This window comes from Hippopotamus amphibius, chromosome 12 (genome assembly GCF_030028045.1).
Source record: "Hippopotamus amphibius kiboko isolate mHipAmp2 chromosome 12, mHipAmp2.hap2, whole genome shotgun sequence".
Lineage (NCBI taxonomy): Eukaryota > Metazoa > Chordata > Mammalia > Artiodactyla > Hippopotamidae > Hippopotamus > Hippopotamus amphibius.
In genome coordinates this window covers 100266515-100338603 of record NC_080197.1, presented here as the reverse complement: position 1 = coordinate 100338603, position 72089 = coordinate 100266515, and the positions used below count along the sequence as shown (strand labels likewise).

The 72089-nt window shown below is 41.2% G+C and overlaps 1 pseudogene; it reads left to right on the top strand.

The window, feature by feature from the left end:
* Positions 1-12976: 12976 nt before the first annotated feature.
* On the top strand, positions 12977-49849 carry LOC130834130 (thymidylate synthase-like; annotated as a pseudogene).
* Positions 49850-72089: the final 22240 nt, after the last annotated feature.

Below are 72089 nucleotides of genomic sequence, written 5' to 3'. Positions count from 1 at the left end.
ACTGGAAACAAGCCGAACATTTACCAACAGGCAAGTAAATAAACTGTGGTATGTTCATACAATGGGGTATGAATATTACCCAGCAATAAACAGGGTAAAGCTATGAACACATGTAACAACGTGGATGAATCTCAAAACAATATACTGACTCATTCTTCCATCTATATGAAGTCGAACAATAGGCCAAAAAAATGTGTCCACAGTGGTTGTCTTGGGTGGGAGGATTTGACTAAAAAGGGGCACATGGGAACGTTCAGAAATTAAAAAAATGTTTCGTATCTCAATTTGAATGATGATAACCCAGGTGTATATATTTATCAGAGATCATTGAACTTAGGACTTCGCTGGTGGCACAGCAGTTAAGAATCTGCCTGCCAATGCAGGGGACACGGGTTCGAGCCCTGGTCCAGGAAGATCCCACATGCCATGGAGCAACTAAGCCCGTGCACCACAACTACAGAGCCCACGTGCTGCAACTACTGAAGCCCATGCACCTAGAGCCTGTGCTCTGCAACGAGAGAAGCCACCACGAGAAGCCCGCGCACCGCAAAGAAGAGCAGCCCCTACTCGCCACAACTAGAGAAAGCCCTCGCGCAGCCACAAAGACCCAACGCAGCCAAAAATAATAATAGTTAATTAATTAAAATTAAAATTGTAAGAAAGAAAGAAAGAAATCATTGAACTTAAGATCTGTGCATTTTTACTACGTGTAAATTATTCTTCAATAAAGAAAAAGGTTTGAGGATAACTGCTTTATAAAAACCATGCTCCATGCATTTTCCCTTGGGAGATGGGAAACCTGGAGCATTGCTCTATTCAAGACATCACCTCCTAGGAGAGAATATATGGTGCTATACCCAGCATAAGGACAGTGCAAAATATAAACCCGTCTAAAAATGACAAACTGTCAGTCTATTGAGGAATTAAAGAGGAAAAAGTGTTGTTCAAAAGCCTTCATTAATATTTCACTTTTGCTTGCCTGTCATAATAGATCTTAAATCAATTCTCTGATGGTGAATTGCCTATTATAATATTGCCTCTTATTTTTAGCCTCTTTTTTATGAAAGTGGAGAAAAATATTTTAACTTGAGGAGGCAATCAGGGAAATGTGACTGCAAATGACAGGGAACAAAGGCGTTTTATGAAGCCAGAATGATTGGTAAGTGCTTTGAGAATAATGAACTAAGAGCTATGTGGCATGTGGCTGGTCACTCAATAAGAAAATGCTTTCATTTTCAACACTCTGCACAAAGATTTCAACTAGCATCAGTGGTCAACACATTTACCCAAAACCTATATCTTACATTTGTTCCTAGGACTCAATTCAATGTTTCTCAGCCTTTAATACTAAACACCCTCCTTGGTGCCCTAGTAAATACAGCAGATTCAGGAACTCTTATTGGTGTATACATACACACACGCGCACACACACACACACACACACACACACACACACACACACACACACAGATTTATCTTCCAGTCACTGGGTGTGCTTTGGAGTTATGTTCCAAACCCTCCCACTTATTAGCTCTGGAAAGTTGAGCAATTTATGTAACCTCTGTTTTACAGATTCCTCATCTGTAAAATGGGACAATAACAGAATGTACCTCAGAATCGTTTACAGGTTAAATATAATTATGTGTTTGGCATAGGATCTAGCTCATAGCAAGTCTCAGCAAATGCTAGAAGGAAAGCAACCACACAGTGGAACTTTAGAGATGGAACAGATGTTAGACATTATCAATTCATAACTAAGGATACTGACGCTTAAAGAGGGAAATTGACTTCCTAAAATCATGCAGATGTTTGATGAGAGAAGTGGTATTAGAACAGAAATTTCCTGACTCCCAGACCAATGCTCTTTCCAAAATTCCTGCTCTTTTCTCTTCTGTCCCCTGACTTTTACTACGCCAGGTACCCATGGATAAGAAGAACCTATGATGAGCAGGGTCAAGAGACCCATATTCTATTCCCAGACTCACACCTCCCTGAACTTCTGATTTCTCTTCTGTAAAATGAAAGGACTGAAAACGTGATTGTAACGATTCTGACCAGCAATAGCGTTCTGTGATCCCACTGGCACATCTAAACCCTGCACCATTTTTACAGGTGAAGGATGGGTCAGGAATCACGTCCACCAGCATCTACGGTCCCCGGCTCTGACTGACCACTTTGCAAAGTTGTCCAGCCTTGGGCTCACCACCTTGACAACGCCCTCCAGTATTTTCGCCCCCTGCCTGGAGCAGTGTGGGCAGGAATGCAATGAGCACAGGTGAGGTAGGGAAAGGAGATCCGGAGAGGCTCTCTAGAAGGAGGCTGGAGAACATGTTCCCCATCCCTGACGGTTTACACAGCCGGCATCTCAACTGAAGAGCACCCAGCAGTTCTGTAAGGGCACACCGCGTGTTTTATGGAAGTAAGCGGTAGACCAAGTCCGAGAACTAAGTTCAATTCTGACTCCAGGGTAACGTGTTCCTCTTCTTTCTCTACCATGAGAAAAGTGCTCATTTACAGTAACCAAGTTGTGGACACACGAGTTTCATAAGGACTACCCAGTGTAGTACGCACGTCCATGCCATAGGTTAAAAGAAGAATACAGGTGAGCTGGACCACTGTGACGAGATAGAAGAAGCCAATGCATCATCCTCTCCCCTGGCTTTTAGATGACTTAGGACAGGCCCAGATGCACAGCAGAGCTTCTCAAGTAGCAAGCGGCATAGAGGAGGCCGGAGAGAAGACAGCACAGGAGGGTGAAATGAACGGGGGTGGGGGAAGGAAGCAGAGAAACACCGTCTGTCGTCCTGGAAGAACTGGGAGCATGAAATGACTGCCTGTCTTGTCCTTGAATTCTCTTTACCTATAAACCCCACACAGCCCATCACGTCCAAGGGCAGTGCCAGAGGAGCTGACCCACATCGGTGGGAACAAGTGGTTGATCAGCTCATCAAACATGAAGTAAAAGTAAGGACACTGAATAGTCCTACCCTTCACCCAAAGAGAGCACAATACAGGGATCCCCTTCATAGGATGACCAGAGGAAGGAGCTGAGGGTGCTTAGCTTAGAGAAGAGGTCAAGGGAAGCAAAGAAGGAAGCTCTAAATATGCGAAGAGCTAAGCCATGGTGAAGAAAAGCAGTTACTTCTCCTTAACTAGAATGAACATAAGTCTCTTTGTCCCTAGGATGGTGATGGCTTGTGTCTGTTGACCCAGGGCCAGTTCAGCCTTCATCCCATTGGAAGTACTTTTATTAAAGCTGCGTTCAGATAACTTAGAATGTTATCTTAGATATCTTAGATAACTTAGAATGTTCGTACTTCCGGCTTCTGCCATAGTTGTCATTTAGCTTTGTCCAAGACCCGTTCGTGATAAACAGAGATCTAACTTTAGCACATGGCTTCCAACTGATAGATGATCCACAACCCATCTCTCTTTTCCTGGCCCTTTTCAGGGGCAATGTAACCAGAACCTCCCTTCCAAGAACAGCATGCAGGGTGCTCCCTCACCCAGATGATAAAGGATATTCATATACAAACACTTAGGAGAAACTACCCATTCTCAGGCGTGGAAGGCGGAGTCAGGATTGCTCCCTCTCCTGGCAGCTTGGTAGGCAGGCCCCTGAGATGCCTAGATGCACAAAACAGGCCATGCACCCCAGTTCACCAAAGAGGGGGAGATGTGGGCAACTTAAAGCCGATGCTGGACATTTCTGCCATAGAGTGCAACACAGAAAGTGGTCCAAATGCTCTTACTCTAGTGTCTGTCATTTATTGTATGGAGTTTTATTATTTGGTAATGCTTTTTTATTTTGTAACAAATCTTTTGGCAGCAATGATTTTTTAGGTGCTTATTAAGAAAATAGTAATACATTTCTATTTGTCAAGAATGTTAAGAGTTACCATCCACCATGGGTACTATAGTGATATCACTGACCACATGAAAACCTAAAGACGCGAATCTCTGAAAAGCGTCAGCATCTACTTCAAAAGTTATTTTCAGAAGACTGTGCCCCAAAATAACAATTTGACACTTTCAGGGGCACAAGATGTATTTTTATTTCACGCTGTGAGGCACGACTTTTGATCTAGATCAAATGACTGTTCTTCTAAATTAATTTCACCTGTTTTACATTCCAAATGGTGGTGTGCATATACCAAAAATAAAGAGAAGGCTGTATGGATTGACTCTGTAAGCAGAACCTGTCAGTTTTATATCAGTGTCAGCACTGAAGTTTCAAAGACAAAAATCTGTTAATTCCAAAAATAGCTCTAATATTTTCAATACTCCTACCCATTTCATGAAAAAGTTCAACAGTGAATATTAAAATTTCTATGGTGGAAATATAATGTTTGGCATACTGTGTCATGGTCAATGCCATATTCTTACTAAATTAAGGAACCCACGGAGAGACCAGCTGAAAAGAAAACCTTGATTAAAATCCATGTGTTCCAGTCATGTTGTGTAAACATCATCTGTTCTGACTAGTCTGATGTATTTCCTCGTACAAACAAACAACAACAACAAACATAGGTACAACCTATGGAGCAGAAACAACTTGGCACTGGTTATGGTAAATGTAATTTACAACTAAGTCCAAATGAGTTGCAACATTCCACCAATAAAGATGTAAGTATAATGGTAAAATTTTACTAATTTTTTTATTTATATTCATGATTACAGTGATTGAACTTGAAAAAATTTTAATGAAGTTGAAATAAAATGCAAAAAAAAACCAATTTGTTCAAGAATTAGAAAATACTTCCAAAAACCATGCATTTTAATTATTTGTCGTTCCTTTCACTTTCAAAAGTCTTAATTTCTCTTAATTAATTGAATAGAATCAGAGGAAGGTGGTAAGACGCAGATTTCAATTCAAAGTAAGAACGCTTTCTTGTAATCAGAGGTATTTGATGAGAGGGAGCACGGCGTGGTAGCAAGGTCACCTAGCGCAATGTCCAACGAGGTAGCCGATTTCCCTGCTGACAATGGAATGGGCCACTTTGAGAGGCCACGTGCTCACCGTCACTGGAAATGTTTACACACCATCAGTGAAGGGACACACCTGAGTCGGAGGAGGACCCAGAACACCTCTGAGGTTCCTTTAAACTCTATGATTCGTTCATTCAACAAATGATCATTGCCCTCTCTTGCACTGTTTACCCTAGAAGTAGCCAGCTGCTATGTCGTGATAAATATTTGTTGTTTCAGGTCATCAGGAGAAAACTGAGTGCCCATGTTAGGCTCGGTTCTAGAGGTGGAGTCTATGCTGTAACAACTGTACGAACCACTAATAATTGCTTGATATCTGCCTGTCAGAAAATCAGGCCAATAAATTGAGTAGCAAAAAATGTGAAACTATGTGAAAATGCTCTGAAAACTAAGTACAACACAGATGCGAGCTATAATTATTGTTAAATTGAACTACATCTTTATGTCTTTAATTTCTCCCATATTTGATCATTAGTCATACATATAGCTGTTTTATATGCACAGTTCTCGTCTTCCAGGTTCAGGTTTTCAGATTTCTGTTTTAGGTTGGGCACCCCTTAATCTGTGTTACCTCGTATTTAGTTTTGTGAAGCCGTCGGACGTCCTTTGTAAGGATGACAGGGGCTCCCTACTGTCTCCTAGTATGCACTTAACTGGGAAAATGCTAGTGAAACTATTACCAATGTACGGTAATACGTCAGGAAGGAGAACGTGATGTGGAGGAAGTCCCTTCCAGACAGCAAGAGAAAATGGAAAGCCTTTCACCTCCAAACCCCAGTGCAACGTAAGCATTGTCTACCTCCCAGAATAGCTTATGTGAATCTCAAGGTCAGGGTCCCATCTTGCATCTTCCCGCTCAGCCCTCACAGCGCTTAGATCAAGGTTCGGTACTCAGAGGACTCAGGACACAAGACTGGCTGCACAAAGATACTTTCTTCCCCGTTTGGTGAGAGCCAAGTCTCAACTCTTTTGCGCTTGTTTTCATGAAGGGTAAGCCCCCTTCTGTGCTCCTTCATTATTCCTGCTTCCAATTATTCCCCCACGAAATGAAATGTTTCCATGACCAGGAGTCAGCAAACAAAACTAACAAGACTCAAATCCTTAAAACCCTAAGAGTAACTCTCAATAGAAGTTCAGATCCACTGGTGTGCCCAGCAGCTTTTGATTCCCAAAAAGATAAAAACCTGTACCTTAATATTTAATTATTTTCCACTTCCCTCAACGACACTGGATCCTTTTATCATTATTATAATGTTCCTTTGCATAAATGGCTGAGAGCCTTCACTCTGTGCTCCTGAGAGCTGATCCGAATCACACCCACAGATCATAGTGTGTGAACTTGCAATTATCTCCTGTGAACGTTCTGTGAATGTGCTGAAACCAAGCATGAACATTTCCAGCTAAACTGCGATTTTTTTTTCAGGACCTTTACGGCATCCAAGTTCTGAAAACAGGGAGTGTTAATAGTAGTTTCTAACACAAAGCTGTGGATGCTCAATTTGCAGAGGCAAAAGGTTTCCAGTTCCCACATTCACTATTTTAATATTTAAATAGTAAAACCGTACATAGTATTTGATCAGCCACCACTCCTCTTCCATTCCCAACAACTGTTACAACAGAAAACCTCCACAACAATTGGAAGGACAACAGGGGCTCCCCACTGTCTCCAGACATGCTCGTAACTGGGGAAATATTTGTGAAACCATTACCGATGTACGGTTCACGTTCCCTGGCAGCCACTTCCTTACGATGGTGCAACGGGAGGGGAAGGTCAATGCCACGTCAGGAAGGAGGAGAATATGATGTGGAGGAAGTCCCTTCTAGACAGGACGAGAAAATGCAAAGCCTGCCGCCTCCAAATCCCAGTGCAATACGGGGAGGAGAGATCAAAGGCCCGTGATCTCACTGTCCCTTCTGAAGTGGGACTCTGGGCGTAGAAGGCTTCATAGAAACATCCGGACAGACAGACATAGAGAAGCACAGGAGCTTTTGGTAGGATTTGTGATTTGGTGTGCTTTCCTGGGCAGAGCTTGGGAAGCCTGTGAGGCTACAGGGAGGGCTTCATCCTAAGTAGTACAGGAACAAAGTGCAGCCCTGGTAGAGGAAGGAGCCTAGACAGAGGAGCCCTGGCAGTGAGCCTGGCTTCCCAAGGTTTGAGCGAGGCATGCAATCAACAAGGACCTCCTGGAGAGAACCGGGAACTATACGCAGTGTCCTGGAATATCCTATAATGGAAAAGAATCTGGAAAAGGGTGTATATATATATATACACACACACACATTTTTATATGTGTATATGTATATACATATATAAATATATAACTGATTCACTTTGCTGTGCATCTGAAACTAATGCACCTTGTAAATCAACTATACTTATATTTAAAAAAAAATTTTAGGAGGGCATCCAAGAGATCTGGGACCTCCCACCTGCTCTGGAACAAGGGTTCAGACACCAGAGGGCACCTGTGAAGGGCTGCAATTAGGGCAAAATGGTTGCAGCAGACAAAGACTTCATGATTAGAGGCAGAAGCAAGAACTCAGTACTGGAGATCTGACCTTCAAATGACTAGAAAGGCCCATCTGCAGCAGTAGCACAGGGAAGAGACAGATCAGCCATGGCGCAGTGACGATCAAAGAGGAGCCCAAGGACACTGCGTGGGTCTGAAACTCCCCTCTCTCCCCTGCTAACATGCGGTCGCACACACCCCACCCTTCAATCTATATAGGTACTAAGAGCAGGCGGGGTGGGGAGATGGGCATCTAAAAGACTGAATATTTACCCAAAGGGGACTTAGTCATCCAAGAGAGACTATTTAAACCCAAAGGTACAGAGATAGCGTAAATTGACAAGTTTAAGGTTAATTTCCCACTACCTACCCCCAGCCAGCTTGAGTGTGGTCTGGTCAGGAAGATCACATCAGTTTTAGGAAACAAAGAAACGCCATTTGCTTTGCACACCTGTGTGAGGCATGTGACTTTAGCATACCACTATCCGCAGTCCTAAGCAATCCTTTGCGACCATCCAATTTTTTTTTTAATTTCCTTTTTTTTTTTTTTTTTTTTTGGGGGGGTACACCAAGTTCAATCATCTGTTTTTATACACATATCCCCGTATTCCCTCCCTTCCTTGACTCCCCCCCCTCGAGTCCCCCCCGCCCTCCCCGTCCCAGTCCTCTAAGGCATCTTCCATCCTCGAGTTGGACTCCCTTTGTTATACAACAACTTCCCCCTGACTATCTATTTTACAGTTGGTAGTATATATATGACCATCCAATTTTAAGATACTCAATTTCAAATATTGTATGTTTTTTTCAAGCCCAGTAAGATTTCCCTTTTTCTTCTAGATCTCATTTCATCAAGATGTATCTGAGAAAATTTTGAGAGCTGGTAAAAGATATCCCCAAAAAAATCTCAACACTGCCCTGACAAAACCAATGAGGGGATGTCCCCAGACTGCCAGCAATGGGGTCTGAGGGCTACGCTGACTTAACACAGTCAGAGGAAGGAAGAAGTGTGTGTGTGCACCGTTCCAGCTGCCAAAGAGCTCAGCCATTCATCCACTGAAACCCTCATAACCAGACTGGGGACTCCGGGGGCATCCAAACGTTAGGGGAGACCTTTAAATTTCCCCAAATGAAACACACATCCCCTCCAAATCTGTGAAGCCTCAGCAGTGGCTGCAGACTGATCCAATGGCAGGAGGTTACAAGGAACCACCCCTACACACACACACACACACACACACACACACACACACACAGAGCAATCCTCTAACAGCTCCCCACTGCCACCTTAGCATGCCATCACCATGGCAACGAGGCAAACCCATCCCCTCCCTCATCCCACAGGCACACCTCCTGCTTGAGACCCCACATTACCCATTTGTAACTTATTCTCCTCCATTTGAGTTCACCCTTGATGTTCCATTAACTTCTTTAAACCCATTTTGGAAAGGGAATGAGCAAATTCATTTTATTCTTATAAAAATAAATACCATTCAAGATTACCCTGGGACAGTAGGGAAAAGGTAGAGTATGTGCCTTTCTCAAGGCAGGCCAAAGCCCTACAGGACAGGGCTCCAGGGTGTGACTGCTCTGTTCCTTCTACTGCGGTAGACAAGCTCTGTTCCCACTCACAATTTCTTCTGCTTTCATCCGTCCAGGGCCTGCCACTGTTTGAGTTGTTCAAGCCTGAGACTCCACTCTGTGCAGGGATGTCCGTGACCTTCGCCTTCTTCTAATTAGCCTTGCTCCCACTGCCAAAGCCAACTTACACTTTCCCTCGGTGCTCTTTTCTGGGCAGCATGCCTTCGGGTATAGAAGACACACAGTTATACTCTGGCTTGATATTTTAAAGTGCTAGCTCTTTCTTATATTCTCCCTTGTATAATAAAATGTCTCCTTTCTCTCACATCTTGGGCAATAATTAGCACCCAGGAGGTCTGTTGTGAAAAAACAAATAGAAGGGCTTCCCCGGTGACTCAGTGGTTAAGAATCTGCCTGCCAATGCAGGGGACACGGGTTCGCTTCCTGCTCCAGGAAGATCCCACATGCCGCGGAGCAACTAAGCCCGTGCGCCACGACTACTGAGCCTGTACTCTAGAGCCTGCAAGCCACAACTATTGAGCCCACGTGCTGCAACTACTGAAGCCCCAGCGCTCAGAGCCTGTGCTCTGCAACAAGAGAAGCCACAGCAATGAGAAGCCTGTGCACCACAATGAAGAGGAGCCCCCACTTACCACAACTAGAGAAAGCCCGCATGCAGCAACAAAGACCCAACACAGCCATAAATAAATAAATAAATAAATGAAACCAATAGGAAGGTATCCTCCTTCCAAATAATTTTCTTCTTCCTTGAGGTCCAGGTGTCCCTGGATGGAAAGTCTGGGGTACATGGATTATATTTCCCGGAGTTGTTCTCTTCATTTTCACTTCTAGAAACTTAAAAACATGCTCTATCAATATTTAACAACAGCAATGATCTTTACCTGGCAAAAGTGCCTTCCATTACATAAGGTAGAAGGACAACATTTGCATAGCCCTGGTATAAAGATTCTTGTTCCATTACATCCACTAGGGGGAAGAGGTGTCATAAATAATTAACTACCTAGAATTGTTGCCATGAATAATAACATGGTCAGCCAGGCCTTTCATCAATATACAAATCAGTCCTGTGAGGATGCCACCACCTGCAACCGTACGCACGGTCCTCTCCTGAGGAGACGCCAAGTACCTGTTTCCACCCGGACGACACCTCCTCTTCCTGAACTCGCGGCAATGTTGAGAAATGAGACCTGAAATCCTGAGAGGGGCACAGTGTTTTCTAAAAGGAAATGTCAGCTGCAAGCAGAACCCTCAGCCCAGCATGTCACTACTGACCCGGAAAAGCAGCCTGGACCTCACGGCCATCCTCACAGGCTCTGTGAGCTGCGGCCACCGGCCAGAACTCTCCCAGACCCTTCCGAGGACTGACTGTGTGACGTCCACCAACACAGTTTTAAAAAAGAAACAGAAAAGAAGCTGAATTTTCATATGAAAAATAATCGAGCATTTACATCTTCCCAAATAGTTCTAGAATTCTAACCCAACAAAGATGTTCATTAAAAAATTACTGATAAAAAAAATTAGAAGCCACCTTCTCAGCACCACAGCTGACTTGTTCTCCCACCCGGACCACAAGTGCACTGAGGCTGCTCACTGCTGAGACTCTCTCTATTTTGACCCACCTGGCACTTTCCGCCGCTGCTACCGCAGCTCCTTCTCTGAAGAGTGCAGCTCTCCCTGGAAAAGGAGTAAAGAAGACCAGGGGGCTATCACATCTGATCCTTTATCACCTCTTTCTGAACACGCAAGAAACGTTCTTCAAGAGGAAACCCTGAGAATTTCTCCCAGCTTCATCCTAAACCTGGAATCCGGACCTTACGTGCTCCGCACTGGGTTTATCGTGTATATCGTGTATTTTCTCCTCAAAGGTATCCCCATCATTACTGCAATGACCTTCTCCGCCACTACGACATTCTGTTCTCTGTAGCTAAAAGACCATGAATCATGTCTACCAGAATCAGCTGCTAAATTCAGGAGACAACAATTCACCTAGCTAGACAAGTGAAGCTAGTTTGATAAGCACATCCGGGATTTCATCGATTGGGAAAAGGTAACAGGCCTTGGTTCAGATGCCCCGCTCTATGTTTGATGTCCATAAGAAAAACATGACTCACCATCTTGAAGGACCCTTGCCCAAAGCAGCAGCATGGTGAAGAACACAAGGAAGCCAAGGGTCCCAAGGGCTACCAGCACATGGTGTAGAACATAACGCCCAGAGGAGCCCAGCGGTGTGGAGCAGAAACCGCGCAGAGCGTCTCCCCTGGCAGCAAAGGCGGCAAGCGCCCCGAGCAGCTCAGATCTGAAGCTGCACACAAAGAAGGTTCTGGAAATGCATCTCACTTTATGAGAGAGACCAGGAAGCAGTTCCTAGTCTGAATGGAAACTCGTCTGGATGACAATGAAACCTTTCTCTGTTGGTCCTAAAACTAAGTCTTACCTTCGCTGAAAATGAAAGTTTGGAATTTGGCAATACTTACTCAACCATCTCCCTCAACTCTACATTTTTTTTCATTTTTCTGTGACTACTACTAATTAATTAAATGTTGTCTGTGACTAAAGACTATCAAGTTATGGCTTAAATGTGAAACTCAATCTGCCATCTTAAAAAGAATTAATAGCTGAATTGAGGTTTACAAAATTCAAGGAAGGCCGGGAGGGAGGGAAAAAGATAAAGAGGGAAGAGACTGGAAACAATCCACTCGTCTAAAAGTAGGGGAAATGTAACCTATACAATGGAATGTTTAGGGGGCCGTTAAAATCATTGTCACAAAAAAATAGTGTATGTCATGGGGAAGTGTTCCTGATATATTCAGTTAAAAAAAGCAGGAAATAATACACTATAAGACAAATTTTCTAAAAAAATAAAACAACATAGGCCAGGTAAAAATATTCCGAAATATTAACAATTTTTCCCCTTGGTGATATGATACAAGGATTTTTATCTCCTTTATATTTTCCTGTGTTTCCTACAATACATACATATAACTTTCGTTCAGAAAAATAATGGTGTTTTTAAAAGGATATCTCAATCATGAGGCTTGATCAAGCACTTAAGAATATAAAAAATGAGCTAAAAGATCAGAGAGGCAAACTAGTAAATAGTCCATTTGGATCTAAAATTGCTTAGTTTCTGTGTGCTATTAAATTAGATTTATGGTCTAATAAAGCAAACAAAGGGCTTTGGATAGTTGGCAGTGACCTTCCAAGTTCCATCTGGGGTGTGACCCTGGAGACGACCCCAGCCAATCCTAGGGGCAAGTGCAGGGGCTGTCGCTGACTGATGCTATTCAGGATTCAGATTTGAACCAACTCTTCATTTTGGAGGTTCATTTCTACAATGTTGCTAGAAAGTTCATTTTAGGTTCAGTTGTATCTGAATGGATTAAGTGGGTAAATTTTCTAACCTGTGATTATTCCATAACCTGGCCATGTTTTATGGTGAAAATAGGCTTTACAAGCTTGGAAGTTTAGTCTTGCAACAAGACAATTTGACAGCAAGACAGTCCCTATCTCTTAATATTGCATGGAAGAAAAATCCAGTGAAGAAATCTGTCCCTTATGGTAGAGAACAGAGAGCTTAGTCAATTTTAATCTTTCTCAAAAATCTTCCTCTTGGTTGATTCTTCAGCTATCCAAAGCCCTTTCTTTGCTTTATTAGATCATAAATCTAATTTAATAGCACACAGAAACTAAGCAATTTTAGGTCCAAGTGGACTCTTTACCAGTTTTCCTTTAATTAAAGATGATTTTCTTCTTAAAGGAGACTCAGGCTTCTAATTTTATATTTTCTTTCTTGAAGATGGAGCTTATATTGTTTCCATACACAGCTTACTTGCGGGCAGCAGCAGTACCAGTGTGTACCAGGCAGTAGCCGTTGAGCCATGGCGTTCAAGGTGCCGGGGGCATCCGTGAATACATTTTCATAGGGAAGGGGATTTGGGTTACTGTAGTAGGTCAGCGAGGCTGAGGAGGGCTACGAATGTTTCTAGTGGACTTTTCAGAGCTATTTGGCCTTCGTGTCTCTGCACAGAACTTGTCCCCCACATCCTACCCTTCTCTAGAGCACCAACGTTTCTCCAAAGTCTGACTCTTGTAGCCCTCAAGATTTAGATTCCTGCTCAACATTTATCTGTGTTTTCTCAGTGCCTAACAGAATCATTCCCTAAACAGAAGCGTATGGAGCACCTCCACCTTCATGGGCACTGCGGTAGGTGCTGGTTTGAAGGCACTGAACAAAACAGATCCAGTTGCCATTCACGTAAAACTTCATTCAATGGGGAGAAATGGATGAATAAATACATAAATCCAATTTCAGCGAGTGTGAGATCAACGAAAAAAATAAAACAGGGTAATGGAATTAGAGAGATGAGTGCAAGTGTTTAGGTTGGGTGAACAGGGAAGACTCCACTAAGAAGGAGGAATTTAAGCTTAAATCTCGTGCAGAGAAGGAGTTGCCAATAAGAGAGCAAGGGAGGTGCACACCAAGAGAGAACTCCGAGTTCAAAAGGTCTGAGGCAGAGCAAGTTTGGTTCGTGAGAGGAACAAGCAGGGAGCCAGCCTGGCTAGACTCTAGGGAGAGGAGGTCCAGGTGACATTAGAGAGGTAGACTGAGGCCAAATCATGCAAGATCTTGTAAGAAGGTAGCTCAGATTTTATTTTAAACATGGATGGAAAGATACCAAAGGCAGAGGTATCGCTAAAGAAGCTACCATCTCATCTATAAAACTTAGGAAGGATGATCCTGGTCTGTACCACTTTCCTTCAAGCCACCCCCAGCACTGGGATTTCCTATCAGACACAGCTCCGGGGTATCTGCCCAGGATCGTGAATCAGAGGCAGGAGGGTTAGTCCTTCTGTATTCATTTTTCGTCAAAAATACTTTCACTTTCCCTTTCCCTTTGAAAGATATCAGAAATTTTAATTGCTGTTAGGGAGAATGTAACCAAGGTCCATCTTCTCAACTGCCTAACCAGCCCCTCCACGGGTACCCCAAGCTCAGCCACAACCCACTCCCACCTGTCTTCTCTGAAACCCTAGTGTCCCTCACCCAAGGACCAACACCCTCACTTTTCCAGCTTCACAACCCAGTTACTTAGGAATTATCCAACACCTTGCACACCCTCAGCCCCATATTTAACCCTAACCAAGTCCTCCTAAAAACCCTCAATTCCATCGGCTTCTCTCCAGCTCAACCAGCACTGAGATCTCCACCTCAATCACAATTGTACAGCAAGTATCTCTGAACTGGCCTTCTCACAGTCACTTTTGTTCTCCTGCAATACACTGAAGGCTAAGCGGTCTTAAAGATGCTTAAAGCTCTGCAGTGGCTTCTCAATATACTCAGGACAGCCACTAATCCGGCCTCCGAGGTTCTGAGTAGCCAGGCTACGTTACTCACTCCAGACTCATCTGTATATCTGAGCTACAGCCATCCTGGCCCCAATCAATTCCTCAAATCTTCATGCTTCCTTTCATCTCAAGGTCTCTGCCCTCATTTTTACACCCCATATCTTTCCTTCACCTAGTTAATGCCTACTAATTTTTTTTTATAACTTTATTTGTTTATTTATTGGCTGCATTGGGTCTTCGTTGCTCCATACAGGCTTTCTCTAGTTGCCGCGAGTGGGGGCTCCTGTTCATTGTGGTGCACGGGCTTCTCATTGCGGTGGCTTCTCTTGTTGCAGAGCATGGGCTCTAGGTGTGTGGGCTTCAGTAGTTGCGGCACACAGGCTCAACAGTTGTGGCTCACGGGCTCTAGAGCGCAGGCTCAATAGTTGCAGCGCACGGGCTTTGTTGCTCCACGGCATGTGGGATCTTGCTGGGGCAGGGATCGAACCCGTGTCCCCTGCATTGGCAGGCAGATTCTTAACCACTGCACCACCAAGGAAGTCTCGATGTCTACTGATTTTTAAGATCTCACCACAACATCACTTCCTTAGGAAAGCCTTCTTCTATTTTATTTTCTCATAGCTTGTATATTCATTTAGGTCTTACGAGAACAGTGGAAACACTGCACAAAACTAATTCAATTGTTTTTGATACATGCACATTCTAGCAACCTTAGGCTAACTGATGAGTAAGGAAGGACTGAAAGGAATAAGAACTCTAAGTTGCCTGGTCTTTCCTTTTAAGTTATCTTCCCAGTGTAAGCAGTGTTACTTAGGGTGGTAACACAGGTGAAAAAGGACAAGGTAGACTTCTCTGGTGTTTTACATTTCTTAGAATGCTATTGGTAGCTTTCATCATTCAAAGCAAGTTCTGATTCAAATGGAAAGTGTGGCTTCTTGGGTAGGGTTGCCAGAGTTTGCAAATAAAAAACACAAGACAATTAAATCTGGATCTCAGATAACTGAGTCATTTTTAGTATAAGTACATCCCAAATATTGCATGGGACACACCGTATCTTAGAGCTGTCGGTGCTCCCTGCTTCCTCAGTCATAGGTACACCATGATTTCTTTTATAATTGTGATAAAACTATGTGTGGAGATTCCCTAAAAAACTGAAGATAGAATTACCATATGACCCAGTAATCCTACTACTGGGCATATACCCAGAGAAAACCATAATCCAAAAATACACATGCACCCCAATGTTCATTGCAGCACTGTTTACAATAGCCAGGTCATGGAAGCAACCTAAATGCCCATTGACAGATGAATGTATAGAAGAAGATGTGGCGCATATATACAATGGAATACTACTCAGACATAAAAAGGAACGAAATCGAGCTATTTGTAGTAAGGTAGGTGGACTTAGAGTCTGTCATACAGAGTGAAGTAAACCAGAAAGGGAAAAACAAATACCATATGCTAATGCATATATATGGAATCTAGAAAAATGGTACTGATAAACCTAGCAACAGGGCAGGAATAAAGATGCAAACATACAGATGCCCGTTTCAGAAAGTTTCACTGTTCTTTCCACCCTGTTTCTCTCTTTCCTCCAGAAGAAAGTTGATCCTAGTGATTTCAGCCCATGCATTAAACAGGAAACAATAAATGTGTAGAATTCATATTTTTCTAAAGGGAACTTAAAAACTGCTGCTACATGTTATGTACAAAACTTGTTTACGCCACATGAACAGAGAATCACAAGTTCGGTTTTGGTACTTTTCGTTCCTCTTTGTATTTGGTTGTATAGTACTTCCAAATTCAAAATGAGAAGAAAAGCTGTTCTGTATCAAACCATCTAAGCAATAAATGTTATATTTTAAAAAGGGGGGAAAAAAGATGCAGACATAGAGAACGGACTTGAGGACACAGTGGGAGAAGGGGAGGCTGGGACGTAGTGAGAGAGTAGCATTGAATACATACACTACCAAATGTAAAACAGATAGCTAGTGGGAAGCTGCAGCATAACACAGGGAGATCAGCTTGGAGCTTTGTGACGACCTAGAGGGGTGGGATGGGGAGGATGGGAAGGAGGCTCAAGAGAGAAGGGATGTGGGGATATATGTAGACATATAGCTGATTCACTTTGTTGTACAACAGAAACTAACACAGCATTGTAAAGCAATTATACTCCAATAAAGATATATTTAAAAACTTGACTACTTAAAAAAAATACACGTAACATAAAATTTACCATAGTAACCATTTTTACAGTTCAGTGGCATTAACTACATTCACATCTTTGTGCAACGATCACCACCAAACATCCACAGAACTATTTTTATCGTGCAAAACTGGAACTCTGTACACATTAAACACAAACTCTTTATTTTCCCCTCCCCAAAATCCCTGGCAACCACCATTCTACTTTCTGTCTCTATAAATTTAGCTCCTGTAAGTACTTCGTATGATTTAATCACAGAATTTTTTTACAGTATTTTATAGTCTTTTTGTGACAGGCTATTTCACTTAGCATAATGTCTTCACGGTTCATCCATGTTGTAGTATAAGTCAGGATTTTTTTCCTTTTTTTGTAAAAAATTTTTGGTATTGTTTTCAGCTTTATCGAGGTATAACTGACAAAAATTGTATATATTGAAGGTGTACAATGTGATAGTTTCATATAAGTATACACTGTGAAATAATCACCACAATCAAGGTAATTAGCATTCATTACCTCCCATGATTAGCTTTTTTTTTTCTTTTCACCCCCCTACCCTCCTCCCCTCTGCAACCACCTGCTTGTTCTCTGTATCTATGACTCTGTTTCTGGTTTGTTATGTTTTTTTCATTTGTTTTATTTTTAGACTTCACATATGAGTGGAATCACACAGTATTTCTCTTTCTCTGTCTGACATTACCTGTCTAACTTAGCCTACTACCTTCTAGGTCCATCCATGTTGCCACAAATGGCAAGAGTTCATTCCTTCTTATGGCTAACATTCTATTTTATAGATGCACATATATATATATATACATACCACATCTTTATCCATTTGTCTCTCAATGGACACTTGGGTGCTTCTATATATTGGCTATCGTACATAATGCTGCAATGAATATAGGGGTGTGAGTCTTTTCGAATTAGTGCTTTTTTTTCTTCAGAAAAATATCCAGAAGTGGAATTACTAGATCGCATGGTGATTCTCTTTTTAATTTTTTCAGGAAACCTCATACTGTTTTCTGCAGTAAATTGTACCCATTTATTTTCCTATCAGCAGCGCACAAGGATTCCCCTTTCCCTATATCCTCACCAACACTTTTTTGTTGTCTTTTTGGTGCCGGAGATTCTGACAGGTGTGAAGTGGTATTTCATGGTGGTTTTGATTTGCATTTCCATGATGTTGAGCATCTTTTCACATGTCTGTTGGCCATCTCTAAGGACATTAGAAAAATGCCTACTTGGGTCAGGTCCTCAGCCCACTTTTTAATCAGGTTGTTTGTTTTTTGATGTTGAGTTGTATGAGTTCTTTGTATATTTTGGATATTAACCCTTATCAGATATATTGTTTGCAAATATCTTCTCCCATTCAGTAGCCTACCTTTTCATTCTGTTGATAGTTTCTCTCACTGTGCAAAAGTTGTGTCACAAGTGTGACATGGTCCCATTTGTTTACTTGCTTTTGTTTCCCTTGCTTGAGGAGATAGATCCAAAAAATATTGTTAAGACCAATGTCAAAGAGCATACTGCCTATGTTTTCTTCCTGGAGTTTTATGGTTTCAGGTCTCACATTTAAGTCTTTAATCCATTTTGAGTTTAGTTTTGTATCTGGTGTAAGTAGTCCAGTTTGATTCTTTTGCATATAGCTGTCCGGTTTGGGGGCGTTTCCCTATTTTATAGCCTTCTTGCATTGTACCTTTCCCTTAAATCTTTTATCAAAGTTTGTGAATGTGTTTTAAATTGAATGATTATATTATTGGATCAGCTTTCCTACCAGTCTATAAGCTCCATGAGGGTAAGGGTGGTGTCTTCTTATTAACCATCACCGTCATCATCTAATCCTGAGCCAGGCACCTAATAGATGCTCAACAAATATTTGTTGACTGAATGAACGGGTTGTAATACCCATAACTGTTCAATTCCATTCACATTCTATGCATAGCACAGGCTAGGTGCTGCAGTAATGGGAAGTAACTAAATGTGACCCTACCTTCAAGAAGATTTAGAGGTGAAAATAGACATGTAGTAAGAGACAAGTTGTGAGAAGCACATGAATAACAGAAGTGGCCAGAGAAGGGAGAGATTAATTCCCCAAAGTTAGGAAATGTGGTCTAAATTCCCAAATTTCATCTATGCTGTCTTCAATCTCATATCAGATTTTATATACTACTCAACACTTCAGCTTTCCAAAATGAAGATCTAATTCTTTAATCTATTAATTTGTATATTGGACCAAAGGATAAAAAGGTGAAATGGGAAAAAGTTATCACTTTCCTTCTCAAACCTAAGCCAATATATTCTTTCTTCTCTACCCGAAGCTGCTTGGAATGCCATCAGAAGATCTCAACACCAGCCCTCACTCTGTTCCAAGCTTGCTGTGTGTGTTTCTCAGCTCAGGCTGCCATAGCAAAATACTACAGACCAGGTGGTTTAGACAACAGAAATTTACTTCCCCACAGTTCTGGAGCCTGGAAGTCCGCCATCAGGTTGCCAGCATGGCCAGGCTCTCGTGAGCACTCTCTATAAATCAGAGGTTCTCATGACCCCCATCTCAGGTTTGAGAATTTGCTCGAGTGGCTCACAAAACCCCCCAAACCACTTACTTACTACTGCCAATTTACTACAAGTGATATTTTAAAGGATGCAAATGAACAGTCAGATGAAGAGATACACAGGGGAGGTCTGGAAGGGCCTTCCCGTGTGAAGTGGGGTGTGCCACCCTCCCAGCGTGTGGATGTGTTCGCCAACCTGGAAGCTCTACGAACCCTGCACTCTGGGGAGTTTTATGCAGGCTTCATCACATAGGCATCATCAATTATTAACTCAGTTTCCAGTCCCTCTCCCCTCTCCAGAGACTGAGGGATGGGTCTGAAAGTTCCAAGCTTTTAATCACGGCTTGGTCTTTCTGGCGACCATCCCCCACCCAGGAGCCCACCAAGAGGAGCCTCATTAAAACAAAAGATGCTCCTATCACCCCAAGAAATTCCAAGGCATTTTAGGAGCTCTGCGCCAGGAATCAGGGGCAGAGACAATTATTTATGTTATTTCACAGGTACTTTTTTGCTGGGTCCTCACATGGTGGAGAGAGAGAGAGGGATCAAGCTCCCTTCTCACAAGCACACTAATCTTTTTGTATCAGGGACCCACCCTCTGACCTCACTGAACCTTAATCACTTCCCCGTAGTCCCTGTCTCCAAATATAGTCACATTGGCAGTTAGGGCTTCCACATATGAATTGGAGGGTGGGGCATACAATTCAGCCCGTATCTCTGTGATCTTGATTAAATGCCAAACTACTCTGGTCTGCAACTAGAGCCACGAGCGTTTTGTTTTGGTCTATAAAGTCTTACTGGAATACAGCCATGCCCAATCATTTACATATGGTCTATGGCTGCATTTGCACTTCAACGGTGTAGCTGAATAATTGCTGCAGCGATCTAACAGGCTGCAAAGCCTAAAACATTTGGTATCTGGCCCTACCCTGAAAACGTTTGCTGACCCCTTACCTTGGTGATCCCTCAAGACTCTTCCAGCTCGAACAACCTAGGGTCCTATTTATGCCTCAGCCTAGGACAACTTTTAGTTCAAGTCCTCAGGTCCCGCAAAAAGCACTAGTGACCTAATGATTGTTTTAATAAGTATTAAATGCATGTACAGATGGAGGTGATTTCTCCAACCTCACATTGTAGCTAACCTCTGATATTAAGTGAGCTTAAGTAGACATAGAACAAAGTCTTTCCATGTAGCAAATGCATTTTATGTCTCCGCAGCCAAATACCTTCCCGTTAAATCATTGTTTTAGGGGCTCTGTTGAGTGCCTAATGTAGCAAGGAAGAACAGAGAGAGTTAGACGTGCTCTGGCCTCACTGGTTTCCCGTCTCCGCACTTGCATAGCCCCTGCGATCTGCACCACGCTGTTTGGCACAGAGATGTGTGCCGTTCTGAACTGCTGGCTAGTTATGTCGTTTGCGTTAGCCTCGTATCCCAGCTAGACAGTGAGGAGCCTGGGGTCGGGAATTGTGCTTTCTGGATCAAAAAAACACAGAATTAAAGAGCTGGAAGAGATATCAATAATCATAATCAATCTTCTTGCTTTACACGTGAATAAGCTGCGGCCCAGACCAAACAAATAACTTGTCTTACTTCTCTTTAACTGTCAAGTACTTATCAAGTGCTTGATTCAGATTTCTGTTTCACAAGGGCCTGAAGGATGATTAGAGAAAGATATTCAAAAAGGAGATAAAGAGGAAAAGGAAATTTCCTGGGTCTTGACTTGAAAGGCTTTTGGTGGCGTGTTCTAGAAAGCAATCTAAACTCTACATGTTCATGTATCTCTAACACAGCATTTCCTAACATGTAGTCTGTAGAACACCAACTCCAAGAGATGCTCTAAGAAAATATGGTCCGATAGTTTAAACAAGTTTGGAAAAGGCTTCATACCCGCTTGGAGAACTCATATACACAACAGCACAGCAAGGCCCTGAGAAGCTCTGCAGTAAATGTACCTGATTTACACTGAGATGCACACACACTTGGCAACAAAACCACATTTTTTTCATAGAACATTTATCATCTTCTCAGAAACAGAGGGAAATATACAAGAAAGACAAAGTCAGACAAATTTGGAGCTTGGTTAAACCAGTGGATAATTGCCCAGCATCTAATAACAGGTGAACTCTTTCAAGACAGGCCAGTGCACTGAATAGACCTTCACTCCTACATACTACATAGAACTGAAACACTGATGTTCTTCCACAAAGGGAGCAATTTTCTTCTCAGAATGAGCGCAATAATATCTTTTCAATTAAAAGTAGGATCCACTCTATTGGCAACATGCTCAAGAGCAAATTTAGTGGATGAAGGTAGCTATCAGTCTAACCATGGGTATCAAATGATAAAAGTAACAAATAAATGGAATTTTTTTTGACAGAAGAAAAGTTCTATTTAGGAACCACATGTAACTTGGTCTTCAGGCTTGGTCACAGTACTAATTAAGCAAGTTGGTGTTTAAAACACTCCCAGAGACTCCCACTGCTGGCCCAGATTGGGTAGCAGGGACTAGATTTACCTTCCCACCTAAACCAAAAGATGGACAAGTATATGAAATAATAGTTTTCAAGACACAGGACATGGGCAACAAAGAACAGTGATCCCTGAAAGAGAGAAAACAAATGAGGTCAGCCCTGTAATTGCTCTAGGTTAACTGCCTTGAAAGAGTTCCATGACACAGCACAGGGAGACAGAATGCTGGCAGAACCCAGTAAACAACCTGAGACAAAGAGATAGAGCTGGGAGTATGGGAAGACCAAGCCAGCTAGAGTTCATAAGACAGAGTATTGGAGAGAATAGAGAGGTACTGAGACCTAACTCCAGATATCTGAAGAGGGTCTCCCCCAAGTATTCAGCTGAGTACTGATAAGTTCACACATGACCTTATGGAGGCATTCAAAAGCTGCTTTTAAAATATGCAGTTATATAAAACATGTAAATGTAGTAAAAATGTTTAAGAGATCTTAAATTTATAACAGAAACCAAACAAACTGAGCTGATCAAAGATTAATCAAATATTTGACTTGATTTCTTGGGAGTAATTGTTGAAATTAACTATTTTATTTTTTAATTTAGTTTTTCTTGCTTTATTGAGATATAATTGACCTATAACATTACATTAGTTTAAGGTGTACAACATAATGATTTGATACATGTATATATTGCAAAATAATTACAACAAAATATTTAGTTAGCATCCATCATCTCACATAGTTACATTTTTTTTCTTGTATGAGAACTTTTAAGATCTATTCTCTTGGCAACTTTCAAATATACAATAAAGTATTGTTGGCTCTAGTCAAAAAGAAAGAAAAGAAGGAGGATCCCACATGCCACTGAGCAGCTGGGCCTGTGCACCACAACTATTGAGCCTGCGCTCTAGAGCCCATGAGCCACAACTACTGAGCCCATGCACTGCAACTACTGAAGCCCAAGTGCCTAGAGACCATGCTCCACAACAAAAGAAGCCACGGCAATGAGGAGCCCACACACCACAATGAAGAGTAGCCCCCACTCACCACAACTAAAAGAAAGCCTGCACACAGCAAAAAAGACCCAACACAGCCAATGAAATAAATAAATAAATAAATAAATAAATAAATAAATAAATTTTTAAAAAATAAAATAATAAAATTTAAAAAAAAGAAGCAATACGGTAACAAATTCAGTAAAGACTTTAAAAATGGTCCACATCAAAAAATAAATCTTTAGAATTGACACAGGTGTTAGAATTAGCAGATGTGACATTAAAACAGTTATTATAACTGCATTTTGTATATTTAAAATGTTAAATAGAGACGTGGTAATATAAAAAGACCCAAATTGAATTTCTATAGATGCATATGATGATGTCTGAGATAAAAATATACTGGATGAAGTTATTGGCAAATTAGACATTGCAGAAGAAACGATTTAGTAAACGTGAAAAAAACTGAATAGAAGCTATCAATAATAAAACACGGAGAGAAAAGTGAGTTTTAAAACATGAACCAAGCATCAGTGGGAAAGCTTCAAGTGGAGTCCCACAAATGGGCACAGGTTACAGAAAAAAATATTTGAAGGAATAATGAGGGCTTCCCTGGTGGCACAGTGGTTAAGAATCCACCTGCCAATGCAGGGGACAAGGGTTCAATCCCTGCTCTGGGAAGATCCCATATTCTGTGGAGCAACTAAGCCCATGTACCACAACTACTGAGCCTGTGCTCTAGAGCCCTTGAGCCACAACTATTGAGCCCACATGCCACAACTACTGAAGCCCGCGAATCTAGAGCCCATGCTCCGCAAGAGAAGCCAGTGCATCGCAATGAAGAGTAGCCCCCGCTCTCCCCAACTAGATAAAGCCATGTGCAGCAACAAAGATCCAACACAGCCAATAAATAAATAAATTTTTAAAAAAGAAAGAATGAACAAAATTTTTCTAAATCTGATGAAAACTAAATACAGATCCAAGAAGTTCAAGAAATCCCATATTTGCCCATAAACATGTTTGGTATAAATACAACTCAGAAACATTATGGTATTTTTTCACTGCTATCTTTTTAAATACGCCAAAACTAATATCTATTTATACAAGGCACTAAAAGAGAGAATCTGTGATCACCTAACAAATTTCTAATAAGCTTCTTTCATATGGGGCAGGACAATTAACTGAATTCTACTGGAAACTTGCTGAGCTCACAACTTAATCTATTTCTCTCTGGCAGAGAGCTAGAGTGGTACCCACATGGTTTAACATGCTACAGCACCTTTCTCTCCCACAAGACTCCTTTAACATCTCATAGTTTCTCTGGGCAAGAGAATGTCAATTTACCAACCAGGAAACCACTTCATACCACAGGACCACGAAGACCATCTGAGACCAGGGATAACATCACCATCTGTGTCTGAGCCAGAGTACCAGTTCTGGCAACCCACGCCTGTTTCACACACAAGAGGCAAATGGCCATATGCAGAGAAAGTAAAGAAAGTCTGTAAATTATCAGCTCTGAGACTAAAGAGATGAATAATGACAAAGCTGCTGACATTTCACCTAAGACCATCATCTTGGGTGAAAAAGAAATGAATAACCAGCAGCACATATTTCTTTTTGCAGTTCAATGTTTTCCCTCCTTTCTCCCAAAACATCTAAGATGAAAGTTTCTTTATTTATGCATTTTACTAGAGTTTGACTACTTGGCACTTTTCAAGAAAATAACTTGTAAAAACAATTGGAGTCATTTTTCTAAGTTCAAATCTCTACAAAATTAACTGCTTTCTTAATTAAGAAAGCAATTGCTGGCAATTTTCAATTTACCAATGAGTTTCCAAACTCCAGAAGTTTTACTTGGTCAGTCCTAGTGTGGAATTAAGAACTTATTGCCCATGAAAACAATGCTCTTATTTATTGATTCATTCAGCAAACCTGTAGAAGGTTGCCTATAATATTGAATCCTTTGAGGATTCAGAGGGTGCAGGACACTGTTCCTGTGTACAAAGAATTTTTATTTTAGTATAGAAGATACAGATATGCAAAAAAATAAAATAAAATAATACATATATGTATATATGAAATATATACTGACAGGTTAAGTACTAAGAGTACCATTTAGATCAGTGTTCCTTACACTTTGGTCCATGAGCCAGTGATCACCCCAGTTTCCCTAGCACTGGTTTAAAATGTAGACCTTTAGTCTTTCTCTAACGCTCCTGAACCTAGATCTCTGGAAGTTATTTGTATGAACACCAAACTTTCAAGATAATGGTATAAGTGATACATGCAATGTACTGCAGAAATTAAAAAGAAGAAAAAATCTCTTTCAGCTGCCTATGGTCAGGAAAAGGTTTAGAAATTCAGAATTGATTAACAGAATTTCATTACATGAAAACTGAAACTCAAAGCATTATATGCAAGGATTCTGACTGCTGAATGACAGACTAAGGAAATCCAAAAATCCACTCCTCTCATAAAAGCAATGAGAATACGAGCAAAAATTTTCAAAACCATCTTTTCAGAACTCTAAAAATTAGCCAAAGGCTTTTAACAATCCAAGGTGTGTTTATTCAAAAAAAGTAGTTGAATCTCCATGAGAAACAGGGAGTTTTGTTTAACTTGCCCTACTCTCATCTCTCTCTCCCAAGCTCTGCAGTAATCTTGAAAACCAACAGCCTTACAATCACAACAGTCATGAACACCAGCAGCCTAGCAACACTAGAAAGGGTAGAATGAATTTAGGGTTCCTCAAAAGCCCCATCCCACTATTTGACCTATCTGGCACTTCCCTGAAAACCTCCACTTCCAAGATTCATCTTTATTTCCCCGACTGAGAGCTAATTCAGCAAAAACAGCCTTTTCCCCTTGAGTCAATGTTCAAAAACAATCAGCAGCAATTGTTTAATATTAGCTACCTGAGGCAGCAATAACAGCTGGGACAAATGAGAAGCTAACCAAAAAATTTAAAAGGAAAAACTGGAGAATGGGATATCCATGGGGGACTTTGAAGGGTTGTGGCCTATTTCTGGATATTTAAAAGGCCTTCGAAGGGCTGGGTATAATTCTCACCTCTAGCTGACCATGAAGCTCTGGACAAGCAGGAAGTAAAGGCTAAGGTAGTGTTGTAAATTGTCTGCCACAGCATTGAAGACATTCCCTGACATAAACACACACACACACACACACACTCCCCAGCAGGCTAAGAGATTTATTAGTGGCTAAGAGACATTTAAGGAAATCTCTGTCCAATCATTAACCGACCACTAAGCTAATTGAGCAGAGGCTTCAGTGGCCACACACAACAAAGAATACGGACTTTAAAAATTCGTTCAGGAAAGTCACTAAGCAAACAAAAGAAAAGGAAAAAAAGAAAAAGAAAGAAAGGAAAAACACAGCAGCATCAACAAAAAAAACAAAGAGCAATAACAAACCCAGCTGAGGGTGAGTAGGGGATGAAATCTGACTTCCAGAATTCCCATATTATATTATTTTAAATGTCCCAATTTTAACATAAAACTTTATGAGACATGCAAAGAAACAGCTGAATAAGGCTCATACAGGATGTAGCAGTTGGGGGTAATAAATTTCAACTGTTCCTAAGGTAGCTGGGTGTTGGCCTTACTAGACAAAGACTTTAAGTTAATTTAAATAAAGATATTAAAAGAACTAAAGATGTGGGCAGTTGGGGAGGGATGAATTGGGAGATTGGGATTGCCATATATACACTACTAATAAGAAAAGAAAATCAAGTTGTACACCTTAAATATATGCAGTTTATTGTATGTCAATTATATCTCAATAAAAGTTCTTTAAAAAAAAAGAACTAAAGGAACTTATGTCTACAGAACTAAAGAAGAGTAGGAGAACAATGTCTCACCAAAGAGAGAATATCAAAAAAGAGACAGAAATTATAAAAAAAAGAACTAAGTAGAAATTATTGAGTTGAAAAGTACAATAACTTAACTGAAAAATTCAGTAGAGCACTTAGCATACTTGAATATATAGAAGAAAGAATCCATGACCTTGATGATAAGCCAATTGAAATTATCCAGTCTGACAATACTACAAAGCTACGGTAATCAAAACAGTGTGGTATTGGCACAAAAACAGACATGTGGGTCAATGGAACAGAATAAAGAGCCCAAAAATAAACCCACACACCTACGGTCAATTAATCTTCAACAAAGGAGTCAAGAATATACAATAGGAAAAAGTCTCTTCAGCAAGTGGTGTTGGGAAAGTTGGACAGCCACATGTAAATCAATGAAGTTAGAACACACCTAACACCATACACAAAAATAAACTCAAAATGGCTTAAAGACTTAAATATAACAGATGACACCATTAAACTCCTAGAAGAGAGCATATGCAAAACATTCTCAGACATAAATCGTACAAATGTTTTCTCAGGTTAGTCTCCCAAGGCAATAGAAATAAAAACAAAAATAAACAAATGGGACCTAGTCAAACTTACAAGCTTTTGCACAGCAAAGGAAATTTAAAAAAAAAAAAAAAAAAGGAAAAGACAACCTATAGAATGGGAGAAAATATTTGCAAATGATGCAACCAACAAGAGCTTAATCTCCAAAATATACAAAAAGCTCATACAAGTCAACAACAAAAAAAAAACAACCCAATTGAGAAATGGGTATAAGACCTAAATAGACATTTCTCTAAAGAAGGAATACAGATGCCCAATAGGCACATGAAAATATGCTCAACATTGCTAATTATTAGAGAAATGCAAATCAAAACTACAATGAGGAAACAAAAAAAAAGACTACAATGAGGTACCACCTCACATCAGTCAGAATGGCCATGATTTAAAAATTTACAAATAATAAATGCTGGAGTGGGTGTGGAGAAAAGGGCCCCTTCTACATGGTTGGTGGAAATGTAAGTTGGTGCAGCCACTGTGGAAAACAGTATGGAGGTTCCTCAAAAAACTAAAAATAGAATTACCATATGATCCAGCAATCTCACTCCTGGGCATATATCAAGACAAAACTCTAAATCAAAGAGATACATGCACCCCTATGTTCATAGCAGCACTATTCACAATAGCCAAGACATGTAAACAATCTAAATGTGTATCAACAGATGAGTGGATAAAGATGTGGTACATATACACAACTGAATACTACCCAGCCACAAAAAAGAACAAAATAATGCCATTTGCAGCAACATGGATGCAACTAGAGATCATCATACTAAGTGAAGTATGTCAGAAAGAGAAAGGCAAATACCATATAATATCACTTATATGTGGAATCTAAAATATGACACGAATGAACATATCTATGAAATAGGAACAGAATCACAGACCAGAGAATAGACTGGTGGTTGCCAAGGGGCAGGGGTTTGGGGAGGGGTGGAGTGGGAGGTTGGGGCTACCAGATGTAAGCTTTTATATATAAAATGGATAAACAATGAGGTCCTACTGTATAGCACAGAGAACTATATTCAATATCCTGTGATAAACCATAATGGAAAAGAACATATATTAAAAAAAGAATGTGTATATATATACATATGGCTGAGTCACATTGCTGTACAGCTGTAATTAACACAACATTGTAAATCACCTATACTTCAACTTTTAAAATTAAATAAATTAAAAAAATTTTTAGAAAAGAAATTATCTGGTAAATTTTTAAAAGTTTAAAAAACAAATAAAAAAAAAAACAAATAAAAAGAATAAAGAAAAAAATGAACAGAGCCTCAGAGACCATGGGACACCATCAAACATACCAACATACACATAATATGAGCCTCAAAAGGAGAAAATAGAGATAAAAGGGCAGATAAAATATTTGTAAAAATAATAGCCAAATTTGAAGATTAAAAAAAAAAAACCACATTAATCACATCCAATAAACTCAACAAACTTCAAGTGAGATAAACTCAAAGACATTCACATCTAGACACATCATAATCAAACTATTGAAAGCCAAAGTATTCTATTCAGAACAGGAGACAGTAAAGGGTCTGGATTAGATATGCACAGGGTTCTGGGATAAGTAGGAGATACAGTTTAAAAAGTTTGTTTGGGACGAGGCAATCAAAATAGTACTGACTCGAAGTGATAAAGGCCTGAACTAAAATAGCAGCATGGAAAACGGAAAGGAAGGACTAAGATGAAACATTATAAAACCCAAATCAGTAGACCTAGACACTGATGTCTTTGGCAACGTGTATGGGAAGCATTCAGAAATGAGCCAAGTTTTCACGTCTCAGTCATTGCAAGATGGCTAAAGTAGGGAAGTCAGGAATAGTTGGTTAGAAAAGGAAGGAAAAATATGAAGAGTGTGATTTAGGAAATGTGGAGCCTGAAACCCTGAACATACATAGAAACCACCCGTCAGGGGTGGAGAATGTGGAACTGAGAGAGACCAGGGAAAGGCTGTAGTCCTGGCTGACTCCTACTGCCCTGGCATCACATCCAGTGTAGCATTTGTCCAGACAACAGTGTCCCAAGTTGGGACACAATATGGCCACATTATCTCTGAGGGAGAACGTAAGAAGATTCGGGAAAAACTCACCTCATAGAACATTGGGCAATGCCCGTGGACAGGGGAGAAGAGAAGGAATACAAACAGCTATGGAAACAGGAAAACACAAAGAAGTAGTAAAGTATATTCAGAGACGTGAAGGAGGAGCGTGAGCGGGGAAAGATGGTCGGCTTCGATGTGATCTTCAGAGACCCCAGGAGAGCAGATTTCATTGAGTGGTAGTATTAAAGGTCCATTTTTTTTTTATTTTGTCATTCAAGAGGGTAACAAGTTAGAGGATAGTTTGTTTTTTAATGCTAAGTGTATTTGCCGACTTAGGGGAAGGAACTAGCAGAGGGAAGTGAGAGAAGACAGAAGTACCAGCCAAGATAATGAAAACAGCAAGGTCTCAGAGGCAGTGAGGACAGGAGGGAAGGAAATGATAGAGACAGGAATTAAAATATCGCATAAATGGATGTTTTCTTAAGAATGGGTGAAGGCAGAAAATGTCTGCAGCAATGAGAGGTTGTGGTAAGAGAAGAAAGGAAGAGAAAACGAAGGCGCTGTCACTCCCAGCAGTCAGGAACGGCCCTTATTTATCGAGTGTAGACGTGCCTGACCCCTTGGGTTCAAATCCCAGCTCTGCCACCAATTCTGTTATTTCCAGCAAGTTATCTGACCTCTCTGTGCTTCCATTTCCTCATCTGTAATAGGATAATGATATCATCGTTGTGAGGTTGAGTGTATACCAGTAAAAGTGCTCAGAATAGTAGTGTTTACTGAGTGCTTACATCATAAGCACTCAATTGCTATTATTTGCATAGTATGGTCTGTAGCCCCGCTGTCTCACATGATCCTTGGAGCTTCCTAAATGTCCCATGAAAGAATGAAATCAGAATCAAGACAGTCTGCTGGAAGCTAGGATGTGGGAATGTTGTTGAAGAATAAAGATCAAGCAGATGAGAATTCCAGAATTCTACAGAAGACAAATTAAAATCACTCATAATCGAGGTCCTGGTTAAGGGCGGGAGACTCCTAAAGCCAAAGGAAGTTGATGGCAGCTGGCACGGGATGAGGGTGAAGGGAGGTCTCCATAGGAGCAAGGGGATGAGACGGAGAGAGCACAGCAAGCTAAATGATGACCTCTTCAGCATTCCCACACAGTGAAATGCCTCAGTTATTCCCACAGGGTCTGGGCGATCACGTTAAGACAGCACATCACAGAGAAGCATCTGCCAGTTACACACACACACAAGGAACCCAGAGGAGGATGCCCATCTTCGCTTTCCCATAACATCATCCTTCAGCTGATTCAGTCCACCTCAGATAAGCATCTAAAGTTCCACTCTCTCTCTCTGGACTTCCTCCTTCATCCCTCTCTCCCTGCCCCACCCCTCTCATGGGTCCTTTTCTACCCACTTCCCTCCTTCCAAGTCCAGTCTCCACCCAAGAGGGGTAATATTCCTACGTAAAGAGGCTTCAGGACCTTCAAGTCTTCCTCGGTTAACACGGACAATATCTTAGAGCAAACTTATTGCTACATTAATAAAATCTCTACCTTTTTATTCCAATTTACAAAAGACCCCCTTCATAACTAAGATGGGAAAAGAAATAGAAGGCGGCAGGGGCAAAGAAAATCCTGTCCTGTCAGGTAACCATTTTAAATACAAAGTTTGTCCCAGCCGCTAGAACAGTGTCTAAACATGACAGTCCCCAGTGTTGGACGGGTGAATAAATGAATAAAAAACTCCAGAACAAAACACGACTGACTTGAACAGTAATGGCTGTTGGCATCCATGATCCTCTCTCCTGAGCCTTCTGTTTGCTCACTCACTTTGTTGCATTAAGAGTCCCAATTTTTCACACCTCCCTGTATCCACACACTTTGGTAGTTGCCTTCTCACGCTGACTCTGGACTTGGCCTTGTGATTTGCTTTGGAGAATGAGAAAGCAGCAAATCCGACTGGACAGAAGCTTTAAAAAATGCTTGTACGTGAACTGCCACTAACAGGAGAACAAGCCTGAGCTAACGTGCTAGAGGAATGTGGCATACACAGGAAGGGCAGGTGAACGGTCAAGGTCATCCCAGGCCCACCAGCCCCCAGCCTACCACTGGCCGATCACATGATCGCGATCGGCAGAACCACCAAATTCGTGAAATATAATAAATGGTTTTGTAACAGGGAAGTACAAAATGTAGCTATTGGCATACCCTGCCCCTCTGCCTGAATGTTAAACTAAAGTGCCTTTGTTCAGCTCACAGGGAAACAGTCTGACCCTGCCCACCTGTCAATGGCTGCAAGAAAGAAGAAATTAACACATCCCCCTCCCCCAGGCTGGCCAAACCCAGGAGATGTTTTGCAAGACTTAGGGCTTTTTACTTTACTTCCTCACCTCCTCCCCCTCTCTGTTCTATAAAAGAAACTGGCATCCAGACTCCAATAAGATGGTACTCTAGGACAGTAGTCTGCCATCTTCTCAGATGCCTGGCTTTCCAAATAAAGTCGCTATTCCTTGCCTCAGTACCTCATCTCCGATTTATTGGCCTGTCAACCAGCAAGCAGGGTGAGCTTGGATTTGGTAACAGTTTTTGTTTGAAACCACAAAGTTTGGAGTTATTAAGCAGCAGTAGGTAACTGATAACGCTGCCACCCCCCTGGTTCCCCTCTGGCTACATTAGACTGGCAGCCCGGTTGCACCACTTTGAGGGGTGGGAGCACAGTTCACGTCACAATCTATGCTGTGCAACGCAGAGCCTTTATGCCTGCATGCGGCAGCGCTGCTGGGAGAGCACCAGAATAAGTAAAACCCTCTCTCCTGCTTGCCCTTCACCTTTAATTACACGGGGAGAAAGGGAAAAGTATGTTAAAGGCAGCTTCAGCTTCCAAAACTAACTGCATATTGCAAAAGGAACCATTTCGCTTGACTGAACATTTCCAAACACGTTTCAGCTCCAGAGCATTTTAAACACAGATAGAAAACAATATAAATAATGCATATGGGTGTGTGTGTATATGTGTATATACACATAGGTACACATATATCTACATGGCTGTGAATGAATCATTTGCAAGGGACATTTTGAATGTTAAAATGGTGTGAATTTCTACACTCCCTCTGTCTGGCTTTCCAGGCACCAGTCCCATCAGTCTTTAAACCCTGACACCAGGCAGTTCATTGTTTTTCAAATTGATGACATTTCTCAGTCCATTGTTTTTAAACTGTCACCCTCAGTGGGCAGCTGGCACAACTCATTGCTACTCTCAGCTCCCACCAAGCTCATCACCCCAGGAGCGCTGTGCTAGCAAAATTTTCAGCTGACTGATCTCCAGGATGGCAAATACTCTCTGTGTGCTTCCTCTGATGACATCATTCGTTTTGTGCTCCAACCTTACCGGAAACAGAAATAATTAAGATTGTGATGGTCCATCCCAAACACGGATAATGAAAATGAGGGAAATTGAAAATAGAACCAGTCATTCTATTCAACCTCTTGGTGGCATGGAAGACTAACTCTCTCCCAGACATCCCAATAGTTTCACGTCATCGTTGCAAAAGTGTCTCTAATATTGCAGGGTCTGTCTGCTCTATTGAGAGACGATTCTGGATCTGGTTCTCAGTTCAAACAGGCTTATTTTGATCTGCTGAATTTTCTCATTTATTTTCTGAAATGCATGACTTATGGACTTAATTCTCATCTCAGGAAATAGCCTGATTTCTCCCAGAGTTCTCAAACTAATTATATGGAGTTCGGTGAATGTGGAAGTCAGTTCCTCCTCTCTGTCCTCAGTTGGATATTGGGCGTGATGTAGGGTGGCGTATGTGCCTGAACGGAGGAATCAGAGAACCAGGTCCAGATGACTCGGCCCCTAAGCAGGGGTGTGGCCCTGCACAAGTCACAATCGTGTCTGATCTTCAGGTTCCTTATCAACAAAATGAGGGCTTGGATGATTTCCAGGGCTCCTTTTAGCACTGAAAGCTTATTACAGTATCCACAGATTTTTGTGATATTTCCTTTTACTTTTGAGGTGGATTAATAACAAAACAGGGAAGGACAAAGCAAAAATAGGAAAATGCAAGCCCCAGGGAATAAATAACTCATGGCCTCTTTCACAGGACCCTGCCAGGGGCACCGCAAATATCTGGGTCAACGAAATAAGGAAAAAACTAACGTCTGCACTCTGGCTTCTGTACGTTGCTTCTGCACAGATAAACATAGCTATAGGCTCCCCAAAGCGCCTGGACTGGTCTAGAAACGGAGAAGCTCTCCTTTAGTTTGGGGCTCAGTCTTTGGATGTGAATCCTCTGGGCCTGCACCGGTACAATAAACACTGCTTCCTGAATTACAAGCCTCGGTGTCCTGTCTACCTCTACGGATTCCTCCAACCCTTTAGTAGAGAGCATACACTTATTTCAGCATTTATGGCGTTTCCGATTGGTATGTCTCCACATCATTGTGTGCCTGGATAAGCCTTTCACGAGTACACTCTCAGTTCCCCCTTCCGTCTTGGGGTTGGAAGGATTTGAAAAGTACTTGGGCAATTCAATCACTCAGCAAACACTTACTGAGCACTTCTTATGTGCCAGGCCCTAGGCTAGGGGCTTGGGAAAATAAAATGAAAGTGATTATAATACTGATGTTCCTAGTTATTTCTCTACAAAAACACCGAATGAGAGACTTGGTCTCGGCCTCAACCCAAAGTATACATCTAGCCTAAGAAAATGTTTAATTCAGAAGATCACTATGTTACACCAGACCCGAGAAGAGGTTAAAACCTTTTGCTAAAATGGTATTGGCAATACACACCTTCCGGTCCATGTTAAAGAGATCGTGTGAGAGTGATTTGAGTTCTGAGAACTACTTAAATTAATTGAATTATCTAGCCAGTATCTGGTACAGCAGAGAAGAACTGTTGTAATTTTTATCTTTCTACCTCTCCTTCCTTTCTTTGCATCTCTTTCCCCTAACATTGACCTGACTTCTCTCTCATCCGTCCTACCCTAGCTATCCTCCAAGGGCACACCGCTGAAGCAGCAAAATCACCGGGGATCTTCTGCATCCCCACTTTCAACACTAGTGAAAGGCAAGTGCCTTCTTCACTTCTAACCCCACCACATTCCCAACCTTTTGTTCAGTGCGTGCTTACACCAACATGACCTGGAAACCAATTAGGTGAAAGGAAATCGGGTATTATCCACGGTATGCTGCGTATTACGAAACCTGCAGAAGTCTGATATTAACCAGGAAGCCAAAGGATTCACATTGGCAGGAAAATTCTACATCTGCTGTTCTGCACTTCCTGACGAGTCTCAGTAAGATTGGATCTGTTGTTTGACCACACATTTACATAACAGGTTTTTCTCTGCTTTTGTGTTGCTCTAGCTAATTGATTTAGAATGCAATGCTAATCTCCAGTGCCCCTCCCCCCAGGAACGAAGTCTCTTAGCATTCAAGTACAATGAAGACTCATTAGTAGTGGTGTATGTCATTAGAAAAGATAATTTACCACACAGAGAAAAGAAATAATTCAAATGGCTTTAAACACAGTATTTGGCCACACTTATTTAATGAAATATATTCTAAGGATAAAAAAAATTCCCTAATCTTTATTTAGTAATCTAATTGCTGGAAGTAATATTAGTGTAGTTATCTTTAACAATTCACATATGTAGTATGATAATGCTGTAGAAAAGGATATTGTTGCTGTTAAGAATCAAGATTTTCAGAAAACAGCCAAATGTGTAATTTTTTTAAGAACTTTTATTGAGATGCAATTGACATATAATAAACTGCGTATATTTAAAGTGTACAATTTGATTTTTTTTTTCTTATTAGTAATGTGTATATGGCAATCCCAATCTCCCAATTCATCCTACCCCAATCCACCCCCGTTTTTCCCACTTGGTGTCCATATGTTTGTTCTCTACATCTGTGTCTCTATTTCTGCCTTGCAAACCAGTTGATTTGTACCATTTTTCTATATTCTGCATATATGTGTTAATATACAATATTTGCTTTTCTCTTTCTGACACACTTCACTCTGTATGACAGTCTCTAGGTCCATCCATGTCTCTACAAATGTCCCAAATTCATTCCTTTTTACAGCTGAGTAATATTCCACTGTATATATGTACCACATCTTCTTTATCTACCCATCTGTTGATGGACATTTAGGTTGCTTCCATGTACTGGCTATTGTAAATAGTGCTGCAATGAATATTGGGGTGCATGTGTCTTTTTGAATTATGGTGTTCTCTGGGTATATGCCCAGCAGTGGCATTGCTGAGTCATATGGTAACTCTATGTTTAGTTTTTCAAGGAACATCCATACTGTTCTCCATAGTGGCTGTATCAATTTACATTTCCACCAACAGTGCAAGAGGGTTCCCTTTTCACCACACCCTCTTCAGCATTTACTGTTTGTCGATTTTCTGATGATGCCCATTTTAACCTGTGTAAGGTGATACCTCATTGGAGTTTTGATTTGCATTTCTCTAATAATTAGTGATGTTGAGCAGCTTTTCATGTGCCTCTTGGCCATCTGTATGTCTTCTTTGGAGAAATGCCTATTTAGGTCTTCTGCCCATTTTTCAGTTAGGTTGTTCATTATTTTGATATTGAGTTGCATGAACTATTTATATATTTTGGAGATTTATCCTTTGTCTGCTGATTCATTTGCAAATATTTTCTCCTATTCTGAGGGTTGTCTTTTTGTCTTCCTTATAGTTTCCTTTGCTGTGCAGAAGCTTTTAAATTTCATTAGGTCCCACTTATTTATTTTTGTTTTTATTTCCATTACTCTAGGAGATGGGTCAAAAAAGATCTTGCTGTGATTTCTGTCAAAGAGTGTTCTTCCTATGTTTGCCTTTAGGAGTTTTATAGTGTCTGGCCTTACATTTAGGTCTTTAATCCATTTTGAGTTTATTTTTGTGTATGGTGTTAGGGAGTGTTCTAATTTCATTCTTTTCCATGTAGCTGTCCAGTTTTCCAAGCACCACTTATTGAAGAGGTCTTTTCTCCATTGTATATTCTTGCCTCCTTTGTCATAGATTAGTTGGCCATAGTTTATCTCTGGGCTTTCTATCCTGTTCCATGGATCTATATTTCTGTTTTTGTGCCAGTACCACACTGTCTTGATCATTGTAGCCTTGTAGTATAGCTTGAAGTCAGGAAGCCTGATTCCACCAACTCCATCTTTCCTTCTCAAGATTGCTTTGGCTATTCAGGGTCTCTTGCGTTTCCATACAAATCATAAAATTTCTTGTTCTAGTTCTGTGAAAAATGCCATTGGTAATTTGATAGGGATTGCATTGAATCTTTAAGTTGCTTTGGGTAGTATAGTCATTTTCACAATGTTGATTCTTCCAATCCCAAAACATGGTATATCTCTCCATCTGTTTGTGTCGTCTTTGATTTCTTTCATTAGTGTCTTATAGTTTTCTGAGTACAGCTCTTTTACCTCTTTAGTTAGGTTTATTTCTAGGAATTTTATTCTTTTTGTTCCAATGGTGAATGGGATTGTTTCCTTAATTTCTCTTTCTGAACTTTCATTGTTAGTGTATAGAAATGAAAGAGATTTCTGTGTGTTACTTTTGTACCCTGCAACTTTACCAAATTCATTGTTTCGCTCGAGTAGTTTTCTGGTGGCATCTTTAGGATTTTCTATGTTTAGTATCATGTCATCTGCTAACAGTGACAGTTTTACTTCTTTTCCAATTTGGATTCCTTTTATTTCATTTTCTTCTCTGGTTACTGTGGCAAGGACTTCCAAAACTATGTTGAATAGTAGCAGAGAGAGTGGACCTGCTTGTCTTGTTCCTGATCTTAGAGGGAATGCTCTCAATTTTTCACCATTGAGAATGATGTTTGCTGTGGGTTTGTCATATATGGCCTTTATTATGTTGCAGTAGGTTCCCTCTATGCCCACCTTCTGGAGAGTTTTTATCATAAATGGGTGTTGAATTTTGTCAAATGTTTTTCTGCATCTATTGAGGTGATCATATGGTTTTTATCCTTCAATTTGTTAATATGGTGTATCACATTGATTGATTTGCATTCCAGGGATAAACTCCACTTGATCATGGTATATGATCCTTTTAATGTGTTGTTGGATTCTGTTGGCTAGTATTTTGTTGAGGACTTTTGCATCTAAATTCATCAGTGATACTGGTCTGTAATTTTCTTTTTTTGTAGTATCTTTATCTCATTTTGGTATCAGCGTGATGGTGGCCTCATAGACTGTGTTTGGCAGTGTTCCTTTCTCTGCAATTTTTTGGAAAAGTTTGAGATGGGTGTTAGCTCTTCTCTAAATGTTTGATAGAATTCACCTGTGAAGCTATGTGATCCTGGACTTCTGTTTGTTGGAAGATTTTTAATCACAGTTTCAATTTCATTACTTGTGATTGGTCTGTTCATATTTTTTATTTCTTCCTGATTCAGTCTCGGAAGGTTGTACCTTTCTAAGAACCTGTCCATTTCTTCCAGGTAGTCCATTTTATTGGCATAGAGTTGCTTATAGTAGTCTATTATGGTGTTTTTTATTTCTGTGGTGTCCGTTGTAACTTCTCCTGTTTCATTTCTAATTTTATTGATTTGAGTCCTCTCCCTCTTTTTCTTGATGAGTCTTGCTAAAGGTTTATCAATTTTGTTTATCTTCTCAAAGAACCAGCTTTTAGTTTTATTGATTTTTGCATTGTTTTCTTTGTTTCTATTTCATTTATTTCTGCTCTGATATTTATGATTTCTCTCCATCTACTAACTTTGGGTTTTGTTTGCTCTTCTTTCTCTAGTTTCTTTAGGTGTAAGGTTAGATTGTTTATTTGGGATTTTTCTTGTTTCTTGAGGTAGGATTGTATTGCTATAAACTTCCCTCTTAGAACTGCTTTTGTTGTGTCCCATAGGTTTTGGATCGTTGTGTTTTCATTGTCATTTGTCTCTAGGTATTTTTTGATTTCCTCCTTGATTTCTTCACTGACCTCTTGGTTATGTAGTAGCGAATTGTTTAGCCTCTATGTGTTTCTGTTTTTTACAGTTTTTTTCCTGTAATAGATTTCTAATCTCATAGCATTGTGGTAGGAGAAGATGCTTGATACGATTTCAATTTTCTTAAATTTACCAAGGCTTGATTTATGGCCCAAAATGTGTCTATCCTGGAGAATGTTTCATGTGCACTTGAGAAGAAAGTGTAATCTGCTGTTTTTGGAAGTAATGTCCTATAGGTATCTATTAAATCTAAATGGTTTATTGTGTCATTTAAAGCTTGTGTTTCCTTATTAATTTTCTGTCTAGATGATCTGTCCATTGGTGTAAGTGGAGTGTTAAAGTCCCCCACTATGATTGTGTTACTGTCGATTTCCTCCTTTATAATTGTTAGCATTTGCCTTATGTATTGCGGTGCTCCTATATTGGGTGCATATATATTTATAATCGTTTTCTCCTCTTCTTGGATGGATCCCTTGATCACTATGTAGGGTCCTTTCTTGTCTCTTGCAACATTTTTTATTTTAAAGTCTATTTTATCTGCTATGAGTATCACTACTCCAGCTTTCTTTTGATTTCCATTTGCATGGAATATCTTTTTCCATCCCCTCACTTTCAGTCTGAATGTGTCCCTAGGTCTGAAGTGGTTCTCTTGCAGACAACATACATATGGGTCTTGTTTTTGTATCCATTCAGCCAGTCTCTGTCTTTTGGTTGGCGCATTTAGTCCATTTACAATCAAGGTAATTGTCAATACGTATGTTCCTATTACCACTTTCTTAATTGTTCCGTTTTTGTTTTTATAGGTCTTTTTCTTCTCTTGTGTTTCCCACTTAGAGAAGTTCCTTTAGCATTTGTTGTAGGGCTGGTTTGGTGTGCTGAATTCTCCTAGCTGTTGCTTGTCTGTAAAGCTTTTGATTTCTCTGTCGAATCTGAATGAGATCCTTGCTGGGTAGAATATTCTTGGTTGTAGATTCTTCCCTTTCATCACTTTAAATATATCATGCCACTCCCTTCTGGCTTGCAGAGTTTCTGGTGAGAAATCAGCTGTTAACCTTATGGGAGTTCCCTTGTATGTTATTTGTTGTTTTTCCCTTGTTGCTTTTGATAATTTTTCTTTGTCTTTAATTTTTGTCAATTTGACTACTATATGTCTTGGCATGTTTCTCCTTGGGTTTATCCTGCCTGGGACTCTCTGCGCTTCCTGGACTTGGGTTGCTATTTCTTTTCCCATGTTAGGGAAATTTTTGACTATAATCTCTTCCAATATTTTCTCAGGTCTTTTCTCTCTCTCTCGTCTCCTTCTGGGACCCCTATAATGTGAACATTGGCACGTTTAATATTGCCCCAGAGGTTTCTTAGGCTGTCTTCAGTTCTTTTCATTCTTTTTTCTTTATTTTTTCCACATCAGTGATTATCACTATTCTGTCTTCAAGGTCACTTATTCGCCCTTCTGCCTCAGTTAATCTGCTATTGGTTGCTTCTAGTGTATTCTTCATTTCAGTTATTGTGTTGCACATCTCTGTATGTTTGCTCTTTAATTCTTCTAGGTCTTTGGTAAACTTTTCGATCTTTGCATCCAGTCTTTTTTCAAAGTCCTGGATCATCCTCACTGTCATTATTCTGAATTCTTTTTCTGGAAGATTGCCTATCTCCAATTCATTTAGTTGTTTTTCTGCGGTTTTAACTTGTCCCTTCATCTGGTACAAAGTCCTCTGCCTTTTCATTTTCTCTGTCTTTCTGTGGCTGTGGTTTTCAGTTCCCCAGAATGAAATACTGCTGATACTGCTTGATACTGCTATCTGCCCTCTTGTGGAGGAAGCTATCTAAGAGGCTTGTGCATGCTTCCTGATGGGAGGGACTGGTGCTGGGTAGGGCTGGGTGGGCGGAGTTCAGTAAGACTTTAATATGATTTGGTGGGCAGAGATCAGTAAAACTTTAATCCACTTGCCTGCTGATGGGTGGGGCTGTGTTCCCACACTGTTGGCTGTTTGGCCTGAGGCTACCCAGCACTGGAGCTTACAGGCTCTTTGGTGGGGCTAATGGCAGACTTCAGGAGGGCTCATGCCAATGAGCACTTCCCAGAACCCCTGCTGCCAGTGCCCCTGTCTCCATGGTGAGCCACAGCTGCCCCCCACCTCTGCAGGTAACCCTCCAGCACCAGCAGGTAGGTCTGATTCAGTCTCCTATGGGGTCACTGCTCCTTCCCCTGGGTCCTGGTGTGCACACTAGTTCCTGTGTGTCCTCCAAGAGTGGAGTCTCTGTTTCCCCCAGTCCTGTGGAGGTCCTGCAACCAAATCCCACTGGCCTTCAAATTCTGGTTCTCTGGGGATTCCTCCTCCCGCTGCTGGATCCCCAGGTTGATAAGCCTGATGTGGGGCTCAGAACCCTCACTTTAGTGGGTGGACTTCTGTGGTATAACTGTTCTCCAGTTTGTGAGTTGCCCATCCAGTGGTTATGGGATTTGATTTTATCATGATTGTGCCCCTCCTACCATCTCATTGGCTTCTCCTTTGTCTCTGGATGTGGGGTGTCTTTTTTTGGTGAGTTCCAGTGTCTTTCTGTTGATGATTGTTCAGCAGTTAGTTGTAATTCTGGTGCTCTTGCAAGAGGGAGTGAGCACACGTCCTTCTTCTCTGCCTTCTTAAACTGTCTCCAAATATGTAATATTTTAAGTAAAAACTCTACAAAGTTAAATTTGAATTGGAAATTTCAGAATGGACTCATGGAGTTTTTCAATGCACATTTCCTAGCTCTCATCTACTAAATAGGCTTGGAAGCCATAACAGCCCAGTAATGAGCACCCCTACTAACCAGATTTGGGACTCAAATATTACAAACCACTAAAAGGAACCAGGACTCCTTAGAGAAAAAGCAGATTCCAGGCCTAGGGCAAGAAATAATACAAAATGAGTTTGTAACACTTTGCTGCTCTAGAAAGTGAGGAAACCATCAGTTTAAAGGGACTTGTCAAAAAGTTACAGAAGGGTTTCCCTGGTGGTGCAGTGGTTAAGAATCTGCCTGCCAATGCAGGGGACATGGGTTCGATCCCTGGTCTGGGAAGATCCCACATGCCACAGAGCAACTAAGCCTGTGCACCACAACTATTGAGCCTGTGCTCTAGACCCCATGAGCCACAACTATTGAGCCCACATGCCACAACTACTGAAGCCCATGAGCAACACAATGAAGAGTAGCTACCGCTCACCACAACTAAAGAAAGCCTGCATGCAGCAATGAAGACCCAACCCAGCCAATAAATAAATACATTTATTTTTTAAAAAATCACAGAAACGAACTTAAGGGAACTCTCGCTGGCCAGAAATGGGACAATTTGAGCATCAAAAAGAATAATGATTGCAACTGGTTGAAATACAATGAATATATAAAAATCCATGATGAAACTTTTTAAAAAGACCTTTGAAGAGAATAAATTTAGAATTTATCTTGCCTTTCTTTAGAAAAAAAACAACAACAACAACTTTACTTTGGAATACCAAATAGCTCTAATTAATGAGAGAAAGCTCTTCTTTTCAGAAGAATTCCAATAACTACAGCAGGAATTATAGCATTAGAAAATCAGCATTTGCAACCCTTACTAGAATCATTGTTCAGGCAACCACAATAGTTGCCAAAACAATTAGGTAAAAGGATAATGATAACCAGATATCCACGGGGTACCAAAGTAACACCCCAATGATTATTTTTGTACATAGGGTGAACATGCAACTTTACAACAGAAGGATCAAATGATCACTCTTATCCTCCCTAAAACCAGAGGACAACATGTATATCCTGACACAATATAATGTGAAGTACCCAACTTCAGCTATGACATATTCTTGTCAAACTGTTGAATCTGAACTTAAGACTTTAGATTTAACTTCTAGTTTATGGAAAATACAAGGGAAAGAAGAACAGGTTAAATGCTACCATTTAGAAACAATCACACAGATCAGAATGAAGGTTATTCTCCATGACAACTAACCTGGTCTTTTCAACAAGTAAATGACTTGAGTAAAAAGGGTGGGTAAGAATACTGTTAAAGATTTTAAAGGACTCAAGAGACACAACAATCAGATGTGTGTGCCTTGTTTGCATTCTGACTCAAACCAACTGTTAAAAAAAAGGGGCATTTTTGAGAAATTCAAACATGGACTGGATATTAAATGATACTACGGAAATATTGCTAATTGGGGGGAATATAATGCCATTATATATACCATTATAATATGATATAGTGGTTAAGAAGAAGATATTCCTATTTTTAAAGATCTATAAATACATTGAAGTATTTAGGGGCAAAAAATATCAGATTGTCCAGTTTGCTTTAAAATTCTTCACCCAAAAAATATAAGCATCAGAAAATGTGGCAATGCTAATGATTGTGTAAGGCGAGTATATGGAGCTTCACCATACTATTTCTTCAACTCTATGTGTTTGAATTTTTCACACATAAAAATTTAAAAGTTTCTTCAAATATAATGAAAAACAAAGCCCCCTGCCTCCTGCAGACTGCTTCATGATGACTGCAATTATTCTGGGTATAGAAAAATGACTGCTGGCTTTCAGAATCTCTCTACAAAATCTGAAGTCTTAATTCCCTGATGAATATTTTGTATTCCCTGTTGTTGTTTTTCCCAAATTGGGCATTATACTTCTTCTGAAATCTTCCTTCCCCAAGACCCACATCAACTTCCACCTCCTTCACTAAATCTATTCATTCATTCATTTAACAAATAACTATTGGGTGACTTCCTTGTGCTGGATCCTGCCTTAGACACAGGAGATGTATTATAGAAGTAATAAAGACAAGCTCTTGACCAGTTCTCTGTGACAGAGACAAGGAAACAGAAAATTACAGTGCACAGAGAGGCAAGCTATGGTAGGGAAGCTGGAGAGTATCACAAGAGAGGGAACTAAGCCAGTCTGGAAGGAGTGACTGGGACCTGAAGATCCAGTAAGGAGTGCGCTAGGGGTCGGGAGACCAGGCATAGTCCAGGCATAGGGAAGAACATGTGCAAAAGAACAGCAGCAAACAAGAACAAGCCATGTTCTGAAAACCTGTGATAATTAATTCTGTGTATCCACTTGATTGCACCATGGGGTGCCCAGATATTTGGCCAAACATTATTGTGTCTGTGAGGGTGTTTCTAGATGAGACTGACACTTGAATTGATAGAAGGAGTAAAGCAGACTGCCCTCCGTAATGTGCGAGAGCCTCATCCAATCAACTGAAGACCTAAATAGAACAAAAAAGGCTGAGTAAAAGAAAATTTCACTTGCCTGACGTTTTGAGCTGGGATAGTAGCCTTTTCCTGCCCTCACACTGGACCTTACACCATCAGCCATCCTGGTTCCCTGGCCTTTGGATTCAGAATGATACTGCAGCACTGGTTCTCCTGGATCCAGTTTGATGACTACAGATCTAGGGACTCCTCAGCCTCTATAATTATGTGAGCCAATTCACCATCACCATCATCTATTTTATATACACACACATGATTGACCTGTGAACAACATGGGTTTGAACTGCATGGGTCCACTCATAGGCAGATTTTTTTCAATAAATACGACATTACTACACAGTCCAAGGTTGCCTGAATTGGGGATTTGGAACTGAGGATACAGAGGACGGACTGTGAAGTTATACTTGGATTTTTGACTGTGCAAGGGCTGTAACTCCTGCATGGTTCAAGGGTCAACTGTATGTTGCATATATGTGTTTAAAAATAAGCATGTGTGTGCATGCATAGACAGATTTGCTTCTGTTTCTCTGGAGAACGTTAACACAGAACTAAAAAAAATTTAGTAGGACTAGCGCGTGAAATATATGTTTGGGAATGAGAAAGGCGGAGGGGAAGAGACTAAGTGGGAGAATCAAGCATAGTTCATATACCGAACGCTTTATCCCAACGGGAGTGTGAGACCATGGGAGGATTTTAAGCGTGATCGCATTTGCATTTAAGAAAGGACACGCTGGCTGCTTTAAGAAGAGTAGATTGGAGGGGGCGAGACAGGAGTCGAGGAGACCAGTTAAGAGGTTGTTGCCATCTCCCAGCCAGCAGGCTCTCTCCATAGCACCCGCATCAAGATATTTTGAGACTCCTTCATGGCCTTTATCCCTTCTGCCTTGAAGTAGAGATATTTATGCACATGCTTTCTCTCTCCTTCCAGAACAATCTTCTTAAGGGTGGGAACCAAGTCACATAGCCTGATAATAACAGCTAGCACTTGACACTTAGGATATACTAAGCACGCTATATACACAGTGTCTAACTCCACAATAACCATACAAGATAGCTATTATCCCCCATTTACCAATGAAGAAACTCAAATTCAGAAATATTTGCCCAAATAAGTATTTGCTCCGGCCCACACAGCTAGCAAATGGTGGCGCTTGGATTCCCACCAAAGTCTGCCCCGCTCCAGATCTCTCCCTGCCCTGGCAGTGATCAATAAATACACGTACAGTTGAGTTGATCAATAAACACACACAAGCCTGAGTCCAATCTTATCAAACTACAGGATTTTCTTTTGATGCATGCTTGCCTACAGAAGGATGGAAAAATAAGTTACCCATACATATTTCAGGGGTGTTTTGGTTTTTTTTATTTATTTATTTCTAGAATACTCTATACCAGGGGCTTTCTATTCTCACAGTGAACGTGAAGGTGCAATTTGGGGGTTTTCGATATAATAGCATAAGTACTGAACGGACTTGACCAGCAACATCAGAAGAAGAGGAAGAGGATGCTGGAACTAAAGAGGAAAGCCAAGGCCAGCCAAGAGCATCAGCGCCAGGCTCCATGCAGTTCCAGGAAACATTAAAGGCTGGCATCGCTCCCTGCTTAATCCATAATGTGACTGAGCCGCAATCCTAGTGGTTCTGAGAAAAAAAGAATCAGCAGAATTTTACAGCTTTAATAGAATGTGTAAGCAACTGAAAGTTTCAGGGAAGCCTTCATTTCATTACCTCAGCATTCATACCCTGACCTTGTGGCTGCTCTTCGTGAAAAACCCTTTTATGTTTTTTCACATAAGTGGAATTAACATTTTTTCCCTCCGTGGCATGAACTCACGGTAGACGAATGCTTTGGTAGATTGCAAGTAGTTTTTCAATGTCACATTTCTACAGCAGTGTTATGGAACAAAACTAATTGTCATCAGGATTGGAGGCAATTCTATTCACAGCAAGATAAATTGGATTTCTAAACTGTGATTTCCATTGTGTTACCTCTGTGTATCATGAAAGTTATCCTGATGTGCACAGCAGTCAGGCTACTTACTTATACAGTGAGGTCCAGCTTTACACTGAATCCATCATCTTTTGCTTCCCGAGGGAGGTGAGAAGCCCAACGGAAACATAATTGTAGACTGCCGTCTAATGGAGGGGGTTAATGAGGATACACTATTCTAAATATCAGTATGAACATTCAAAGACTAGAGGAAAATAGTCCATTCCCTAATAGTCCATTAGCCATCACTGTGAATTATCCAATGTATCACTGTGGAGTTTTGTGTGTATGTGAGGCGCTCTCTCTCTCTCTCTCTCTCTCTGCTTTTTTAATAATACTTTTAGACATGCCTGCAGTATAGCTATTTCAGAATGTAAACCACCATCAATAAAAACATCCCATCTTACAATTTGTAAATTTGGACTCCACGAATCTTTACTTTTAATATACTGGATAGTGTCTTGGGTGGCATTTTCACAATTTATAAAAAAATAAGATTTTCTAAGTGAATTAATAGGTTAAAAATATTATGGAAAACAGGATGGACAGTACAAATGTTCATATTGCTGTAATTAAAAGGCAAACCGGAGGTAGTAAACCTTAGGACCATGGAATCTAGAGTCAGTCCTTCTAGGTTTGAATCTTGCCTCACCACTGTTGTGATCTGGACAAATTACTTAACCTTACTGTGCCTCAGTTTTCTTATCTGTAAAATGGAGATCATAATAACACAAACCTCATAGAAGATTGTCATGAAGATGAGAGTCAACAACATACTTAGAAAAGTTCCTGGCACACACTAAACACTCAGGGGTACAACTTATTATTACTATTGTTATTATTATCTGGAAGCATCCTTTTTTTTAAGCAAGTGATGAACTACTCATAGTTCTATCTCAATCACTCCAGCAGATTTCCTTAGAATCTCTAGCAGACAGCATCACGTTGTCTCATTCGCTGTACTAAGTATCTTTGAAAATAACACTACAGTCCTTTAAAAAAAAAACACACACACACACACAAAAACCTTTCTGTAGTTCAAACAGTTTTCCCCACTTATTTTTTACTGGCGCTATTTTTCTATATTCAAAGTACACCTAAGCCATCCAGCCAATACCTGGCATTGTTCCTTTGTGTCCTGTCAAATCCTTATAGGATTTTGGAAAATATCACCACCTGCAACATTCCCCACTATAAGGACACAAGATAAAATTCCTTTGTTTTTGGCATGGGTCACTTATGTATATTGGAAATCATGCCTATGTCTTATTTGCTAAATGCTAAAGAAAAAGGAGACATTAGCCCTTAGAGTATTTCAGAAAGAGGTAAAATAAAAAAGAGAATGCAAAAGAGTAACATTTTCCTAGTTCACGTGGATTAAAGAGAATCCATAATTACACAAGATGAGGTTTTCACATCTTTAACTTTTAAGTTAAAGAAGCTATATCCATATTTTGTGTCGATGCAAAACTGCCAAATGATTTTTCCTAAAACTTAAATTTTCTATCTAACAAAACTGGTTTTCTTGGTTCCAGGCAGGGTGCATTATTCATCCAAGTAGTATCTAGCAAAGATGGAGTGCACAATACTTAATGACCTAAACAAATTTGAATGAGCACATAGCACAGCCCTGGGCTCAAAGGAGGCGCTCAAACATTTTTCGAATAAATGAACCAGAGGAAGATTGATGGAAACTGGTTCCAGGTGATCTGTCTTGCAGGCTGTAATCAAGATCAGGAAAGAAATCTAGGAGGGCAGAATGGATACCATCCCAAAGTAATACACACATGTACGTATCTAACATATGCATTCACATACACAGCCTGAAGCAATCTCAATAATTAACCTTCAAAAGTAACAGGAACTTAAACTATAGAAGAAAGACCAGAAATTTATATAGATAATGGCAACATTAAGCAAATCACCTTGGATCCAACCCACCATTTACAATAGCCTTGATCAGTTCTCGAGGCAGAAAATTTCCCCAATTTATAGAGTTTTGGCTTTTAAATCTGAGAAAAGGAAAGAAAGCTTCTGAAATGTCTGAAATCTAAACTCCTGTATCTTTGCTCAACAAATTCAAGTCTAGGGTAACCACGGGTCCGCACCATTCCCCATCACTGGACCTGAGAGCTGAGTCTGGTCCCCCCCTCCCACAACACGACTTTATTATTCCTAAGATCTTTCAAGACATTTGAAAGCCCCTCAAACTCTCTTACTCTTTGCAGCCCCTGCCCGGTCCAACCAAGATGGCAGACAGTTTCCGGAACGGTTACGTCAAGGATGGAAAGGAGGGGGGATTACCTCTTTCTGTTGAGACGAGTGCATCCATCCTATGGAAGACAATCAGTAGAAAGAGAGAACCTATATGATAATCACGAGTGCTGTTCTCTGCAGGAGAAATGTGGGTGCACTTTCCCCCAGATTTTATTTCACGTGCCATCATTTCTCAACACTGATTTCTGTTCATAGATAAGCTTTACTGGGAAATGTCCATTTGGGATAGTATATTTAGACATTCAAAGCAGCCCCAAGAGAAGCTGTTTACACCTTCTGCTGCAGCCCCAAGTAAGGTCAGTTCCACTGTAAAATGGCAGATTGTAAAATGAAAAACAACATTTAAAAGTCACTGAAAAAAGTTCATAATCAGAGGGGATCATATGCAACTTCACAGAGAGGTAGATGTCACACTGAGATTTGTCAAGCTGTCGACTCGGGGCCCCAAGGAAGAGATTCGTGTCTCCTGAGGCTGACCTGAGCAAGGGGGAGCAAGCCAGCTTGCCTCTGCCGAGAACGATTTTCCCACAGCCACTAAAAACTCTGAGTGGGACAGTGAAACATCTTTTTTTAAAGCATGTATGGGCTCACCAAGAAAATGAAGAATCCGCAAAACCCAAAAATCAAGGGACAGGGGAAACACAGAGAAGCAGAGCCCCAAAGTTGACTCTGAGGACACCTGCCAAACCCCAGAGCCCCTGCACTTCATTTTCTGACCTTAAAGGTCATAAGGCTCAGTCTAATGTGGGACATCCCATAGGCGATCCCCTCCCTCCATAACGTGGAGCCACAAAAGGCCACACTCACAACGTCAGGGTGAACTAGACACCAGCCGGCCGCAGCCCAAGCAGGCAGCAAACAAGACTGCCTGTCCTGCCCTAAATGTTGTCCCTAGAGGCAGGGAGGCGAGGGGGAATCTCCCGTGAGAATCCTTATCACAAGATGAGTCTCTCAAAAGTTTGCAGCCCAAACACATAACACCATGGGCTGAGAAACCCTAAATAGATACTCCAGGATGAAACGGTCCCACGTTGGTAATGCCCCCAGACATCTAGTGGGAACACATGAAAACCCTGAAGGAACCCACCTTCAACCTAGGCCTCAAAAATCCTCACTGATAAAAAATACGACGTCAGAGTCAAAAATCCCAAACCACAGGAAGGATGTAACTCGCCGTGGAAGAGTCGGCAGAACCAGCAGAGGACAGAAACGAACCCATACACTAAAGACTGGGAGAAACCTACAAGCACGTTTACTCTGCTTAAGAAATAAAAGGGGAGAGAAACTGGGACCGAGAAGAACAAGACTTCAGTGGTCACAGCAAGAGGCGAGTCTCTGGAGAGATGGCAGCAGAAGAGGGGTGGGAGAGGGCAGGGCCACCGTGCCCGCCGCCCAGCGCTGTCAGGGTCACTGCGGCCCCCAGGGGCAAATTTAGCACAGCCTCTGCGGCAGCTTCCGAAGGATGCCCAGCCCCGCACGCACTCCCTGTCGGTGCGCCTCACACAGGCCCACTGCTGACACCCAAGCGTGTTTCCTGGAAGGAAGTTTGGAAGAGTTGCGGCAGATCAAGGTTCCACAAATGCTAAGGAGCCGCCTTCCAAGGGAGAGAAAACCTGGGATGCCCGTGGGTCCGGAGGCTCCTTGGATAGCTTGGGACTCTCCACCAGAGCACAAGGGGATTCAGGCCCAGTTTATGGCTTTCAGGAGAGGATGTGGGGGGCTGAATACAAAGACATGGATTCAGACTATTCAGATCAAGGAGCAGACCAATGGCAAAAAGTGACTGACACAATCAAAACCAACCCTGAAGACAGATGAATCACTCTGTGTGCCTGGAATCCAAAAGATCGTCCTCTCACGGCCCCCCGCCTTGCCCCGTGCCACGCCCTTTGCCGCGTCTACGTGGTGAACCGTGGGCTGTCCTGCCCGCCGCACCAGAGGCCCTCAACACTGCCATCTACGCCCGGCTCACCTACATGGCCGCACACCCCACAGGCCTGAAGCCGGCTGCCTCTGCACACACTTTAGGAGATGCACAGGCTTACCTGGATCTCACTGAGCAGCTTCGGTGAGAACCAAGGCCTTTGCCGGAGCTGGAAATCCTTGCAAACGTCGAGAGACTCAGTGACTTCAAGGCTGAATTCTTTCAGAGTGAAAGAATCCCCATCCCACTACTGAAATGGAAATGGCTGTTTAGAGTGCTATTTCTTTTTTTATTGAGGTATGGTTGACTTGTAGGGTTTGAGGCGTCCAGCAGGGTTATTTGGTTGTGTGTGTGTGTGTGTGTGTGTGTGTGTGTGTTCTTTTTCAGATTATTTTCCACTGAAGGTTGCTGCAGAATGCTGAGGAGGTTCCCTGTGCTGTGCAGTGGGCCCTTGTCTGTGTTGCATACAGTGCTTGTATCTGTTGGTCCCAAATTCCTAACTTCTCCTTCCCCCACCCCCGTCCCCTTCGATAACCATAAATTTATTTTATGTGTCTGTGAGTCCTCTTCTGTTTTGTACATAAGTTCAGTTGTATTTTTTTTTAGACTCCACATGTAAGTGATACCCTGTGGTATTTGTCTTTCTCTTTCTGACTTATTTCACTTAGTATGATGATCTCTAGTCGTGACCATGTTGCTGCAGATGGCATGATTTCATTCTTTGTATGGCTGAGTAATATTCCATTATATATACGCATCACACCTTCTTTACCCGTTCATCTGTCGATGGACGTTTAGGCTGCGTCCATGTCTTGGCTATTGTAGAGAGTAATGCTATGAACATTGAGGGGCACGTGTCTTTTAGAATGATGGTTTTCTCTGGGAATACGGCCAGTAGTGGGATTGCTGGGTTGTATGGTAGTTCTATTTTTGGTTTTTTGAGGAAACTCCATGCTCTTCTCCATAGTGGCTGTATCAATTTACATTTCCACTAATAGTACAGGAGGGTTCCCTTTTCTCCAGACCCCCTCTAGCATTTTTTGTTTGTAGAGTTTTTAATGATGGCCACTGACCAGTGTGAGCTGATACCTCATTGTTGTTTTAATTTGCGTTTCTCCAGTAATTGGAGATGCTGAGCATCTTTCCATGTGCCTGTTGGCCGTCTGTATGTCTTCTTTGAAGAAGTGTCTATATGGGCCTTCTGCTCATTTTTTGATTGGGTTGTTTGTTTTTTAGAGTGCTTTTAAAGGAGTTGTTTGAAGGATATTTACACCCAGTTTTGCTCTAAAGGAAGAAGGAACTAGGTCAAAACCTGTTGGTTAATTCACTGAGGATGTATGAAAATTTCAAGATTGTGAATAAAGTCAGGAAAGAGAAAATTTATATATCTTAACAAAAACATGTACATGCATTTCAATACCATACTCAAACTTCCTAATTCAAACTTCATAATGTTTTTATGATGATGGTCAGTGAATTTCAAGAGTTATATATAACTATTCCCCCAAATCTCAGCAAGCTGAATAACACCATCAGTCATGATAATGCCTAGTGTGGTTAGGAATACTTAGTTATATTTGTTTTATATCTTACTACAATGAAGAAGTGTTCTGCATTCAAAAGAAGAAGAAGAAAAAGACTTTAGAAAAAAATTCTAATAGAATCCTTAGAAATTAACAATATTATAATTAAAATTTAAAACTCAGTGAGCAAGTTTACTATATGACTAGACCCACTGAAAAAAGAACTCACGAACTGGATTATAATGCTGAAGAAATTCGCCAGAATGTGGAACAGAAAGACAAAGGAATTGAAAATATGAAGCAGCTGTTAAAAAGCAAAGAGGATAAAGTGAGATGCAATGAGAAATCTAAGCCAGTGAGGTAAGGTAAGAAAGAGAAGCAACTGAATTTAAGTACTGGAAAGGAGGAAACATAATTTTATCCACGTGTGATACATTGTCTACATAGAAAACTCTTTGAAAAAAATCAATAGATTTTTTTGAATAAATAGTAGAGCTTAACATGGGATCTGAATATAAAATCAGTTGTCCTTCTAAACCAACAGCAAAGAGTTAAAAAGTGTACTTTTTTTTAAGCTCTTTATTGGAATATAATTGCTTTACACTCTTGTACCAGCTTATGAGATACACCAAAGTGAATCAGCTCTATTTATACACATATCCCCATATCCCCTCCCTCCCGCGACTCCCTCCCACTCTCCCTGTCCCGGCCCTCTAAGGCATCACCCATCATCGAGTTGATCTCCCTTTGTTGTACAGCAACTTCCCATTGGCTATCAATTTTACAGTTGGTAGTATATATATGTCTATGCTACTCTCTCACTTTGTCCCAGCTTCCCCTTCACCCCCTGCCCCCGCAACCCCGTGTCCTCCAGTCCATTCTCTGCATCTGCATTCTTATTCTTGTCTTGTCACTGGGTTCATCAGTACCATTTTTTTTTTCAAGATTCCGTATATATGAGTTAGCATACAGTATTTGTTTTTCTCTTTCTGGCTTACTTCACTCTGTATGACAGACTCAAGAGCTATCCACCTCATTACATATAGCTCCATTTCATTCCTTTTTATAGCTGAGTAATATTCCATTGTAGAAAGTGTACTTTTTGAAAAAGATATCACGTATGACATTTTTTTAAAATGTGAAGAAACTAGGAATAAGTATACTAAAAGATCTTTATGAGGAAAAAATTATAAACTTTATTAATAGACATTAAAAATACCTAAATAAATTGAGACCATGTCAACTTATAAAAAGAATCATTATCATAAAGATGTCAGTTCTCCTCAACTCAATGTATAGATTCAAGTCAATCAAAACTCCAGAGAGTCTTGACAAGCTGATTCTAAAATATGTATGGAAGAGAAAACAGCCCACAAAGCCTAAGGTATGCCTGAAGAAGAACTGGGTGGGAGAAGTTGTTTTTTAAAAGTTATATATAAAGCTATATTAATTAATATTTTGTGGCATTTGCATTGGAATAGACAACTATATCACTAAAACAGGATAGAAACCCAGAAACAGCCCCATGTGTGTGGAATGCAATTTATGGCAGAGAAGTAGGAGCACAGGGCAGTGGGAGAAAGCGGGACTCCCGACGGATTATGCCAACACTACTAGTTATTCATATTAAAAAGGGGATGAGGAACCTCACCACACACATAAAACTCAATTCTGTATAGACTAAAACCTTAAATGTGAAAGGCAAAAGCACAAAATGTTTAGGTAAACGTCTCAGTGATTATCTTTATGGCTTTAGGGTAGGGAAGGATTCATTAAGTAAAGTGCACATACACATGTACACACACACACACACACATCTAACCATAAAGAGGGGTACGTTCGCGTACATTGAAATTAAGAACGTCTGTTCACCAGAAGAGACCATTAAGAGAGAGCAAAGGCAAGGTACGGAGTAAGAAACTGACAAAATGACAAAATGCCCAGATCTAGACTATATGTAGAACCATTACAAATAAATAAGGAAAGGGCAAAGAATCGGATCGAAAAGCAGGCACAGATATGAACAGAGGTTTCGTGAAAGAGGAAGATGAGAATGCTCAACAGACACAGGAAAAGGTGCCAGTCTCTCTAGTAATAAGGAAAATGCAGATGAGAGCCATACTGTATGACGTCACTCCCGCCAGATTTGCAAAAACTTCAAGAGTATGTTATCAAGTGTTGGCAAGGATGTGCGGTAACAGAAGCAGTTCTCTCTGCCGGTAGGAGTGTGACCTGGTGAAAAATCACCTTGGCATTACCTAGTTTGTCTGAAGGGGTACATGACATAGGATCTATCCACTCTATTCCTGGATAAACTTGAGAAACGCTTGCACATGGACACCAGGTAACACAGACGAGAACGTCCAGAGCACCACCGTGTGCTGGGGGATGAGGCAGAACTAACACAGATGGGCATCAGCTGAGAAGTGGAGAAATTACGCTGTTTCATGGGATGGAATTCTGTGCTGCCACGAACTACAGCTACGTGCAAAAAAGTGGATGCACCTGAGAAACATGTTGAATGTAAGAAGTCATCAAAGAATACTTACAATATGAGTCTATTTATATAAAAGTCAGAAATGTGTAAACTAAACAGTGTATTATTTCTGGACACAGATTTATGTAGTAAAATCATAAAGAAAAATAAGGGAATGATACATGCGAAATTCAGGGTTGTGATTACTCTGATTGTGGAGAGAAGGCAGTGGAACCAAAGGGACACACAGGGGACCCCATGAGTAATGGGAAAGTACAACTTTTTTTAACAGGGTCAAGAATTCCTGGGAATTTATTGTATCGTCATTCTTTGGGATTTAAACATTTCATATATACTGTTTTGTATCTCTGCGATATTTAATTTTAAAAATTTTAAAGAAGAAAAGACAAGTGACAGAAAATATCTATCACGTGTATAAAACAGACAAAATTAAAAGCACAAAATAAAATGATCCTCTACTACAACTACTATGAGAAAATGAAAACACAATAGAAAAACGAGCAAAGGTTGAGAACATGCAGATCACACAATAAGAGATACAAATGGCTGATAAATATATGAAAAGACATTTAACTTCACTAATCAGTGCAAATGAAACAGAACTATATTTCACCCATCAAATTGGAAGCATTTTTTAAAATGTGATAATAGCAGGATTAGTAACAGTATGAAGAGTGAACTGACAAAGTCTTGTGGAGAGCAATCTGATATTATCTATCAAAATTTTAAATGTAAATACTTTTCTGCTCAGCAATTCTATATCTAAGGACCTATCAGATAGAAATACACATACATTTTGGTCACATTGTATATAAAATGCTCATTGTAGCATTATTTGTAGTAATGGAAAATTGGAAACAATTTAAATGCCATCAAAAAAAGAAATAGCGGGACTTCCCTGGTGGCCTAGTGGTTAAGAATCTGCCCGCCAATGCAGGGGACATGGGTCCAGTCCCTGATCCAGGAAGATCCCATATGCCGCGGAGCAACTAAGCCCATGAGCCACAACTACTGAAGCCCGCTCGCCCTAGAGCCCAGATGCTGCAACTACTGAAGCCCGCGTGTCTAGAGCCCGTGCTCCGCAACAAGAGAAGCCACTGCGCTGAGACGCCCGCACACCGCAATGAAGAGTAGCCCCCGCTCCCCACAACTAGGGAAAGCCCGCACTCAGGAGCAAAGATCCAATGCAGCCAAAAAAAAAAAAAAGGAAAGAAAGAAAAAAGAAATAGTTTATTTAGAACACAACTGCATTTTATCATTTTGGAATGTCTTTAACAACAAGCAGAAATCGTGTCTTAAATAAATAGGGGCTCTTTTTTTTATCAGATAACAAGCTCTGAATGAAACTCACGCCACTGTGTGCTCACCTGCTCCGTGTCCTCGCCAAGGACCCCGTGTCTCTGCATCCTTCTGCTCCTCCCCCTTCGAGTGTTGATTGGATTCTTGTTCTCAGCTCTTCACTCTCTTCTTCTGCAGTGCTAGAAGGCACTGACGTTGGCCTTGGCCTTGCAACCTGCATCGGCCAGTTGAATGTGGGTGGAAGTAACTCTGTGTGTGTGCTAGTTCTGAGCCATGATCTCAAGTGCTATCTCATGTTTCTACTCACTCTCCTGCACTCCTGTGATCCATCATAAGAAGAGCTACCTTAGAGAGCCCCTGATGCAAGACAAATGAGGAAATACATAGAACAGACCTGAACCTAACACACAGCTTGGAACCACACACAGCTTGGAACCACGCCCAGCCCATCTCAGGTGAGCCCAGCAGAGCCAGAGATAACGCACATATCTGTGAGCAAGGAAGCAAATGTTTATGCTTGTAAGCCACTGAGATTTCAAGGCGTTTTGTTAGACAGAAAAATTAACTAATAAACTTGGCCTGTTGACTTTCTATCCTTATGCCTGTGGCCGTGTGGTCTCAAGATTGTTTTGAGCTCCAGAAATTACAATTGTCTTCAAAGCAGGAAGCTGGGGATGTGAGAAGAGTGGTCAAGGGGGAGATTAACCTCCTTGTGATGCTTTTGCTTTTTATCAAGGAATAAAGAGCTTTCCCAGAAGCCTCTCTGCCAACTTCCCTTTACGTCTCATAGTCCAGACTGTGTCACATGGTCACTCTAGCTAGTAGAAAGGGTGGGAAGTAAATACCTGCAAAGGGAACCAAGACTGGCTGCAGAAAAGGCCTACCTTCCCTGAAACCAAGACACATCTGCCCTCTACCTGGACAAAAACAAGGGGTTACTGGCAAAGCATGTATAACTGTGGTGTCTACCACACATGTTCTGTAATACTGGGCCAAGGTCCAATAGAATAAGGTAGATTTATACGTAGTGACATGAAAAAAATTTTTAAGATAGATCATTCAAAAAGAATAGCAAATTGCAAAACAATACACATAATATTCTCACTTGTTAAAAAAAGAAATTCAAATTTGTTTGGGTGCATATGTATTGTGTAAATACACAGAAAAGTGTCTGAAAAATATACATCAAACTCTCATAACAATCACTGCTGAGGAAGAGAGGGTTTGGGGAGAGGCTGTGTTTAAAAGAACTTTCTCTGGTTGCTCTATGCACTTTGAATTCTTAAGAACATACAATAATTTATGGACTACTTCTTTAAAAATTTAATTTTCATAAAAATATAAAAATAAGTGAGAGGACTGAACACTGAAAGAGAATATAAGCTAGAAGAAGGTCTGTATTCTTTTTTTTTATTCAAAGGGAGAAAAAAAGATTTTTCTCTCTAATCCAACCAATTTCTGTCTCCTAGGAAGAAAACAAAATCAATCAGACAAGATGCTTTGTTTGCCCATTGCCGCGTCTTTAAAACTGAAATCCCTTGTAAAGTCCTCTCTCTCTTGTTAACAAGTTTCATTAAGAATGTTAGACTAACCAACATTAATCTCCATACACCCCAGCCTTCCTAACTGGGCAACTCGGAGACCAGCTTATTTATTGTTTGAATTATTTGTTGTAAATGCGTTCTCTTATACTCACCCTTGAAACACGCACAAGAGACCTAGGTGTTTTTGTACAAATCCAGTCTGCCTCAAATGCAATCATTCTTTACTTTAAAAATCATGTGTATAAAATCAAAGATGTTACCAAATCCAAAGATCACTGGAAAAATAGATGATATAGTTCAAAAAACAGCTTTTATAGGAAGTATTTCTATATTCTGAGCACTCTTTATAATGTAAGAAAATTCTCTGCATGAAATAAATGAGAAAGAGTAGGGAACTTGTTTCTTTTATAAAGGTTCTTATAATAATTCTTATGGAAACTTTTATTTTATTAAAAAAATAAACTTGAAACTATAAAATACTTTTCATTTCAATTCCATTTATTAAGAGCTGAACTAGGAATGAAACTGGGAGCTGGGTTCCAAAAAGATGAAAGCTGCACTTCCTCCCCATAAAAAGCTTATAATTTGGTAAGAGATACAGAAATAAAAATAGATGAGTTTAATCAAACGGTAACCAGCTTTAAAAGGGTGGAAATGTAATGAGACAGAGAAAATTGTATTTTCCACCTCTCGGGGTAAATGTCCTGTGAGACTTGAAGACAGACTTGGGGAGAGTAAGGGGTGGAAAGGAAGGAGATGAGAACCGGAGGGAGCAGCTTGATTGGCGGCAGGTGGCGGGTTGCGACCCTCCGCCTCACCTGCTCAGTGCTGTGTGTGACTGGAGGTGTTGCCCTCTGAGGGGCCTGCCTTTTGTTCTCTCCGCGCAGCTCAGCCTCTCCTCCGAACCCATGTGAACAAAGCATCAGGAGAGAGAGACCGTAGAAGCACTTTTTTTTTTTTGAAGTATAGTTCAGTTCAATGTTGTGTTAATTTCTGCTGTACAGCCAAATGATTCAATTATACATATATGCATTATTTTTTCATATTTTCCATTATGGTTTATCACAGGATATCAAATATAGTTCCCTCTGCTCCACAGTAGGACCTTGTAGTTTATCCATCCTATACATAACACTTTGCATCTCCTAACCCTAAACTCCCAATCCATTTCTCCCCCAACCCGCTCCCCATTGGCAATCACAAGTCTGTTCTCCAGCCTGTGAGTCTGTTTCAGTTTCGTAGATAAGTTCATTTCTGTCATATTTTAGATTCCACATATAAGTGATATCCTATGGTATTTGTCTTTCTCTTTCTGACTTACTTCACTTAGTATGATCATCTCTAGGTCCAACCATGTTGCTGCAAATAGCATTATTTTGTTCTTTTTTATGTCTGAGTAGTATTCCATCGTGTGTATGTGCAATGCATATACACACATATATGTACACACCTAGACAGATGATAGATGATAGATAGATTATAGATCGATAGATCTATCGATTGATCAATAATAGATAGATGATAGATAGACCACATCTTATCCATTCATATGTCAATGGACATTTAGATTGTTTCCGTGTCTTGACTATTGTGAATAGTGCTGCTGTGAACATAGGAGTGCATGTATCTTTTTGAATTAGAGTTCTGTCTGGATATATGCCCAGGAGTAGGATTCCTGGATCATACGGCAATTCTATTTTTAGTTTTTTGAGGAGCCTCCATGCTGTTTTCCATGGTGGCTGCACCAACTTATATTCTCATTAAGAGCATAGGAGGGTTCTCTTTTCTTCACACCCTCTCCAGCATTTGTTATTTGTAGAGTTTTTAATGATGGCCATTCTGAATGGTGTGAGGTGGTACCTCATTATAGTTTTGATTTGCATTTCTCTAATCATTAGCAATGCTGAGCATCTTTTCATGTGCCTATTGGTCATCTGTATGTCTTCTTTGCAGAAACATTTATTCAGTTCTTCTGCCCATTTTTCTGTTTGTCTTTTTGTTGTTGAGTTGTATGAGCTGTTTGTATATTTTGGAAATCAAGCCCTTGTCAGTTACATAGTATGCAAATATTTTCTCCCATTCTGTAGGTTGTCTTTTTGTTTTGATTATGGTTTCTTTTGCTGAGAAGCACTTTTATTTTAATCATTGCTGCAAAGGAGAAGCAAGTTACGTTAAATTTGTGAATTTCCACTGTACTATCTCTTCCCTGAGGGGCTAGCACTTCTCCACTGAGCTCCAGACCTACACCCTTCATCACCAGAGTTGATCTCTTCATCTTCACCCAGAAAGCCTGCCTTCCTTATCTTAGCAAATAAAGCACCATCAACCACTTTACCCTCACCAGAAGCAGGCGAGCCATACTTCACTCCTCTACAGGGAGTCCCTGTTTGACCTGCTTCTACCTACTGAGCATCTTTAAAATGCAACTCTGTAAACTCCCTTCTCCCTGGTCGCTGCCTTAGCTTGGACCCTTAGCTTAGCCCCCTTCCTTCCACGACAGCTCTCTGCAGCGTCTCTGCTCCAGTCTCATCCGCCTCTAGCTGTTCATCTTTCTAGTGCTGCCAATGACCTTTCTAAAATGGTCATTGGATTACGTTACATTAAAATTCTTCAGTGCTGTCATCCACCAACACAAAGCTCAAACTCTTTAACATGGTGAGCAAAGTGTGTGATGATCTGTTTCTGCCAGGTTTTTCGGTCTCATCTCCCATCACGCCCTACACACCAATCCTATCTTGACACATATTCTAACTCTGAGACCACGTGCACCTTTGCTGGGGCGAATGCTATAGAGAGCCCCGGAGATGCAGGAGTGAACAGGAGGGCATGGCCCAGTCCTCATGGAACTTGCAGGACCCTAAGGGAAACTCACTCTCCTTGGCCTCTGTACCTCCACACCTGCTTCCTCCTCTGCCCCAAGTCCTGTCTTGTCAGAGGCACAACCTCGCTAGCCCAGCCAGTGGCTAGCTGGGTGACCTCGAGGGGATTACTCCACCCCACCCAGCCTCAGTCTTTCATCGACATCATGACTGGGTAGCCCACGTGATCTCTAAAATTTCTCCCAAATCTTGCAAGTTATAAATCTGAAGAATACTTATAAATTTCCAAAGTAGAGAAGAAAGAGTCCTCAGAAATGTCCCAACAAATAGTGATGTTTAAACTATTGTAAGCAGCACTGTGAACATGGCAAAATTGCCAAGTTTTCTTTTGCCATCACAAAAGAAAGGATCCAGATTCCAAGCAAGATATGCCCTCCACTGACTCTTAAGCGCCAACACCTAATTAAGGTGTAGCTTTACTTAACTAAAGCCCTTTGTAAACTAGAAAGCACTAAAAAAATGTTTCTGTCATTCCTGTTAACTGTGTGCTGTGCTGTTTTTCCATGAAATCGTTAGGTAAGTGCATTCCTTGAATTTCAAGGGAAAGGAAGGTGACCTCACCTCTGAAAAGCTGTTTCTTTTGCATCTAACAAAAATAAAGTGGGCCTTTGGCATTTTTTTCCTGGACACCCAAAATCCAAATTTATAGCATTGAAATACAAATAAATCTCCTGGAACAGGATCAGACTGTGCCAATGCTATCTTCAGCCCAAAATAAAGCTAGCTTTGATGTATTTTTAACCTAGGTTCATAAATTAACTTTCAGAGAAAAACCTGTATTTTGAGCTGAAACAAAACTGGGAAACACATATAATTAACCAAATCATGGACAGTTTTGATTTTGATTCTTTCATTAGACTTTTAAAGGGAAAATGTTCTCAGAGCACATTTAAACGTGTATTATCATTGTGCTGGTGTCAATTTCCCAGCTTTGATGTTGAGCTAGGGTTATGTAAGATGTTACTTAAATAGCTAAGGGAAGTTGGATGAAGGATACATGTGATTCTCTGTACTAGTTTTGTAACTTCCTATGAGTTTATAACTATTTCAAAATAAAAGTCAGGGACCACCTAAGGAATTAATGAATCTAGTCAGGGACCCCCCCCCAGTGGCTGCTAACACCACAAAAAGAGAGATAATTCGATATCATACACCTTCTGGTAGAAGCATAAGGCCATCCATGAATGAGTCTTGCCAAAAGGCCACCGTGAATGTGATCAAACTTCCACCCAAAAACCAATTTACAGGAAAATAAAGAGCAGAGGAAAAGGCTGAAAGATATCAGAGGGGTGCGATCCGCAAGCTCCAGACAATGGGAGAATTTACAGAACAAACCGTTTCATTTCTTCAACAAAGAAGTTGCCAAGAGAGACACAGAGACAGAGAGAGAGGGAGGGGGAAAATCTGTGCATAAAAAGAGCCTTAAAGACACATCAACCAATTGCAGTGCATGGACCTTGTTTATACCCTGATTTGAATAAACTGTAAGACTAACAATCCTTAGGATTTAAGAGATAATTGGGCATTTTAACACTCACTGGATAGCTTATGATTTCTTTAATGTTAACTTTAAAATAAATAAATAATTATAAGTCCACATTTTATATGTATAATACTTTTAATGACGTATATTAGTGGCATCTTCCTCAGTGTTTAAATTAAGTGTTTTGTATGCAGGGTGCAGTCCCTCAGCTGTAATTAGACACAATAATAAACCAAAGCCCTGCCTGCAGGGAGCACCTGGTCACCACCAGGAAAAGAAAACAGGAAGGTTGAGAATTAGACACTGGCTTAAATTTGTCCTCCTCTTCCAGTGAGACTCCACAGCCCTCCAGCTGAAATATTAAACACTTGGCAAAGCTAAATACTCAATCGGTTTCTTTCAGCAGCCTGGGTGGTTCCAGGCGTGCAGGGGTGAAGCATGTCCAAATGGAAAGCACTCTGCTCCATTAGCCTGAGATACGGTTGAGGAGAAACTTCGATTACCTCTCCTGTTCTTAAGTGATTATTATGTGGACATATTACCTCTTCCACCTAAGTCTCCTGCAGCTCTTCTCAGCAAAAAAGGCGAGTGTTTTTAGGGAAGTGCTAACTAAATTTTAGTTTTAGAAGTCTCAATATTGTAAGAATGTTTTGTGCAGGCATTTTTCAGCAAAACTTTATTGACATCTACCTCTTTCAGAAATATTTTTCGGTGTGATACTCAATGTCCTTTGGGAATTTGAGACCAGAGATGAAAGTTTACGAAACCTAGTTCTCAGGAAACAGCTGAGATTTTATAAACATACCAAGCCTTCCCAAGGGTAGACTGAATTGGGGTGATTTCCCTAATCTTTTCTTTTAATGGGGCTGCCTAGCTGTAATAAAGAATGGAAGATCCCTTGGGATGGCAGCAAGAGAGAGGAAAGGAGGTGGCTCTTATGGTTTGCTTTTTAAATCTCAGAGGAAGAGCTGTACAGATAAATGTGGAATTTATGCGTTTACATATAAACCCAAATATCAGTCTCTGCCGCCCACCCACCCACTCAAAGGTGACCTCCCTCCAGTAAAATTTTCCTTTCATCAGCTCCTGCACGGAATTCAAGCTGTAGCTCCTCTGTGCACCAGGAGCAACGGTCAATCACGGCCAGCCACAGCCCGTACCCCTGGACCTCAGCCTCTCCTGCTGCTCAGCACGGCATCAGTGGGCTGGGGAGTAGAACAGCCACATCTCCCTTTAGCTGCCCACCCCTTTGTTCCCTCGCATCACCCCTAAACCTGGTTCTACGAGTCCATCACATCTTGCTGAAAGCATTGTTTGCGACAATGCAAACAGTCGGCAATTAAATATTAAATCTCCTGTTCTTAAAAGACCATTAGTCACTCCACTTAAATTCATTCGTAAGTAAATATGTATTGATCGTCTACAATATGCCAGATACTCTGATAAGCTTGGGGGTTGCATCAGTAAGTGTTAAACTGCAGATAACAGAAATTATACCAGCTAGTTTAAACCAGCTATTAAACAGAATAATTTTAGAAAGAATTTAGATGCTCCCAAAAAAATCACTGGAAAGACACGAGAAGCCTCCAGGCTGAGCAAGGCAACCAAGGGAATGTCTGTGCTCAGATCTCTCTTTTTGGAAAAAAACCTGCTTCGAGGAGCGCAGTTAGCTGCCAGCTGCCACGCGCAGGGTGCACCGCAGCGTGCACACCAGACCACACGGGCGCCAGGCTGCTCCCAGCCCCTGACTGAGCCCAGCAGGGCTCCGGACCAGGCTCCACCTGCCCGCTGCTGGTTCCTCTAATGAACAGCCTTTGCTCAGGGACTCCCCATCGGCCTGGCCGAGACTTTTTTTCAGAGCTGCGCTGCAGTCTAAAGCTCCTTCCTTCCCTCTAGATGTCAAAACTCCATCATGGTCTGAAGCTCTCCCTGCCTCTTCCTGCTGCCTCCCCTTGGCTTCTTCACAAGCACATCCCCCAGTAAATCTCGTACACATTTAACTCCATCTTGGCATCTGCTTCCCAGCCTACCTGAACTGACTCTCTGGGCCTCCAGGAACAGCTGCGAGAATGATGCCACAAAAGTGGCCCACCCAAAGGACCACAGCTGCCACGATCAGGAAGTCAGGGAACTGGGGAGCCACCACCTCAACAGCTGTGCTCAAAGAACCACTTATCTAACCACCACATCCTGCTTCTCAACATGCACAAAGCTGGGAAGAGTCTCCACTACAGCTACCATGAGGGAAAAAATTCCACCCACAGGACCATGCTTGCCAGGAAAAAAATAACAGAAATGACAAAAGTGTGGCCTCTTCCTCCTCGTGTTCGTGCTGGGCACCTCAGGCCATGTTCAGTGTTCAGTCTGTATTAAGGTTGACGAGCAGACCAGAAGGTATTTCTCAAAAGGAATAGTTTTCTTTAAAGGACAGTGTTAAACTACTGATTTAGTTTCTCAAATCATTATAAAATCATATAGATTTTTTTTTCTCTTCATGAGACTTTTGGGAATTTGTATTTTTCAAGAAATGTGTTCATTTTGGCTAAAAAATTTATAGGCAAATGTTCATCCTATTCTTTCGTCGTTGCTGCTGTTGCTGCACCCAGGCTTCCTCTAGTTGCGGAGAGCGAGGGCCACTCTTCGTTGTAGTGAGCGGGCATCTCGTTGCAGTGACTTCTTTCATTGCGGAGCACAGGCTGTAGGTGCTCGGGCTTCAGTAGTTGTGGCGAGCGGGCTCAGTCGTTGTGGCTTGTGGGCTCTAGAGCGCAGGCTCAGTAATTGTGGCGCACAGGCTTCGTGGTTCCGCGGCATGTGGGATCTTCCCGGGCCAGGGATCAAACCCGTGTCCCCTGCATTGGCAGGTGGATTCCTAACCACTGCACCACCAGGGAAATCCCGTCATATTCTTAAATTTTCTTCTTAATCTCTACATCATCTGCGATGGTCTCTTTTTTTCCTTCCAAATAATTTGTGTTTGTGACTTCTCTCCCTTTTTAACATTCTTCTCAGAGATGTGTCAACTTTATTAATCTTCCAAAAATACAACTTTCCTCTCTTTTGATACTTTCTGTGGTATCTTTGTCTTCTGTTTCATTAACATGTGCTGTATTTTCATAGCGTGTGTGCATTCATAGCTGTATATTTTCCTCAAAGTATTATTTCGGCTTCATCTTGCAAATTATTTGCTTTATTTTATTGTTTAGCACTTTGTTTTTATTAGAATTTCTCCCTTAATCCATGATTTTTTTTTAGATTTATGTTTTAAATTTTTCTAAGATTGTGGGTACCGTATTCTACCTATGTCCATTAGACCAAGATTGTCAATTGTATTACTGAAATCCTCTATATCCTTTTGATTTTTTTATCTGCTTAATTTATTAATTACTGGGAGAGAGAGTGTAAAATCTCCCACTCATTTTATAACAAAGGGAGTCCAACTCGAGGATGGAAGATGCCTTAGAGGACTGGGGCAGGGAGGGTGGGGGGGACTCGAGGGGAGGGCGTCAAGGAAGGGAGGGAATATGGGGATATGTGTATAAAAACAGTTGATTGAACCTGGTGTACCCCCAAAAAAAAAAAAAAATTAAAAAAAAAAAAAAATCTCCCACTCAGCTACCAAGTACGCCTAGCAGCTCCACCTCTTGTCTCTTTGCATCTCTGTCATTTCTTACTTTATATATTTCAAAGTACGTACTTGTTAGCGCATACCCGCTTAGAATTACCGTATCTCCATGGTGAATTGAACCTTTATAATTACGTGGCAACACTCTTCATCTCTAATAATACTCTTTCTCTTAGTTTGTTTTGTCTTACGTGATATAGCTATATCATCTTTTCCTGATTCTGTTAACTTTATTACAGTTATCAGTCTCTGTGAGGAACTGAAAATGGTAGCCATGTCCCAGCCCTTTGTTCAAGAGGCACCCATGACTCCAGCACCGTTTTCTCCCTTGCTACCGCATGAGAGCTTGCAAATGAGTTAGGGCTGGATTCTCCCGGCAGGCATTTTCCAGTGATCTCCTTTGTCACAGTAACAACGTGGCGGCCTTTCCTCCTCCAATCTTCCATTCAGTGGCCCTATAGCAACACACTAGGCCCACATCCACTCTGTATGAACGTCGGCCTTGCTCCTTTGTGTCTGGTGGCCAGATGCTCATCGTCTGAAAGCTGCATTGATGAGGTCCCATCTGCTCTCAGTAACAAGGCCCCCAAAAAGGTCATACACTAATAGTTGTTTTTTATCAATTAAAGCATACAAATAACCTCTTCAAAATGTCTTCAGTTGAAAGACATTTTACCAACTCATCTACCAAGATTATTATCAACGTGAATCTACTAATCTTACTTGAATAGGATGGCTACCATGACTGATTAAATGAATGTGTTAGAAGATAGTTGCCTGAAATCTAAATCTTTTTGGATATCAGAAAGCTTTCTTTTAGTCCTGTGTCTTTCACAATGATGTGCAGTGAGTGTGGGATATAGCAGAGGCGACACAATAAAGTGGAGGGGACAGTGCGCTTCAGAACCAAGTCTCAGTTCTCTGACTTGGCAGCTTAGGCGTGTTAATTAATCCCCCTTTCCTAAATTTCTTCATCTGTAAAATGGGCATAAAAAGATACACCTCAAGGGGCGTCCCTGGCGGTCCAGTGGTTAAGACTCTGCAATTCCACTGCAGGGGACAAGGGTTTGATCCCTGGTCGGGGAACTAGGATCCCACGTGCCCCATCCCCCATCCCACATGCCACGTGGCCAAAAAAAAAAGATGGACCAGTTCCACCCCTTGCCTGTCTTTACTGAATTAAGTGCAGATTATGCCTCAGCAGAATAGAACAGAGTTAAAAGCCAGCAAAGCCTTGCCATGTCCATAGGACTGACCTATAAGCTGAAAGTTGCATCATCAAGTTCTAACTTAAAAAAAAAAAAAAAAAAAAACTCTGCTGGCATTCCTTTGTGTTAAAATAAACTCCAAACACAACTTTTTGAATTCACAAAGCTAAAAAACTAATGGCTATTACATAGCTTGAAACCTGGAGACGTTAAGCTAGGATTCAGAAGAGGTTAGAGAGCAGCTGCCGGCCGACTGTGATGCTGCAGCCCACTGGGTCCTTACGCGAAACGGACGGTGAGGCCCGTGGACATCAGCGTCCCCAGAGCAGTCCTACATTCACATGGAGGGGCCATCCTCCCTCCCATCTCGCGGTTGCCCCTCAATAACAAGGCCGGCCAATTTGCCTCCTAAACAGCTCTCAGTCTTCCACCTTCCACGTTTCATCCCCATACTCCCTGCCCCAGCACAAGCCACCGCCTTTATCACCTGGATTCCAGGAACAGCCTCCTAAGTGATTTCCCAGACTCCAGTCTGTTTTCCACTGGAAGGAGCCCTTTCTGTGTGGTCTTTTTTATACAGCACTGCTGTGATCATGTCACTCCCTGCACAGTTTAGTTTCTTATTAAAGAGGCTAATCTTTTACCATAGAACACGGTCTTCTCTTCACCTCGGTCGCCCTTCTTCCTTCCACCGTCACCTCTCTACACGGCTTCCCTCCATTCTTTGCTCCAGCCACACTGAACATTGCTCGGTTTTTGTCACATCACACACACCCTCTATGTCCTGCTCTTACCTCTGTATCCTGCTACTCCCTTTGCCTTGAATCTCTTCATCCCCATCCCACTCACCTATCTCGTACTCACCCTTCAGGTTCACCTTAGCGTCCATTCCCCTGGGGAGATTTTTCTGACCTCACCAGAATGGATTAGTTTCCCTTGCTCTAAATTCGGAACTGTTGTTCCCCTATCAAAGCTGTGGTTTCATTACCACCCCCTCTAGACTGTAACCTTTGTGAGGACAGAATACATGGCTATTTTGTTCATCCTTGTAACTTCAACACATAGCATAGTGCCTCAGTAAGAACTTAATAAATATCTGTTAAGGTATTGAATTGAATTGAAATCTAGTGTATATTCAATTGAACCACATAAATTGCCTTTTTAAGGTCGAAATGGTCAAATATTGGCAATTACATATGTTTAACCTAGTAGATGCTGCCAATTCAGGAGAAGAAAGGAGCCTTAACAGTTGATATAGTTACCGAAAAAAAAATCAATAAATGTCTTTTTTAAAATGTAAACTTCTTGATTTTCACTGAAATCCATTATCCTGGGCCATATACACAATTAGAAATCCATGAAATCAGAAAGTGACCTTCAAAAGGAAACACCAAACACACGCGCTAGCCCTTAAAAACTCAGTGACTACCAGAAGTTAACTTTCTGACCTTCCAGAGTATTTTGGCTAAAAAATGATTTTATGACCTCATCACGCCAAAGTGCCAATCGTAATCTGACCATGCATGCAAGGGAGTTAAATCTAGAAGATTTTTCCATTCTGCCCAATACTCACTGCAGCTCTCACTTCGTCCATCATTCAACATGTGCCCCAAGTGGACAGCGCCACACACCATGTCCAGTCCCAGAATGTCGCCTTCATCTGCACAGGCAATTCTAAAGAAGCAAGCCTCTGGTTAAATAAATGCAGGAGTGCTTCCTCTGGAATTCATTCATACTTTCAGGTGAACATGCTCAGTGGGAGAGAACAGGATAGCGGGCTCCAGGACAAAAGGAAAACTGTCAGGCAGATGCAGCTTTTGTGCAGTTGACTATTCCTTAAAAGCTTCATGTAAGACTCACAGAAGGCAGGGGGCCAGGGTAGAAGGGTGATGTTTTTAGCCTGTTTAGTGATTTCTCTACTTTTAAATGCAGATCTCTCTAAATGTCACCTGGCTCAATTTCCAGGTGCAACGGATTCCTCACACTCGTTCAGTGATTTGGATACTTGCATGCATTCGAGTCCATATTTTAAATTCTGTACAAAATTATTTATTCTTGCTAAACTGCACTGACTTTCTACCTCTGTCTGTTACTGTGATGGCTGAAAACGGTCTTTCTTACTTAACCTCTGTTCCCTCTCTCTTACTGGCCCCCAGATAATTATAGTTTGTGCTAAAACTTCTCCCATTTTCTTCCCAAGAGAGGGATATAGAGAGGAAAGAAAGAAGAGCAAGACCAAGCATCAGGGATCTCCAATATTTAGAGGTTAGTTAGAGATGGAAAAGTAACAGCCAATGTAAATTATTAAATTGTCCTAATTAATAACATAAAAATGAAACCTTCTAAATGTCACAAAAGGGCATTTGTTAAATGAAGTATGGAACACCTATGTCACTGAATACTAAGACATTAAAATGATTATGAAGACCTGTGTTTATTGATTTTGCAGGATGGTTATAAGATATTAAGTGGAAAAGTGAGTCTCAAAACAGCGTTTATAGTATGATTCCATTTTTTTAATTAAAAAGTCTGGAAAGATACATGCCAAAATGTTAGTGAGGTTTTTGCAAACGTTTCTATTTTTGGTTTTTCTATAAAGAACATGTGTTGTTATATAATATTGATAAAAAATTTATTTATTTGATTGGCATAGGGATGGAAAAGATGCTCTGTGCCTATAAAACTAAGGGCTTGTCCACAGTAACGCCCTTAAGTTTCAGCCCATGGAAGTTAACCTGCCTCACTGAGTCTTAATGTTGTGTAGGTTGCAATAGAAGTTAGGAAAACTGGTAAAAATTTAAAATGCAACTATGTCATCTAAGAGGATAATATTTTATGCCAGCATTTTTCAAATATTTTTAGCCCCAGAAACTTTTATTTAAATTAAATATTTTAGGAAATCCAAAACAGACTAAAATAGAACTGCTGCAACTGAGGAGAATAAAGAGAAAATGGACCCCAGCCAGGGCACGTTCCCAAGAAGTTCCCAAGGAAAGAATAATATTACAATCGTAAGAGAGAGGAGACATCATGTGAGAGACAGAGCATGTATCCTCGGAGCAGACTACTTGAGTTCAAGTTCTGGCTCCACCACTAACCGGCTATGTAACTGATTAAGCACTTAGTATCTGCCAGGCAATGTGCAAAGTGCCTTGTCCCTGTTGTCTCAGTCATCAGAGGACACAGAGATGTTGAGTATCTTATGCTAGATGCCACAGCAGAGCAGAGACCTGAACACGAGCATCTGACTTCAGAGCCCCTGTTCTTTTTTCTTTTTTTTCTTTTCTTTTTTTTTTATTGAAGTATAGTTGATTTACAATGTTGTGTTAGTTTCTGGTGATTCAGTTTTACATATATACACAGTGAGTCCCCTACACATGAATGAGTTCCACTGTGAGAGTGCATTTTCAGTCTTACAGCACCGTACCTTCAAAAGCACAGTAGTACCAGCTACCTCACTGCAGCTTTTACTCTTGCTTCCGGACATCCTGGGCTTGAAATAAAGATACTGTACTATTGTACTCTATATAGTACGTACGGTAGAGTACACAAAAGCACACCACTTGTAAAGGATGCACACACGTGGCAATGTCCGCCAGACACGTGAACTAACACGTGATTGGACATGCAAATGCACCTTCACATCTTTGAAAGTTTGCAATTTGAAGCTTTGTATGTAGGGGACTTACTGCACATTCTTTTTTCATATTCTTTTCCATTATGGTTTATTACAAGATTTTTTATTTTTATTTTTATTTTTTTTAATTTTTTAAATTTATTTATTATTTTTTTTGGGGGGGTACACCAAGTTCAATCATCATATTACAAGATATTGACTATAGTTCCCTGTGCTCTCCAGTAGGACCTTGTTTCTTACCTATTTTATATGTAGTAGATTGTATCTGCTAATCCCAAACTCATAATTTATCCTTCCCCTCCCCCTTTCCCCTTTGGTAACCATATGTTTGTTTTCTATGTCTGTGAGTCTGTTTCTGTTTTGTAAATAAATTCATTTGTGTCCTATTTTAGAGCCCACATGTAAGTGACATCACATGGTGTTTGTCTTTCTCTGTCTCATTTACTTCACGTGGTACGATAATCTCTAGGTCCATCGGTGTTCCTGCAGATGGCGTTATGTCATTCTTTCTTATCCAGAGCCAATGTTCTTAACCCCTCACTGAGCTGTAATTGTTTGAAAGCCATCAAGGTTTCATCATTTGTGTTAGGGCTCTCCAGAGAAAAAGAACCAGTAGTATAGAAAGAGATTTTAAAGAACTAGTTCATGGCATCATGGAGGCTGCCAGGTCCAAAACCTGTAGGGTGGACGGGTAGGCTGGAGATCCAGGGAGAGTCAGTATTGCAGCTCAAGGCCATCAGGCTTGAGATCCAGGAATGTTGCCGTTCACATCCAAAGGTCACGTGCTGACAGAGGGAGGTCTGACTTTTGCCAAGCCTTCAACTGATTGGATAAGGCCCACCCACACTCTGAAGAGCAATCTGCTTTACTCAAAGTCTACTGATTTCAACATTAACCTCATCCAAAAGCACTCGGACAGAAACATCCAGAATAATGTTTGACCACAAATCTGGGCACCATGGTCCAAACAAGCTGACATATGAAATTAACTGTCACAGCATCCATCCATCACAAATTGGCCAAAAAGGCCCAGGGAAGGTGAGGTTAATGCAAGGACTAGAAAACATTTGGGTACAGGGTGGTCCAGTGAAACAGCCCGGGAAAGGTACCATGGAGAGGACCAAGGACCCACTAAATACATTCAGTACCTCGTGAAAGAAAGCCCAAAAAGGGAACAAGCAGATTCCTTTGGCCCACACATTCCCCCAGGCTTATCCTACTCCGTCTAATTTCTGAGTGCCTTCCTATCTGCAGATCAAGAGTTTTACAGCCACCAGCTGAGGGACCATTTGGTCAGGAGCTCCTCGGGTTGGGAAGAGGCACCCTTGGTTCAGTGGGCCAGGCTGCGCTTGGGGCTGCAGAACCACTAGGAAGCATTATTGGATTTCCTCTCCGCTGTGGGAGGGTATGGCCTTGGGCACTGGAATAAATACCTCCTCCTTTGGGACCATCGATCCAAGAGTGCAGAGAGAGTGGCATGGAAACAGCACCTTGTCTGGCGTTGGTTACCTTAACTGCTCAACACTGCGGGGACGACAACCTCCTTCTGTCCCTTTCCCCACAGGGAGTCAGGGGACCACACCAGAGACTTGCCTGTCATCGCGTGGCCACAGCCTTAGGAAGTTCTAGTCACTGAGAAGCCTGCCCTGAATTTAGACTCCAATCAAAGCAGTTCATGACGTAGGTACCAACGAAACTGGCTTCCAAGTAAAATGTGTCCTTGTGAGTTGAAATATGGAGCCAAGCTGTCAGTGTCCTATCTTCTTTTCTAGCCCAAGAGAGGTGGGGAAAGCTGGGCCTGGCTGGGTACAGCATCCTGGAGACTTATGTGAACCAGTGGACAGTAGAGGGTAGGGTTAAGCACAGAGTCCATGGATCCTGACCTGAGTTCAAACCCTAGCTAGGCAACGAGCTGCGTGACCTTGGGTAGGTTACCTAGCCGCTTCGTGCTCCATCTGTAAAATGGGGGTGACACCAGTAAGAACGGTGCAGGCCTATGGGGCCCTCCAGGCATGGCTTCCCACCAGGCATGTGTCAAGGTCACAGGGGAAAATAGAGGAATTCCAGGTACCAAAGAGAATCAGGAAGAAAGGGTCCAGGTAAGGAGATACCACAGGAATAATCAAGGGGAAGTCACATCTCAGGAACTTCAAGTTGTGCCTAAGACTTGGTTCATGGTAACAGGACAGGAAAAACCATGTCCAGGATTGCTGGCTTTTCTGTAGCTACACTGAACAGTCATTACAAGTAAATGGAACAGACCTAGAGGGGGAGCAGGACAAAAATGAGCTGCTTCTCACAGCCATTTCATCTGTAGTAGGGCTCCAGGTTAACTTACATCATCCTCATAAATCCTCAGAAAATGAAGCTTCATTATTGTCTTATTGATTAAGCTCTCTTACAAGGTCCCATCTCTTGTTGCAAGCAGAAAGAGGGAACTAGACATTTTAGATCAAGCCTATAATCTCAGGCCAACCCCAAAATCTGAACAAACTGCTTAAATAATTTTACATCTTTTGGATAAACGTTCAATCTTTTCAGTTGTTCTTGCTTCTTCTCTTCCCCAAGATGGTGTTCAAGGAAGGGGAAGAGTTCTTGTTTCCAGGTGGTGTTCCTACTGCAAAATGCCTAGCCTCGGCTTCTTCTTGGACTGGTAGCCTTTAGGGAGCAGCCAGCCTCTGGAGGGGTGCACATTTCTCCTGCAGAAGCCCCTACCCGGGCTGAGCTGGGCCAGCCTCTTGCAGCTCCACCATGGCCTGGTGATTCTCCCTGGCTGACTCACTTGAGCTCTGCCACATCCTTCCTCTGGCTGCCGGTCTAT